Genomic DNA, 72089 nt, shown 5'->3' with positions numbered 1-72089 from the left:
CTTCCCCCATCAAGAAGTCACAGTTCATACCTGTTTGGTTCACTGCTGTATCCCCAGCATCATGCCCAATGCTCAATAAATATTTGTGGAATGATGAATGGAAGAAGGGAAGGAAGGAAGACCAACTCATCACTTTTTATTTGAAGTGTCATACATAAAATAAAAATTATTTCCTCTGATATTGTATTATGAAAATGTTCGAACACATAGAAAGTTGAAAAACTGCGTAGTATTGATTCAACAACTAACACAAATTAAGAGCTATTGATTGAAGTTTATTTCAAGGAAAACTGAATTTCAAGTTGGGTTGGTCTGTTGTGACACAGATAGGCATTGGACCAGCAATCACTACCAGATGCTTCAGGAGTTGTCAGTGTCAAATAATTGGTTCTACCCTATGCGGCCCAGAAGCAGCACCTTGGACAGAAAGCTACAGGTGCCCACACACAGAGCTCAGGCTTTTCTTCCCAGTTCTTGGTGACATAAGATGTGGGGGAGACAGGGACAAGTCTGGGCCTGGAGGCCTAATCAAGGCCTCATGAGGCTCTCTGATGTGGGTTGAATTACTCCTCTTTTCTGAGCCTGTTTCTTCTTCTCTGAAATGGGGATTAATATCCCAGGTCTGACCCCCTCATCCCTCACCAAGATGGGATGATGGGAATCAGATGTTGGACATCGTCCTTTGTCAAAGTACAAAGCACAAAGCGCTGTTAAAATGTAAGGGATTACTGCAGTCGAGGGCGTCCACAAAGCATCCTGGTATCTGTTCATTTTCCTTCTCGCTCATTTGCACCGTTAATGAAGAATTCCAGGTTAACTCCCAGCTGCTGTGATCTGGCAGGACTTTGGATCCCGGCCGTGCGGCTCCTCCTGAAGACGTGGAGTTGAGCCAAGGGCAAACCTGAAAGGGCCTCTTAGATAGTGCTCACTCCCCGGAAGCCAGATTGCTTTGAATATTTTGCCAAGTCTCTTTCCCACTCTTGGAAGAAGATTTGAGCCAAAAGAATATAAGAATGGCTGTTTTTGCCTGCCCCGTTCGCCTCCCCTGGCTGCAGGATTTCTGTCTCACATCCACCCTCCTACTCCCTTTCTTCTCCTCCCACCCAGATCCAAACTTGTAGAGGACCTTTTGCCCTGAATTTCAGCAGGAAACACAACCAGCAACCAGATGTCTGACTTTTTCACCCCATTGGCAAGGATTAGCCATCTTCCCTGTAAACTTCCGGCCTTTCCTCTCCGTTAGATCTTTCAGCTTCTTCACGGTCCGTCTCCTTTAGCTCACACACATGAACACCCTCCAGAGGAGAAACAAAAGGGAGCCTGCAAACTGCTGCAGACATGCAGAGTATTTGTACACCCTACTCAGTAAGTGACATGTGGGGGATATTGGAGAGGGCGCGGGTGGGGGTGGTGGTGCAGGGAGCAGTTCAGCTCTCTGATTCATTTAGCCTATCACTAAATCCAGATCCAAGGAAGAATAGGTGGCCTTGATCAAAGACAGAGATAATTAAATTCACAACGTAAAATAACACACAAAGGAAAATAAGTGCAAACTCTGTTACCATCAAAGTATTTGGGGGTGAAAAAATAATAGGTAAGGCAGCTTTCTCAGCTTCCAGAATAAGGAGAGACCCAGATCTTCTTTGACACAAAGCAGAGGACTTTAGAACCGGGTGAGACCTTGGAGGGCAGCTTATCCCATTCCTTCACCTTCCAGGTGGAGAAACTGAGGCTTTGCCTTGTTGGGAAGGGCTTGCCCCAGATCCCTTGGTTGATGGCAGATCAAGGATCAACTCTTGGCTCTACTTGTACCTCCCCTGAGATGTTTCTGGAAAAGCCTGGTGGCAGTCACAGGTCTGGGGTTGGCCTGCCTACTCTTTCTGCCTCCTGTCCTTCTGCTCTTGGAATAGTTGACTGGGTCTGCTATTCAGGGGGCACTCTGATATACAAGACCCAGCCATGCAACAGCAGCAGCCACAGTGATGGGGCTTTTCTCGCCTGTGTCCAGCAGCCATCCAATAAACACCTTGAAGGGAAGGAGAAGCAGAAGCCTTTCTTTTTTTTAAACGTAAGAGGAAACATACCCAGAAAAGACTCTGGTTTTCAAGTCAGCACTTGTGGACTATCCACAGGCAATAAGAGCAAGTGTTTCCCAAAGAACTGCATGGAAAGCAGGTGGTCATCACAGGAAGGCTTTAAAATGGGATTTTAAGGAATTATCACTCAATTGCACAAAGTCTTGTGCCCCCTCCTTCCTCGTTTGTATCTCTGTTTACTGGTATAAATCTCCATTCTACTATTCCTAGATGTGTGACTTTGATCAAGTCACTGCCCTTCTCTGTGCCTCAGTTTCTTTACCTATAAGATGGGGAAAATAGTAGTTATTTGATAGAATCGCCATGGGCATTGTGTGAAATGAGGGCTATCAGACTGAGCGTGTAGTAGATGTTTAATAAACTTCAGTTCTCTTCTCATTCTCTTTCTTCTGTAATGGAAGACGATAAACGTGTCCCTTAAGGAGTGGGTCCCAACAGAGCAGGAGGGTGCCATCTTCAGCAAGTCCCATAGCACTTTGCCTCCTCTCGCATCTGCATTTTTGTCCTGCAGCCTCAGCTGCCTGCAAGAAGAAAGACTGATCTGGACCTTGAAGGATGTGTCCAATCTGTCTAGGTGGCCAGTGTGCCTCATCCTGGCAGTGTCACTGTGGGAAATGTGTGAACCTTCTGTCCCGGGCCACAAGCGGGGTTCTATTCTGATGTTTCTAATTGTTCATGTCACAAAACCTGAATTTTTCTTCTAAAAAAAGAAAGAAACCAGGGCCCCAACATTAATGTAAATGAATTCCAAGAGGGGCCTGCTAGCTTGGGCTCAGAACAATGAGTTAATTGAAAGTGGTAATGAGAAAAAGCAGCTGACGCTCATAAACCCAGGGGCCAACAAGCAGTTCAATTTCTGGGCAGCGGGTGAGAGCCAGGCTTTCTAGCCAACCAAGATGTCAACGGCTTCTGAAAATAATTGCCCAAGGAATACCAGGCGGTAGGCAGAGACCAAGCTTGTCTGCAGATCCTCTCACCTGGCTTGGAGCCACCTGTGGTGGCTCAGCGCCCAGTTCTTCAAGCCCTGAGAAAACCTTGGGCTTTGAGGAAATACCTGAGACCTAAGGACTTATCTGAGAAAGATGCATCTCCAGGCCTCAGTTTCCCGGGCTGTCAAATGAGCACTTTAATACCTGTCCTCCCAGCCTCCCAGCACTGCTTTGTTTGAACATCAAGTGGAATGATATATTTGGAATGCTCTATAAAATAAGAAACTTGTTGTGCAAATAGGAGAGCTTAGAGTGAGCTGGGGTATTAGACTGCCTGGTTAACTCAGGTTAGATTCAGAAAATAATTCATACCTGGTAAGATTGATGAGAGAATTAAACATATTAAATATATATGCACGATGTATTTGGCCTGGCAGCTGATGTAGGGAAAGCGCTGCACACATGTCACCTGTTATTTGAGATGAGTCCTTATTGTCAGGGTTGCCTTGTCTTACAGTGGCTAAGCTGAGCTCATGGCCAGAGGTCCAGTTTGGATTTACACTTTGCTTTTTTTTCTAATCGTGGATCAAAGGCCCATTCTTCCCACAGCAGTCCTGCATCATACAAAGAAGGGCAGGCTGAATAGACAGAGAAATGGGGAATTTTAAAGACAAAATGATTCATAATGCAGCTGAGATCTAACCAATCGAGATACCATTTCTTTCCAGAGCTTGACAATCACACTGTACCACGAGCTTGTTGCACGCTTGTCCCCCTGTAGGGCCAAGCAGGGATGTAATGGAATCCTCAGTGAGCCCTGGACAACTGATGGAGTCCAGGGCATAGGAAACTGGGAAATGTGATTGTGTGTGTGTGTGTGTGTGTGTGTGTGTGTGTGTGTGTGTGTTGAGTGGGGATGCAGAACATCCAGTAAGAAAAAGTGGTATGCTCCTCGGATAAGAGGGAGGACACAGGGTCTCCCTGGCTGTCTGTCCACCTCCGTTCTGCCTCTGTCTGACTCTCAGGGCTTCTCAGTAGTTTCCTTGGACCACCTCATTACCCACATGCAACCCCAAGTGGGACTTTACAGCAGGTGCTGAGTGGTGTCGCCCCCTCCTGTGCTGAGCACAAATCCCACAGCAAGTGCAGCAAGAGAGTCCGCGTGGCTCTGTCTTACCACGTCCTTCATAAAGCCAAGGACTGCACTAAAGCACAGCCGAGTAACTCACACACTGCCAGTAGGAGTAAAAGTTGGCACAACCTTTTTAGGGCACAGTTTGGCCGTATTTGTCAAAACTAAAGATGCACCTCCCCTTTCACCCAGCTTTTACTTCGAGAAATCTGCTGCACAGAAACATGCACGCACAGGCACAGAGGCACAGAGCCGTCTGCTGTAGCGTGCCAGTAATAGAAAGGGCCTGGAAACAACCCAGGTGCCCATCCAGATGCACGAAGATGCAAGGATGCACACTACACCAGGTTTGTAATCACGGGAAAAAGAGAGAGAGAGGCCATGCAAAATCTGTCTAAAATATTGAGGGGATTTAGTACATGGACTACAGTGGCATGAAATGTTCCGAATATATATTAAGTAGAAAAGGTAGATTGCAAAATATTAAGTGTAGTGAAATCCCTCTTGTTAGTATATGCACAGAAACAAGGTCTGGGTGAACAGACACAGAGCTATTGACATTTGTTACCTTGATGGAGGCGGGGGGAGAATACAGGAGGGTTGCAGTTTCTATATTACTTATTTCTTAAATTCTTCATGATGAAGATGTATTAATTTTGAATTAAAAAAGCAGTAAAGATGATTAAGGAAATACACGTCAACAAATCTGAGGGAAAATAAATCCAAGGTGCTGAGGGTACACGCTTGGCCTTTGGGACATTCAGCTAGGTTGGAATGCAGTTTCAAGGATCCCGTGAGGTGGTTTGATTTGGGATCTTTTGTGGGATCTTCGGTAGGCAGTGGTCAAATTTTGCTGGACCTGGAGCACCGGCAGCTCAAGGATCTATTCCTGCATTGAGGGCGGCAAACACTGACCAACTTCAGAGCCGAGAAGCAGTTTGTCCGGCTGCCTGGATGCAGGGACAATCTGTCCTGTGGAACTGGGGGGCAGAGAGGCTATGGTCAGAGCCAGCTCCCCCTTGGGAGCAGATCTGGGTCTGAGCCAGCCTGGAAGGAAGGGCTTCCTTAGGGCCCGATCCATCTCGCAGGCTGGGAAATCCGCACAGCAGGTCTTCCTTTCCTTCCGTGCTCCCAGAGGCCCCAGAAAAACTTTTGTGTTTCCCCTTCTGACTCTCTAATTCCTAAAATTTTGGTTCCAGGTGAGCTGGATAAGAAAAATCTGACCACACACTGGGGACCGTCAGTTCTGCAAACCAGATGGCCGAGCAGGCTCTGCTTGTAGCTTCTCATGGTCTGCTGGTTCTCACCACTAAGGAGGCCTCCTCTCCAGCAAGACGTCATCAACAGCACTAGAACCAAAGCTCCCTGGGCATCGGGAACAGAACACATGCCTCTACTGATTCAGTAAAATCAGCTGGACGTATAGAAAATGTGGTGTGGTGTGGGAAGTCTTTGGTCCCCTTAATTCTGCCTCATCCAAGAACTTCCACCATTTTAATATTATTTCTGAGGAAAGGCCAGAACTCTCATCTGAAGCTTTTTGACATTAAAAAGATTTACAGGGGGTCTTGTGAACTACCCTTGAAAATCTAAAAAATCACCCATGGAAGACGGCATGTGACCTATTCTGTGGATTTCCAGAGCATTTACTTCCCTGTCAATCGTGGGTGTGAGTTACAAGGGAAGGGGGCACACCTGCTGTGGACCAAGCCCAGTGCTAGCTTCCAGGGATACATTGGTGAACATCAACAGTCATGTCTACTTTTGTGGACTAGTGAGGGAGATGACCTTCAATCAAGTAATCACCATCCTTGGTACATAATAGCAAAAGGGCATATGTGCTCTGACAAATGAAACAAGTTCTGTGGGAACCTAGGGTGAAGGAACTGCTCTAGACTGGGGGTCAGGAAGGGCTGTCTTGAGGAAGTGGTGCTGAGATCTGAGAGGTGAGTAGGAGTGGACAAGGGTGGAGGGGGTTGGGGAGTGAACGCTCTTGTAGACCCCCAGACAGAGGATGGTGCTATGAACAGGGGGACAGTAGGGAAGAGAAGTGCACAGGAATGAGAAGGGGGCCATGAGGAAGAGAAAAGAAATGATTTTTATGGAGATACACATGACTACCACCACCACTACCCCCAGCTCATATGCATGGACACACACACACACACACACAGCATCTGAATCTTACCCGGAAACAGGCAGAGGGTAAACTTGTCAAGACCAAAAGATTCCTCACAGGGCTGGATCTCTCTCTTTACTAAACTAGTTAATCCTTTGCTGAGAGAGAAACTAAGAGTTGAATTCACTCAAGTGCCTGCTAATTAAGAAACTATGAGAAATAAAGATGAAGAATATCTGAAATGAACATAAGAAAAATGTACACGTCACTGCCTAGTTTTAATCTTTGTCCTTTTTACTGGACAGGAATCTAAAATGCCAGACTGTCTGGTTCAATACTGCACACTCCTTGTCCGGACTCCTGGGCCTTCTTCCTTCCTCAGGAAACCCAGGCTATTGCCCACGGAGTCAGACTCCCAGACCCTTTCCCTCTTGAACCTAAAGAACTCTCAACTCAAAGCCTCGAGACCTCTCGCCGCCAGATAACCCAGGCTTCCCCTCACCCTTGCACACCCTGGCTCCTTTCCCTCTGGTTGACTTAGAATACCCGCTTCCTGATAGCGCCTGCACCCGACCTCCAGCCTCCTCTCAGCCATGCAGAGCCCTCCTCACATTCATCTCATGAATCCCAAGCCTCTCATCCCCTCACACAGTTCTCCTTCCTGGCCTGATGCTTCACTCCACCATTTTGTTTTCTTTGTCTGAGCTCAAACTCGAAGGCCCCTCTGACAAGATTCCCCAAGGCTGGAGGCTGCAAGTAATGGGAGGGGAACAGGAAGGACTCTCTCAAGACTCCTGGGCCCTCCCCTACCCCCCACGCTCTGCCCCCTTTCTCTCCATGTCTTTCTTGGTGGCCAAGCTCCCATCAGAACCAAGATCCAAAGTGCCACTTGGGGCAAGGAAGGGCGCTGTGAGTATCTGAAGATGGCCTCTTGGAACTAGAATCCTGGGGCTGTTTGACCTGAGGAGAGCCGCAGGCAGAAGGCCTGGGCTGAGGGTCGAAAGCACCTCACCGTGAATTCTGCATCAAAGGAGAAAATACCTCCTGGAAAGAGTACCTTCCAACCCGACTGGGTTTCCTAGTCTGTCACCTTCCTTCACGGATTCAGTGGGCCACTGTGTACCTGCTCTCCTTGTGGGGGCACTGAGATGATCAGACCAGAATGAGGCCATGGTCATCTGGGTTTCTGGAAGATGAAATAAAATATAGAGAATTCCCTTTATAAGGATAAGAGGTTCTTAGCTTCTTGGAGATCACAAACCCTTAGAATGGGTGAAGGGTCCTCTCACCAGAAAATTTTACATGTGCAAAAGTGCCTGAAGCTCTGCGTACAGCACAGGGACCCCCTGCAGAGAGTCAGGAGAGTGCCGGGACTTCCAGGGAAGCTGGAAGCCATTTGGCAGGCAGGGCACCTGAGTCCCCTTCCCCAGGCCACAGAGGGCGAGGAAAACCTGGCCTCATCCTGGGCCCAGTCCCCAGGTCCTGGCTGCAGGGCAAGAGCAAGTGAAGGAGCACTTTTCTTTTTCTCTCTTGGGGACAGTGTCATCACATAGGAGCCCTTCCTCTCTACTGTTATTTAACTTGGGGCTCCCGAGCAAGAATCTTTCTCCAGGTCCAGAGGGAGTGAAGTGCTATTTCCAGCGCTTTCATAAGGCCAAAGGCTATAGAATTCACCCTACAGGTTTGAACTAATCTGCTGACTCCTGACTGGCCAGCCAGACCCAGGGCTTACGTGGGTCCATCGAGAGGAAAGGGCATCCTACATACACATGTGCCCACACACACATAAGGGCCAAGCGACCCGTCACCACCGTGAAAACTTGTCTGGGCTCCAACCTGTGCTGCAACACTGACTTGGGCAAATAAATGAAGTCTCCACAATTAAAACAAACCAACCAAAAAATCAATGGCTTAGAATGTAAGCGAGGTTTGCGGGAGACCTGGTTTAGTCCAAGACTTCTCTGCTCATTTAAAACATTTACGATGACCTGAAACCATAAAGCTTCTAGAAGAAAATATAGGCAGTACACTCTTTGACATCAGTATTAAAAGGATCTTTTTGGACACCATGTCTTCTCAGATAAGGGAAACAATAGAAAGAATAAACAAATGGGACTTCATCAGACTAAAGAGCTTCTTCAAGGCAAGAGAAAACAGGATTGAAACAAAAAAACAACCCACTAACTGGGAAAAAATATTCGCAAGTCATATATCCAACAAAGGGTTAATCTTGGTAATATATAAAGAACTCACACAACTCAACAACAAAAAATCAAACAACCTGATCAAAAAATGGGCAGGAGACATGAACAGATATTTCTCCAAGGAAGATATACGGATGGCCAACAGGCACACAAAAAGATGTTCATCATCACTGATCATCAGGGAAACGCAAATCAAAACTACACTAAGATATCACCTTACACCCGTTAGAATGGCAAAAATAACCAAAACAAAAAGTAACAAATGTTGGAGAGATTGTGAAGTAAAAGGAACCCTCATACACTGCTGGTGGGAATGCAAACTGGTGAAGCCACTATGGAAAAGAGTATGGAGATTTCTTGAAAAATTAAAAATAGAAATACCATTTGACCCAGCCATCCCACTACTGGGTATCTATCCAAAGAGCTTGAAATCAGCAATTCCAAAAGTCCCATGCACCCCTATGTTCATTGCAGCATTATTTACAATAGCCAAGACGTGGAAGCAACCTAAGTGCCCATCAACTGATGATTGGATAAAAAAGATGTGGTGTATATATACAGTGGAATACTACTCAGCCGTAAAAAAGAATAAAACCATCCCATTCACAACAACATGGATGGACCTTGAGGGAATTATGTTAAGTGAAATAAGCCAGATAGAGAAGAACAATCTCTGTATGACTCCACTCATTTGAGGAATTTAAACATGTGGACAAAGAGAACAGATTAGTGGCTACCAGGGGAAAGGTGGGTTGGGGAGTGGGCACAAAGGGTGAAGGGGGTGCACCTACAACACGACTGACAAACAGTAATGTACAACTGAAATTTCACGAGATTGTAAATTATCATAAACTTAATAAAAATTAACTTAAAAAAAACCCTAAAAACCGCTTATGATGAACTCACCCTGCCCTGACTTGGAAGACAAGAAAGGGAATTATTTTCCATGTTAATATAGGGTGTTCCTCATCGATTTTTCCCTCAAAGTAATAAGAGAAAAACAAAATTGCCTTTTGTATGTTTTGCGTTAGAATTCAATTATTAAACATTTACTGTGGGTCTGCCGTGCACCACTATGTACCAGACACCACAGCAAAGAATTGGACAGATGTGTCCCTACCCTTTCCCTACATCACAGAAGTAAGTCCAGAGGTGATGAGTCTTCCCACAGGTGGTCCTGAATGTCTTGTCATCTAGGAGTCATGGAAGACTCCCCCTTGGCCCCCACCCTAGGAGAAAGCAAAATTTAACACCTCCTAGAAGGATGAAAGTAGTATGTGGGGCCCAGTCTTCCTTGAGTCCTGTTTGCCTCAGACGTAGCTTCCCCGCTCCTCTGATATTCCATCTTACTCCTACCCTTTCCATAAGCAGGTAGGGAGGTGGGTGAGGCCCTGGTCTTCACAGTAACAACAGGGGCCATAGCACAACTGGAAAGTGGTACAAGGCCCCGGGAGTGCCAGCTGGGGTGGGTCTGGGGTGGCTGACTGGTCCTGGGTTGACCTTGGATAGAAGTCACAGGTGAGATAGTGATAGTGCTCCTGTAATGCTGGTAGAGAGCTGGTCCTTTGAATAACCCGATTTCCTACCTCTTTCCCCTCGGTACCCCTATCTCTTCTCTGATGCCACCAGTGTTCCTCCTTACTGGGAAGACAACTGCCTAAGGCCAAGCTCTGACAAGTTAGGATATTGCCCAAACACCCGCCATGGCCTACAAAGCCCTGGGTTGTCCTGCCCACCTCTCCAGGCCCACCCCACTTGTTTTCTCTGTCCAACAATGGTCTTCTCTCAGTTTCTCATTGTCACCACCATGCTCCCCTGTCCCTGGGGTCTTTGTACATAGTATTTCCTCCTCTGCCTAGAAGGCTTTCCCCGCCCTCGTCCCCACCCAAACTTGGTCCTCACTTAACTAACTCCTGTTCATCCTTCAGATCTCAGCTCAAGCACCTCTTTCTCAGAGCAACCCTCCCTGCCCTGTCGTCCTGTGTGCTCACTGACCCATTTTCTTTTTTCTAAAATGTGGTTATTTGATTAAGACCTGTCTCTCCTGCTAGGTTATACAGTCTGTGTGGGCAGGGACTGGTCTACTTTTGCATACCACTGTGTCTGGCATCTGTCAGAAAGCCTGTTGCATAGTAGGCTATCAGTAAAAGTATGATGAATGCTTGGATGGATAAATGAATCAATGAATGCCTTGAATGGAGGAAGCTGTCCCTACCAAGCAGATCCCCTGGCCCTCGCTTTGTGGGATGGGCTGGCAGTAGTGGAGTCCAGGAAGCCCAGGGTCTCTGCCATGCCCATGACAACCTTGTTAGGAAAGCAACCTGAGCCACTTCATTCCTGGAGAAGTGGTTTTGACTCGTGCCACGTGGTCTGAGTGTAAGCAGCCCTACATCTCTGGCCACAACCGCCTAGAGCAGGACTGATGTCCCTGCCAAATTGCAAATGAGCTGGACGTGCGAGAAGTCAATCCTTTTTGAGGAGGCTTGGCATGGAATTCTATTCAGTAGAATTCATTTTGGGTGGTGACAAACTTGGGAGTTTTAGATTTGAGAAGTCTAACTACCAGGAATTCTGGGAAAGCAAAAAAAGAGAAGGAGGGTCACTCTAGGGCTGGCTGAACCCCAACCACGCCCTGAGCTATTGTTCTAGAAGCCTGATGGACAATCCAGCTTCAGTAGCCCTGGGACCAGAGTGACTTCACAGCTGAGGAAACCGCATTCCTTGCCACACTGCACTGCCGGATTGCCTTGCAGTGGGCCTCCTTTACTCCTGGTAACTCACGTCCATCACTTCCTTTCAATCTGGAGGAGTGAGAACAATCCAAGTGTGAGGATGAGGAATGGGTTTCCCTCTGTCTGTTTTTCCTGATTGCGTGTTGTGTAGAAAAAAAATGGACCTCTTTGGTTCTTCCTAAGGCTGTGAAGAGTCTCTAGATGTAGCAGCTAGAAACTACCCAGTACAAAAATCTGGGTCTGGTGTCTATTTTCCTGATATGCTCACGTAGCTGTGGGGCATAGCCTGCTGATGAAATTGCTCATGGTACCCTAGTAGTTCCAGAACTCTTGGGGTCCTTAAGGTGAAACGTCACAGCTAAGTGAAGACATGGCCCGTTTGTGAGTCAGTAGTAATCACCAGCACCCCAGGTGCTAAATCCTTTGGGAGTCAATGCAGGTGTGGGTGCTTGGGTATCTGGGTGCCTCTAGTTATTCCAGTTTGTTTGCAGCTATGTCAATGTTGCAAAAACAACAAGAGCAAGCAAGACATGAGTAAATCTATTTCTGTGAGGTTGGTTATAGACCTCAAAAATGAATTCCAGGCATGTGATGATGAGATGAGTAGAAGCAGAAAAAAAATTTTGCAGTTTAAGAAGTTTAGCTCAGCCAATGCTGATCAAAAGAATAAAGGGGGTATTTGGGTATCATCTTAGTTGGGCAGACTAGAGATGGAGTGATTTATGTCTGTCTTGATTGCCTTCCATGTGAGCAGAGGCGCTGCCTGTTTTTGCGCTCTAAGGCATTCCCGGTGTCTAGCCCAAGGCCTGGCACATAGCAAGCACTCCACAACTGTTTGTTGAATGAGGAAATGAATCAGAAAGGAGGTTTCAATCGTGAAGCCAGAGATCAGAACAGAGAACTGACTGAAGGAAGAGATAGGGAGAGAGCTTCAAGGAGAAAGGTAGGTGATCTTTTCCACTGTTATTTTTATCTTTGAATATCCCTATTTTTCATGAATAAATAGAAGCATGTAGGGGACAATTTCCTTACCATTATAGTGCCTAACCTATAATAGAAACTCATCCAGCAATCATAAATACGTAAAATAAATATTTTAACCTATATGAGAAATAGGCTTCTTTCCTGGGGTCCTGAAAACCAGAAGCAGTCTCCAGATGGTTTTTGCTCAGATCCAAGAGATATCATAGTCAGGACCACATTGGACCTCAGCCATCTCATTTCTGGCAGAATGACCTGGCAGGGGCCTCCTACTACCCCATCTGTGACAAACTGAAGGCAGGCGACTTTGTTGACTTCTTACTTTACTTTTAAAACGTTTAAACTCTGGTTTTTAGTACAGAGTGTGATAGTGCTCTTACAAAAACAGGTTTGTGGAAGCAACACAGATGGGATCAACACTCCTGGACTGCTCAGCATGGTTCCTGGCTGCAATGGAAACATTACACCGCGTGACTTGGGTAGCCAGAGTTGACTTAGAGGAGCTTAACTGATTTGATTCATCAGTTCAAATCACCTTTAATGTGGCACATTAGTAGTGCCACCATATTGTAAATGATACATCCACAGAGGCATTAGTCATTATACAAATAGAATTAATAGGTTTCACTACACTTCAAGATAAACATGTCAGAACAGTAACTCCATTCACTCATGGCCTTTTGAGCTTGCTCAGGGCCCTTACCTGACTGTTAAAATAAATATAAAGTTTTATGGCCAACTTGCTCTGTGTGACTTCACCATCACCAAATGACACAAATTTAGAAATTGCAGTTGTGTTCACTGACACATTTACTTATTCACTCATTCATTCTCTTACTTAGCAATCTATGGTTTTTCCAGCTCAGTTCACAGAGTATCATTGTTCTCTGACTACTATCATAGGATTCACAAGAACCATTTGCTGGGGTGCAGAAGTTTAGAATGTCTCGATGAGAGTGAGTCAAGAGAGCAGGCAGTATTGTGTAGTGATTAGAGAAGGAGTTTGGGCATCAGACTCACCTGGATTTGAATTCTAGTTCCATTACTAACTGTATAAACTCAGGAATTGACTTCACTTCTCTGCGCCTCCATTTCCTTATCTGCTAGATGGCTGTGAAACTCCTCGCCTCTCACCATCTCTACACTGCATATCTCTTTTCCTTCTTGTGCGTCTCCCATAATGCCATGCATCAAGAGAAGATCCTTGAGGACCAGGTAGGTCTCGTGAAGGAGGAATTTAAGTTGACCTCAGAAGGAAAGATAGGGCTGGCTGCAGGAGGGGACATTTCTTACAGAGGTTACTGTGAAAGCAAAGGTGTGTTGATGGGGGTGTGTTGGGAGTAGTGGGGACAGCCAAGAGACCAATTTAATGACAAAGGGAAGGAGGGTAGTATAGGGCAATGATGGAGAGAAGCTGGAAGGGACTGGGCTGTGGAAAGCAGAGAATCCAAGATTTTGCTGAATGCAAAGACCGAGGAATGGGGCCTAGAGTACAAAATATTTCAACCAAATTCTGTTATGTCTTTCAATGATCAGCAAAGCATTTTGAAAACACTAGTTTTTAAAAAAAGACAGTCTCCAAGGCAAAGTTAGAAACAGTTCTGGGAGTTGTAACCCCAAGCAGGCTGTGGAAATATGCACATTCACGATAGCTAGTTCCTTAATGGCTTGTGCCTTAGTTTCTTCATTTAGAAAAAGGGGGATGATAATGTTAGTAATAGTAACTACTTTGTGAGTTTACCGTGGCGTTTAATAAAATATATAAAGCACATTGTTCTGTACTTAGCATAAAGTATGTGTTTGATCAACATTAGCTATTATTATGATATGCATGGAGAGATGCCTGGCAAGATATTACGTCAACTTATTAACTGTGGACATTTCTGTTCGTGTGATTTCAAATATTTTTTACCCTTATTTTTGCTTTCTCTCTATAATCTGAATTTTTCCAATAAACATGCAAGATTTTTATAAAAACTATAAAGTTATTTTTTTTAAATCCATGCTTAGCAGTGACACATTTCAGGAGATGTAGTTTAGAGGGCTGAAGCTATGCCTCCAACACCCTTTCAAATGGTCACATTCAATAGTTCAGTCCTCTAATGCTAAAAATTCCATATCAGAATCGGGTCTTCGTTTTGCATTTTCATGGTTAAATGGTCTGTTACATGCAGGAGTTTTTATAAAACAAGGGGCTCCTGAAAGGTATGAAGAGTCTCTTCCCCTGTGAATGCTTGGGCTCCCTGTTCTGAAACAGCAGATTTTGATTTTATAGTTTCTGACTCCTCTTCAAGTGTTCAAGGATCTTGAAGACAGAAGACATCCAAACATCCCCCGGGAGACTGTGAGCTTCCCCAGGGCAGAGAAAGCAGCACTCACCTTTGTAGTCCCAGTACTTGGCACAGTGCCAGGCACACAGTAGGGACTACATTAATACATCAGTTGAATGGATAAGTGAAAGAATGAATGCTAAATCTAAGAACAGAGTTCCTGCTTGGGAGGTGGGGAGAATGACACTCTATTACATATTAAAATTTGATTAGGACATTTTAAAAAATTAAATGAAAACAAAGTGATTTTACTAGGAGCAAACATAAAACAAAATTGAAGCAGAAATTTCAATGACACTTTATTGAGAGCTGACAGCACTCCAAGCCCTGATCCAAGTATTGAGAGTTCAGTTGTGAAGAGGAGTTTAATTCCAGCGGGGAAGATAGTCTTTGATCAAGTCATGACGTGTGAGAAGTGAGCCCCAAGAGGGAAAGAGCTGCATGCTTTGGAAGTATATAATGGGGAGACCCAATCTAGCTGGGGTGGAGGGGTGGGTGGAGTGGAGGTGGCCAGGGAAAGCTTTTGTAAGATAGTGGCCTGTAACCTGAGACTCAAGGTTGATGAGAAGCAGTGAGGCAGTGAGGAGTGGGAGGCAAAGCATTTCACAAGTTACTAAGGCGGAGAGTGAGAACAAGAAGAGGGGACCATGTGCAAAAAGCCCAAAGTTGGAGAAGAGCTAATAGCACATGAGGACAAATAGAAGGCCAGTGTGGCTAAGGTGCATGTTGGCGAAGTCAGGGGCTATATCAATCAGGGCGAGGCTGTGGGAGAGAGTTTGGATTTTATCCTAAATGCAATGAGAAGACCTTGAAGAGTTTTAATTCACAAGTGATCATAATCTTATTTACGTTTAAAATACGCTGTTTCAATAAGTTTTCAATGTAATAGCTTTTGAGTGATCAAGAGATTGGTGGCTGAGTGGAAGCTGAGGATTGTCAGTCCAGGTGAGAAATGACAGTGACTCGGATGAGTACCTGGACCTGACTGTCTGTAGATAGTAGACATGGAGAGAAGCGGATAGATTTAATAACTGATAAGACTTGAAACTGGGTTGGAAGGGGAAGGGGAACCCAATTTAACCCTGACTACACCACTGAAACAGCAGCCATTGCTCCCCCTCATCTCAGCACTCTCTCTCCCAACTCCCGCTCATGGTTTTATTTTCTACCAAGCACTTATTACCACGTGACATGCTACATTTTACTTATTTTCATATTTTTAAAAATTATCTGTTTACTCTATTAGGGCTGGAATTTTTGTCTGTTTTGTTTAGTGTCTTTTCCCTGGTGCCCAAAACATGCTTGATACATAGCAGGTGTTTGATAAATATCTGTCACCTTACTGAATGAGGGAGTTAATAAAAGCATAAATAAATGAGGATGAGAAATAGGGATAATGAAGAATGTTTTAGTTGGCTATCGCTGCGTAACAAACAACCCCAGAATCTCGGTGGTGTACCACAACAAACATTAATTTTTCCCACGTATGGGTCTGTGAATCAGCTTAAGTAGCTGAGCTTTAGGCTGCAGTTCTGCTAAGCTGGGCTCCAGACTGTGGAGTTCTGCTTTATGTGTATTTTCTTCCTCCTTGGACCAATGGCTACCTGAGGTCTATTCTTCTAATGGTAGATGGCAAAAGCACAAAAGATCAAGTCAAACCCTCAAACGCATCTAAAGATTATGTTCATGTCATGTCTACTGGCCAAAGTCAACGTGGCCAAAGACAACATCAAAGGGGCAAAGACGTATACTTCGCTTTTCTAGGGAAAAGTAGTGCAAAGCCACATGGCAAAGGGTATGGATGTATAATTCCACAACAAGGAGGGAGTGAAAATTCAGGACAATAATCCAGTCTACCACAGATGACTGCCAGGTATGGGGGACTATGTGGATGGAAATGCCTTTTATTGATATGGGGAAGATTGGAAAAGGACCAGGTTGGGGAGGGAGAGTGACAAACACCAAGGGTTCAGATTTGGACCTGATAAGTCCAGTTAGATGGCCAAGGGCAGATGTAACAAGTGGTAGAAGCACAACTAGCTTAAACAAAAATACAATGTCTAGGCTAATGTAATTGGGAAATCTAAGGAGGATCTTCAGAGCTTCGGGCACAGCCCCACCAAGGCATTTTGTCAAGGCGTTGTCTTCCCCTCTGTTTCTCAGCTCTGCTTCTCTCTTTTGGCTTCATTTCCAAGCAAACTTCCTCTACGTGGTGGCAAGATGGCCCCTGGCAGCCTCAGAGTTACCCTTAGCTTAGCAATGACAATAAGGAGGACTCTCTCTCTCAACGTCAATCTAAGAGATGATACTTGTTCCCTTACGTGGGTCATATGCACATCTATGAACCAGTCAAGGTGGCTTGGCCAGTGGGGAACTATGATAACCCTCCTGGGTTATGCGTCCATCTCTGGGGTGAGGTGTCTGGTACTGTGGTTAAAATAGAAAGGGAATGGTACCACAAAGGAAGCAGGAGAAAGGGATTGGAGAGTATGGCAGGGAGACAAAATCCTTAACTACTGCAGTCTAGTAGAGACGTGAAAAGGGTAGTTTAAGAGCCTGGAGTTCATTAGCCAAGTCCAAGATGGAAACAGCAATCTGCAAATTGTCTACAATAGATAGGACCAGACACCTGAAAGTGAATGAGATCACCTATTAAAGTAAGAAGAGAAGAGAGTCTACTGTTTGGTAAAATGAATACATCTCTTACATAGCAAATGAATTTGCTAAGAATGTTTTAGAAGTTGCTCGTGTATCAGGAGAAAATGCATGCTTTTAAAACAAACGTTTATGTATCACTTACTATGTGCCAGGCACTGTTCTAAGTGCCTAACAAGTCTCTATTCATTTAATCCTCATGATAATTTTATTAAGTTGTTACTACTGTTATCCCCATTTTATAGATGAGGAGACTGAGGCACAGATTGGTTAAGAAACTTGTGCCAGGTCACACAGGTAGTAAGCGAAACATGCTGTGCTCAAGTCAGGAAGTCTGGCTTCAGAGTCCTCATGGCTAAGATTTTATCCAGTTGAAGGGCATCCTAGAGAAGGAGAAGTTTCTGTCTCCTTCCCCTCTCCCCAGTTCCATAATGCTCCCAGATTTTCACCTGCTGCTCTGGATTTGTGGCTGAGTGCACATGTGGTTTGGCTCATCTGAGACTACGTCTCTGAGGATGAAAACTGAGAATGTAGAACCGTGGAGGTCAGTTGAGTTAACTCGGAGGGTGTTTGCCGTCAGGAGGAACAGATGCTGTTGAAGTCAGGAAGAAATGAGTGTTCCCTTCAAGCCCTGCTTTAGAAAGCCTCTTTGTTTTACTACTCTGGGTGCAAGCAACGCTTTTAATTTTGTGTTTTGGATTCCAGCCATACGAGGCCTTCTTTAATGTAGCAGATGGCTGGAGGCAGGCAAGCTAGTTCCTACGCTGTACATCAAGCAGCCTTCCCTGGAGAGGAATCTCCCAATTACGTTGCTCTGAAAAAGTGAAGAGAAGAAAAGATAACTTAAAATGGACATTAAATTTATACCACATGTAAAGTAACCACTGCTTTAAGCATCTGTGAACATTTGGAGGTCAGGAAACCTTTTGAGAATCTGATGAGCTGTACATAGGTTTATACATGAAAATGAGCATATTCATTCCAGGGGGCTCATGGAGTCTCTGATGTCCATCCCTGAAGCTTTGAGGAGTTGGTGGCCACGAGATTCCTGTGCTTCCAGTGGAGGCTACTGTCATTCTTTCATTTTACTTTTCCTTTTTTCAATACATTACGATTTTCAACTTCTGAGTTGTGAAAATAGAGGGTCTTTGGATTATTAAGGAAGCATTTCACACCAGAACACTCAAACTTTGCTGTAAAAATACCCTTTCAAATATTGGATAAAATCAGTTTAGTGTACTCTCTGGTAGGTACAGAGTCTTGGCTCATTCTACTAAAAAATAACATGAAGTTTCTTCTGAAAATTGTAACATGATGATTTTCTTCACTCTTGGCCCATGGGATATGTCCTTGCACATCATTTCTTTGGGACTTCTCAGAACTTTTCTCAGTTCAGCTCTGCCTCCTGTACTGTTTCCAGTATTAAGGATTGGGGGTGGGACTAGTCTGTCAATTGAAGAACACACATAGAACTTTTAGAACTTGGAAAGGCAGCTTGACTGTTTCCCGGACACTGTCTGGAGGAGTCACACAAACTTAGACATTTCTTCCTCTCGTGTCCACCTGCCATGACTATCTGAGGCAGAGAGAAGTCTTTGAGATAGCTACCGGGACCCTACATGGATCTCTGTGATGTCATTCACTGATTCTTCTAGGCCAGCCGACTCCTCTAAACATCACCATATTCCTTCAATTCCACTAGGTGTGCCCTGGTCATTTAGGGAGAATCTTCTGGGCTACAGCAAAGGGTAGAAGTGAGATATTTATTAAATATATTGAAAACAAAAACAATTTGCCTCAATTATCCTATATTTAAAAATAAAACTTTAAAAATATGAGAAGACTGAGTTAATTATTTCAGATCTTCTTGTTCCGTATATGGTCTCACCTCTCCTGAAAGTTACCGCTGTTTTGGATCTGGGAAAGTCAAGGTGGGAGTGGGTCATGGACTAAACATTTAGGCTGGTTCTGTACACCAAATAAATAAGGAAAACAATTATTGGAAAAATTCAAAGAAAAGGCCCATTTTCTCCCCAAACATTGACCCAATTAAAGAAAAACTATTCTGAGCTTAAATCAGGGTTTCTCAGTCTCAGCACTATTGACATTCTGGGGTGGATACTCTTGGTAGAAGGAAGCTGTCCTGTGTATTGTAGAATGCTTAGCAGCATCCCTAACCTCTGCCCAGTAGACGTCACTCCACTGACTTCCTATATGTGACAAGCAAGATTGTTTTCACATATTGTCAAATGTTCCCTGGGGGCACAGTCACCCTTGATTGAGAAGCACTGGCCTAAATGATCCAGAAATAGGTTTTTCTACAAGTAAGGTAAAATTGAGTATTGAAGCTGCTTCTGTCTGAGCTTCTTGATCAGGGGAAGGCTAAGCTGAAAAAGCAGTTTGTCTATTTTGATGCCCTACAGACTGTATCTATCTGTTCAGATCATCCTGTTCCACATCTGTTTGTAGATCCCATTTGATTGTCAAAAACAGGAGCTTTCTTACTCCATTCCTATAGCTCTGGCAGGCCTGTACATTTGCTGTTTGATAACCCTTCAGCTATATAGATATTTAGTGATCTGTCTGATTTTTCCATACCCTTGGAGGTCTGGGTAATTTCTCAGTCTTTGGCAGGCATCTGCTGTGCTCTTAAAGTTTCCATTCCTGCCTTCTGTCTTCCAACTTAAGACCTGAGCTGAGCCCGTATAGCAACTTGGAAAGGTTGGAGTCTGGTTGATTTGATCAGTGTGTAGACACATAGTTAGCAAGCAGAACTATTGGCTTTGAGATTACAAATATGATTGTTAAAACGAATCCTGTAATCACAAATTGTTCCTTACATATGTGCAGTGACTGAAAGACAGCAAGCTGTTTGTTTTGGGAAGGATTTTCCTAGCTATCTGAAGTGAGGAGAGGCTCTAGTGTACAAAATATTTAAACCAAATTGTTATGTCTTATAACGTTCAAAAAGCACTCTGAAAATATCAGTTCTTGAAAAAAAGCCATCCTCCAAGGCAGGGTTATAGGCACTTCTGGGAGTTGTAAACCCACGCAGATTCCAGAAATACGTGCCTTTCAAGGGCTGGAAACTTCTGAATTAACAACAAATAAGCAGTGAGTGTGACAAAGAGTTAAAGTACACAGACTTTACTTTCACGAAGTTTATGATGTAGTTAAGAGGTTTAAGATGTGGACCTGGGATTGCAAACTGATGGCCAACAGGCTAAATTGGGACCATGGGTTTGTTTTACTTGGCTGGTACAGGGTTGGTGTCCTGAATGTCTAAGAAAGAGAAAAAGAACGAATGAAAGAAGTTGCTAAACATAAAACTGAGATTTCTGCACTAAAATCCAGATTTCCAGTTGTTTTTGAAAAATCAGAAGATCTGCCAACACTGGCTCCTTATTCCCACGTTTCCCCATGGTGACAGTTGGCTGCAGGGGAACACCAGCTGCCCTCTTTGATCAGAGCAGGTCGTCAGGTTCTCCACCATGACCCACTACACTCCCTCAGCGGGCCTCTGTCCACGTTTGAAACCGCCACGCTTAACGTAGAGATGTCTGCAACGTTTCCTATGTTTCTTCACTGTGGAAATAAACCACTGGAACCTGAAGCAAAATCGCAGCTTCCGTTTGCGATTCAGGTGAGATGACCCTGGCTCAGGCCATGGGGGTGGCAATAGAGGCAGTGAGAAATGGTCAGATTTGGGATATATTTTGAAGGTAGAGTTAATGGAATTTCGTGATGGATTGGATTAGGGTATGAGACGGAGGATTAGCAACGAGTTCAATTTTGATTTTTACTGAGATTGATTTATTTAAAAAGGAAACCTATAGAGGATTATTGGAAAACCAGTATTGAATCTTTAGAATAAAAACAGAATTATTTAAATGTTTTTCTTCACTCTCCAAATTGGGTGCCCTAGAAGGTACCACGATCACATTCTGGGAAACGCTGACACTTTGGGGAATGTGCAGGGAAAAAGCATTAAGAGTTCCAGTTACCAAGAAGAGAGAGTTAGGCTCTCGTCCCAGGAGACAGAGTGGAGGGATGTCAGCCTGTGGATGGCCTCTCTGCACCTCAGGGCCCCAACATCCAGGAGGGTGTGTGCATCTTCAACTGCCTGGTTGATCTCCCAGTACAGGGGCAGACCTCCTTCGGAGAACTCCAAGGTCCTACCCTGCAAGAGGGGTGGAGGGTAGCAGAGGCTCCAAGATCTCCATATGGGAGGGATTTAGGGCTGTATCTAGGGCTCTAAGATGTTGAGAAGCTGGTTTTGAAGCTTTTTCACAGAAAGAGGACTCTCTTTACTCAGATTTATACTTATATTACAAACCAATAAAAGTAGCAAAGTTGTATCTGAAGATGTTTTTATTTACACTTTCTATGACTGAGAAAATCTCCAACTGTCCGTGTCGAGGACAATGGTTTTATTTCATTGTGCTGTGGGTTGATTTGGTTAGTGGAGACTACTAGTGGCTACCGTGGTGGTGGGAGCGAGCCGACCCCCACTCCTGGGCCCGGCCATTGCGCGAGAAGCCTGCGGCTGATCGGAAGCCCGGGTTGGCCGGCGCCGAGCCAAGCGCAGAGGATGCCTTCAGCCGCCAGAGCGAGACAGACCTTCCCTCCGTCCCGCAGCGGTCACTCGGCCGCCTGCGCGCATGCGCCGACCCCAGCCGCGTCCTCCCCGGCTCCTTCCCTCCCTCATCCGGGTCCTGGGCGAGCGGGCGCCGTGCGCGTGTCCCGCGGTCGAGCTGCTAATAAAGTTGCACTGAGGGGAAGCGCAGCGACGGCGCCGGGAGAGCGCGCCCAGGCCGCCCGGGAGTGAGTGTGGGGCCCGGGGGCGGGCGGGCGAGCGAGCTGGACTGGGGGAAGCGGGCTCTGCGGGGACGCGGCTCCCCCTCTGGCCCCAGCGGCCGGACTCGGGCGGAGGCGGGGGCGTTCGGCCGCGGGCGGAGCGGAAACCACCCGGGCCTGCGGGGCGGGAGGTAGGCCGAATCTGGGCCTGCGGGGTCCGGGCGGCGGGGACGGTGCGGCCCGTCCGGCTGCGGAGGCCTCGCCGACGGCCGGGGGCTTCCTGAGGCGGGGCCGCGACTGGCTCTCGTCCCAGCGCCGCCGTTGCCGCCCGGACGGCGGAGGGAGGCGTTCGGGACGCCCCCGAGGGCAGCTCGGCTCCGCTTCTGTCCCGAGGAGCGGATGGTTCTGCCTTATCTAAGCCCCACCCTCAATACACACCCCCGGTCGGATTGCCGTGCTCGGCTGAGCAGCCTGGTCTGCTGCGCCGCAAAGCTGTCCAATGGCTTGATGAATCCGTGCCGCCGTCGCTTTGTGTTTCAAAGATAAGGATCCGCGCTTATCGGTGGGAATTACGTTCTGGGCAGTTGTGGCCTGCTGCTGCACGCAGCCGGTCGTTAGACCTGGTTTCTGCCCCTTGCCGTGCCAGTGTTCACCATTGCAGAGATTTCTTCCACTTCGTGTAAACTTCTGCGCTGCTGCAAGGAGAGTGCCAAGCAGTGTCTGTTGGCCTGCCTTATATTCTGCCCCTGCCCGGGTCCTCCACTTCAGCATCGGTACTCAAAGTCGTATTCCGGCCTCTCTCCCTCCCCCGCCCTTTTTCCTCTCTTCCCCTTTCAGCTGCTGTTATTACGTGGAGTTTGGAGCCTAAGCTTTGAAAACTCCCATGTGGCGCCTGTCTAAAGTCGGAGCATGCTCAGTAGCCAAAACAGATTTTGGTTGCAAAAAGAACTGGGGCGAGGATAGTCGGGTATTTGGACGTTTGCCCGCTTCCTAACAGAATGTTCCAATTCTGGTTTTGATGGCACTGGAGAATGGAGCTGTAGGCCAGCCTGGAGGTGAGGAATGCCTGAACACCCTGGGCCAGATCTGTATCTTGATTGTAGAGGCATTGTTTCCTGACCAGCTGGAGGTCTAGAGAGGAGGGGAGGGGGGGAAAAAAAAGCATTCCTGGCTGCTTGTGCGTTTAAATGGGTGTGGTGCTAAGTATATCTTGTTTACCTTATCTTTCTGTGGAAAAAGTTTTGAAGTCTGGTTGGGTTTGTCACATCATGCCTGTTGCCTAGCACTACCGAAAGTGTGCGTATCTTGCGAGGAAGACTGGATCAGTGGAGGTTGTGGCTTGGCCTCACAGAAGTTGAGAGGAAAGGGGCCTTGAGTTGATGTTTTAAAAAATTGTTTTCAATTTTTTAAAAAACTAATTTGCTTAAATTTCTTAGAGTACCTGAATTGCCCAGAGTGAGTTAGTTTTTAATTTTAATTTGAAAGCTGAGAGGTTGAAAACCTTAGATTTAGTAACATTCCAAGTAGTTTAAAATTTCTGCTGATGCCAGTGTGGTAGTGTCTGTTGTGGGGAAAAACAATGCCTAGACACAATGTGACAGTTTCACATTTATTGATCTGAATATTATTGTGAAATTAGTGTCTTCCAAATTCTGTCAGTAAGGAATTATTTATAGATCTGAACAAATTACTTTATATTCTTTCTTCTACTCCTTCGTTGGTAACTTTTTCCTCTAAGGTGAACTGGGAGGTTACAAGAATACCAAACAACTCATAAGAGACAAGTTAACAAAATGTAATCTTCATAAAAGTTGTACATACTATGTTTAGATTTTTTTAATTTAACTTTTGTTTGTGATTGTTTGCATGATTGTCTATACACTCCTCCTTTCTTTCCCTCTCTGGGTGACTGCTGCCTCAGTCAGTGTGCCTTTCTTTTTCCCATAGCTGCTATGGCATAAGCTTTACCCGTTAATCTTTGTTACAAAAGTCCATTTGTCATTTATGCTTCTATTTCTTTCGTATTATAGCTGAAATAGGCAGTAAAAATTAGATGAACCTTCTCAACTTACTACTTTCCTCTTAGATTTTAAATGCATCCGTATGATATGGTCTAGTTAAAAGGAGGAAGAGAGCAGTGAACTGGAGAAGAAAAGAGTGAAATGTTTTTGTAGATTCTGTGCAGATTTGGTAGTATTATCTGTTTGTCTGGTTCACTGTGGTAGGCGCCACAGAAATGGGTGGATTGATATGTGTTGCCTTTCTTGCCCCTCAGGCAAAGTCAGCTATTAATTTCAGTGGGAGACTGGCAGAATGTTGTTACTAATGAGGTTTGAATCAGATTGTTGTTTACTATTGGTTATGTAACATGTTGCTGGGAGTATTATTAAAAGTTGCCTTCTGTAGCAAGGTAGAGGCAAGTAAATTCTGCTTACCCTCTTCACTGGGTTTTAATTCTTGGCTGAACCTGAAGGCGCATTAGACTATAACCATAATTATACCTGGGCAGCCTGTCTGTTTCCTGTTTTCATCATGAACCCAAACATTATGATTTGCAGTGATGGTCTTTTTTGTCCTTTGCTTTAAACAGAGGCAATATGTTTTCTTTCTCTACTGAAAACAGATTTGTAACTTGGTCAAATCAAAGATACTGGCTTAGTGTTTTGAAGACTTGGCAGTAAAATACCAGTTTTTTATTTCTTGGTAACTTAAATTGAAATACTATCTAAAAAAAATCCTTTTTACACATTTGTTCGATTGTGTATTATGTAAATTTTAATGTTACCAATAGTTTGTAGAGTCTTTGAATTAAGAAAGCCCTTTTTGTTTATGACTTATCAGTGTTTATTATTACCAGATGTATATGTTGGTTTAGGCAGTGAGCCACGCATTTGGGTGAATTTCAGAGCTGACTTGAGTACACTTTAGGATATAGCTGCCTTTATTCTCCTGATTTATCAGTCTTCCCCATTCTCTTTTCTTCTAGATGGTCTCTGTTCTTTGTCTTTTTGTTGTGCTTCATATTAAACACAAAGAAGAAGCCAGAATAGTTTATTTTTTCCAATGTTACAGGCATCTTATATCTTATGGGCTTGCCAGTCTGCTCATAAGGTCAAAGACATTGGAGATGATTTCCTTTTATAAGGGACATTAGCAGCCTAAGGGATGATTCTGATCTCCACCAGCCTGGATATTCTAGAGAAAAGAATACCTGGGAGGGTAGGACCCAAGAAGGCTGCCCATAGGTAGGATGCTTTCCCCACCAAGTAGGCGATGAGTGACTCCAGGAATCCTAACCATGTCTTTTTACACCTTGTTTTTCTACTTCCAAGGTTATATGGAATAATAGTAATTGAAATTTTTAGTGCTGGATTATCCAGTTCATTGCCATTGTCTAGAACTCTGAATTTGAGAGGTGTGTTTATTAGTTGAAAGATTAAGATATAAAATTTTTCGAAGAATTGTTAAAAGCTAGATTGTTGTTAGGACCAGCTAATTTCCTGATCTCATAGGTCACCTTCATATTCTAACAGTTTTTATTGTTTTACAATTTTGAAAACATGGAGTAATTACAGAGTTATTTTTTTAATAAATAATCAGCTGGTTTGGGGCGCTTTCGTTTTGATACTTTTTTTGCCTTGGGCAGCTAGAGGGACAGAGTTTGGGCCCCATTCTAGTGGAGAGGTGGTTTCAATGACTTTTCCTGCTTTTACTGTATTCCTAACTTGGTTTTGACAATATTTTAGAAGAAAAAATGCTTTGTTAGACAGTTTGTGTGTGGAATACTGTAATTGTAATTCACTTTTGGAAGCTAGTCGTACATTTTGTAAACAGATTTTGTCCTTGAATTCTTTGGTACGCCAGTCTCTGCCTGTAATGTATATGTGATTTACAGACTGGTATACTGGAAATTTGAAAATGGTTTGATCTGTTGTGAGATTTTAACTGGATTTTTCCTTTTGATTTCCATATATGTTGTTTTGTTATTACTGAAAATAATAGTAAGAAAATAGTGCCACCTCCCCACCTTCTTCTGAGCATGACAACTGGAGTCCTAAGACTCTTCAGATTTATCTATGATCTCAGAATATGGCTGGTGCTTTCAAGGCAAGTTTTGTTTTGTTCAGTTTTGTTTTCATGATGTATTAGGATCTGCCTTGCATCCCATCTGGTAGGCTGTATAACTTGAGATCTAGTTATTCTGGTTTGTGTGTTCCCAGAAAGAGGGGCACTGCAGAAATATTTCAAAACTAGTCTTTTGTTTTCTTTCCCCTTATTTACATCATTCTGTCCATTTAAGTGAGAGCCTGCTTAACTCCCTAGCCATTTCCACTCTTTGGAGTTGAAGGTGTAAATTAAATGAATGATGACTAGTGCTGAATGATGTCTAGAACCGTATTTGCTCCCTTTTCTTCTAAGTAGGCGACTTGAACTCTGAGCTGCATGTGAGGTATCTGGAGAACATCTTCGTAAAGCATTGGAATATCGTGTACACAGATTCGCACTTTGTGCTCCAGAGACGCATTTTGTAATGTGTAATGATTTCGTATCTGCCGCTGACGATTTTGTAATTTGAAGGAAAGCACTATGAAGATTGACCAGCTCTGTGTCTATTCCTGTGCCTACAAGCCTATACAGGTTTACTCAAACACATCTGGTAGCAATGTAGGAAATCTTGCAGGCTCTGTGGGGGTGAGTGATACATCTAGATCTGACTCTGCTTAATTAGAGGACTTAGAGGAGCAGGTGAAGTTTAAAGCGTGATTAAAAACTGGGAAACAAAAGTCTGGATGTGGGAGATAAAAAAGTATAGACTTGTGTGGGCCCAAAGAGAGACTGGGCAAGAAGATTATACTGTGAGAAGTGTCAGGGATCATGAGTTCAGCTCCTGAATAGCTTTGAAATCCACTACAAGAATTTTTGAAGTCTTTGGAAATTGGGAGCCACAGTTGGGAAAAGTGGCGATTTAAGTGATTCTCTAGGAAAATGATTTTGGTGCCCATGTGACTCTATGCCCTCTTTCTTGTAGATGTGCCCATAAAAAATAGGATTTCTGAATCTAGGAGAGCTTGTGGGCACACTTGCTCTTGGTTTCTTTCTCTTTTCTGCTTGCACTCATGGATATGGCTTACATGTCTTGTACTAATTGTATACCTGGCTCTAGAATTGGTTTGACAGTGGTGGTGGGTGTCTACTCTTGCTGATAAGTGATAACTACTATTGATATTAGATCTTTTTAAAGCTTTACCCCCACCACCCATAAGAAAGTTACCCTTGGATGAATATGGATGAATGACTTTTTTCCATTTTGGGTGATCCATCCTAAGGGCCTTGGTTTTCATACCTGCTGCAAAAATGTGGGAGTTAGGGGCCTACTCTCAAACCTAATGAATCAGAATTTTGTGGGATGGTTATGAGGAATTTGTTTCTTTAAAACCCCCATCTGTAATTCTTTTGTACAGGTTTGGCTGAGATGGTGATGGGTTGTAACCCATATCGGCATTTATCACCTCTCCTGGGTTGATGTGCTCACTAGGTTTTGTTTTGGCTAAGTGTTGGGTGAAATTTTTGGATTGATTTACTTGCCTTTTGTTTTGGTTTGGAGCAATTAAAGAGATGTTGGAACAGAAAGTGAAGGAGCTGTGTCTGTGAATTTACCTCTGAAGTCTCGCTGTGAGCAGTGTGTGTCTATGTCTCTGTCTCTCTCCGGGAAAGTTGAGGGTATTTATGGGAGTTGGTCAGGAGGTCCTACTCAAGTAGCTGGAGGTACGAACAAGACCTTTGGATTCTTGATATTAACATGACTTCATTTCAGAAGCCTGGCGAAGCTTAACAGTGTTATTCATACATTTAATGTATGTGAAATGTGCCTCCTATCTTCCTTTAGCTTCCCTGTCACCCTTCCCTAAATCAGTTGATGACAAATCCTATTCTTCTAGTAGCCCAGGCTGACACTTTGGAATCATTGTTGACTCCTCTGTTCTCACAGTCCCCATATCTCTTCATCAGGAAACCTATTGCCTCCCAAAATATATGTGAAATTGTCTGCTTCTCACCACCCCCCCCTCCCCCCCCGACTGCTATCGCCCTGGTCTAAACCATCATCATCTCTCACCTAAATTACTGCAACTCTGAACTGGTCTCCCTGCTTTTACCCTTGCCACTGCCTCCCCCCCAGCCCCCCATATATGCTCAGTGTATCAGCCAGTGTAATTCTTTAATAATGTAAGTCAGAAAGTGTCATGACTCCACTCAGAGCTCTCAGCTGGGTCTGCATTTTACTTCTTGTAAAAGCTAAAGCCCTTTTCTTACTGAGCATGCCCAATCTGTCTCTTTTACCTATTTGACCTTATTCCTTATTTAACCCTCCTTGTTCACTTTATTCTGAGACTGCACTGGTCTTGCAGTTCCTTGAGTGTGCCAGGCATGCTCCCGTCTTGGGATCTTTGCATTGCCTGTTGCCTTTTCCTGTAATGGTTTTCCCCCAGATAACTGGCTGGATCACTCTTACTTCCTTAAAGTTTTGACTTAGTTGGTGCCTTTCAGTGAGGCCCAGCCCAACCACCCTATTTACAATTACGCATCTCCCACAGCACCTCTGCTTTATTTTTCTCCATAGCACTTTTCACCTAACAAACTTTATTATGTCACTTATTTATTGTATTTTTCTGTCTCTCTGCACTGGAATGTAAGCTACATGAAGACAAGGGTTTTGGTCCTCTTTATTCACTTCTATATTCCCAGCTTCTAGAATGCTGCTTCAATAAATATGCTTTTGAATGAATAACTTGAATGAATTTAACAAGTTCTCTGAATATGCTTAGTACTCTTTCTTAAAGATTACATTCTAGTGGGAGAGAAAAAATCAAGTAAACCAACAAATAATTACAAATTGGTTACTATGGTGAAGGAGATGAACATAGTATTGGATTAGAGATGGGGAAAACCTACTTTATTTAGGGTTATGAGGTGATCAGGGAAGATCTCTGGGATGATAGCTAAAGCTGAAGCCTGAATGGTGAGAGAGCTAGAAATTTGTAGTTGGCACTTGAAGAAACTGGTCCAGGCAGAGAATGGCGTTAATAAAATCTCTGATGTACAAGAGACATTTCAGTACAGGAAGAGAAATGTTTTTGAAAAATGAATTGTTACTAAAATTTTTTGGGAGCAGAAACTGTTTGCTCCTAGTGTCTGATTGATTTTTCTTAAATTTCAGCCTCCAAATTTGTATAACCCTAAACATATTGGAGAGAATTCTTTTGAAATATGAATGACTCTTGTAATGTAAATCCTCTCTTTAGTAAGGATTTTAATATGGCTGAGGTATAGCTACACTTTGGTTTAAAATAAAATCTCTTTTTTTCTCTTGACTATACAAGAAATAGGGGTTTTTTTTTTTTTTTTTGAGAAGTACAGAATTGTACAAAGCAGAAAGTGGAGTAGCCCAACCCGACCCTAACCCCAGAGCTGATATCCTCTCAAAAGCTCTTTCTGCATATTCTCTTTCATTCATTAAACAAATTTTGTTGAGCATATAAATCACTAGGCTTACAGTGATGGGTGAAAGCAGATATGGCTCCTCTCATTTACATTCTTGCAGAATTTACATTCTTGTGGGGTTGGATAGATAAATGCAAAAATTTAAGTATGTTAAGTGCTATAAAGTAGTGGTATGTGAAACTGTAAGAGTGTGTAATAAGAGGGGGCCGGCCCAGTGGCACAGTGGTTAAAGTTCACACGTTCCGCTTCGGCAGCCTGGGGTTCGCCACTTTGGATCCCAGGTGCAGACTATGCACCGCTTGGCAAGCCATGCTGTGGCAGGTGTCCCACATATGAAGTAGAGGAAGATGGGCACGGATGTTAGCTCAGGGCCAGTCTTCCTTAGCAAAAAGAGGAGGATTGGCAGCGGATGTTAGCTCAGGGCTAATCTTCCTCAAAATAAAAAGGTATAATAAGGGAATTTCACCTAAGCAGGGTGGTCTTGGAAGCTTCCCTGGAGAGAGTATGCTTGAGCTGAAATAGAAGTAAGATGTGTGTGTGTGTGTATGTTTTGTAATGTGATAGATTCTTTTGTAATGTACGATCTCTCTTAATTTTCTAAGGTTTTCATTGTTGGCTGAGGTGCCAATGTATTTCTTTGAATTTCCGAATACTGTTCTGTGTTATTGTTCAGTCAGTGGTTTCAGTTTTTCAGAATAATTTGAGGGAACCTCACACACACAGGAATTTCTAAATATTGTCCTGGTTTTCTTTCTAGATCTGAGGTCATTTCTCTAAGAAATGACGAAACATATCAATGAAAGGGTCATCTAATCAGGTCTGCATAAGCCAGAGGTAAACTATAAAAGGCTGAGGTAATAGCAGGTAATGTTCGTAGTTATTTTCACTTAGTTCTTATGTAAGAACTAGCACACATTCCTGTTTGCTCAATTATTGGCCTTCTTGCTTGCTATACAGAGTTTTTACTCTTAATGCTGTATCTGTGTTGGCCATCATGTGGAAATGAATCTAGAGGAAAAGTAAGTGATGTGTTAAACAGCGTTAAGCTCTTCATAGCACCTTCTGTGTTTTGCCCTTACTCTTTAAGATCTTTGAGATTACAGATAGTGTCTTTAAAGCCTCAGTTCCTAGCACAAGGTGTTTCTGGCTTATTAGGTACCCAATAAATCAAATATTTACTCTCATAGATTCAACTTTCACTTCTATTCCTGTGATCTTCCAAATCTGCATTTTCATTCCTTCTCTTCTTGAGCTTTAATTTCACTTCATTTAATTTGCTTCCTTATACCCCTCCACCATCAGCTTCTTGCCTCATCTTGTCTATGACTTGAAATTCCCTTTTTAAAGTAAATGCTGTCTTTATTCTTTCTGCTTTTAAACCTTTACCGTTCTGACTTGCACCTGTTTCTATTTTGGGTGGTCACCAAGTCCTTTTAATTGTTTGTTTGTAATGTCCCTCATATCTCTTCCTTTTCTATCTCTACTACCATCACTACCCTGATCTGTGTACCACGGCCCTAGTGTGTCTTCCTGTTCTAGTTGGATTACTACCATGTTTTCCATCGACCCTCTCTGACCCCTGCCCCTTAAGTTTATTTGGTCATGTGCTGTTGCCATTTTTGTCTTCTTGAAATGCCTTTTTTAACATAACTTTCTGCTTAGATAGACCTCTACACTGCACATAGGATTACATCTAGCAGACTGACTCCTTAGCTTTGTCTTCAGTCTTTCCCTGTTTGGTATTCATTCTGTGGTAGTGCCTTTCCCTTTTGCTTCACAGACTGGCTAATTGTCTCCTCCCAGCCTCTCCTGTCTTTTTTGGCTTAATGATACTTGATTTTCCCTGTTCTTGTCCTTTATTACCAACTGGACTGTGGCTTATAGATTGTCTTGTTCCTGTTTGTATCTTGTGATAGTTGCTCCCAAAATTTGTGCTAATATGATCGGCACTTATCCATACCTCATCCTTAAGGCTTTTATTCACCTAGGTGTAGTGTGTGTGTGTGTTTGAAGGGGAATGGGGAGTCTGTCAGAGCTAGGTTTTTTGTATACTTGGCTAAGCCCTCCCCTTTTTTCTGTCACTAGCTATTTGCAGCGCAGTTAATGCCTTTTAAGCAGTCTTATTCACAAGAATATAATCTTTATACCTTTTTCCTCCCCTGTTTTCCAGTCATATTGTGATAATTCCTCTTTGTTTCTATTTATGGTCCCCCTAAATAGATCTAAGTTTGAAAATGTTTGATCACTAGATTTCATTATATTCACTCAAACTGCAATATTGATTAGAATTGACTGACTCACTTTACACAGATTGTCCTGTGTATTTCCTAATGGAATTTTAGATTTTGGAGGAGTCTCTGGTTATTAAGCTAGAAATAGGAATTATCTGAAATATATCTTGGGCACTGTTCAGTTTAGTTTGTGGTTTTTATTTTATTAACTTCATGGTTAGCCTACTATGCATTATTCTAACAAGACTTGGCTTTTAAGGAAAAGGCTCAGTTTGACATTTAGCATTCTAGAAGGTTGGTTTATTATGGTCTCAGTAAGAACAAAGAAGAGAAAACAGAATTTGTCTTCTATCCCTGATTGTGCTCTTGAAATAAGGCTTTAATATTTATAAATAATAAATGTTTTGAAATAGCTTCTTATGTAGGCTTCTTGCAAAAGGAAATAGTTCCGTGATTTAAGTTCCTTGAAGTCTAATGATTTTTTAGTTTTCTTAGAAACAAATATGTCACCTTTAAAAAATAATAACAAATACATGTTATTCCCAATGGCGTACTTTAGGATAGCTTTAATGTGTTAGGTGGCCCAAGATAAGGATGGCAGAAGCACAAATAGATTCTGCTCAGAAGCCAAGTTTTCATGTAGGGCATTGTCTTCCCTGTCTGGGCTGTCAAATACATCTATACGTCTTCCCTTCTTCTTAGAAGAGAAAGAGTTAAGCAAGCCCTGGAGCACATGAAAGTACTAAAGATACAAATTATGTACTCTTTGCTAATTGGATCCTTTTGGAGATAGAAGAAAAGTTCATTTTCATTAGGTAGGTTATACATCATTAGGTAGTAGCCAGGCTTCTCAAAAATCAGCACTGAGGAATGTGGAAGGAGCCATGAGGAATGGAGAAAGAGGGGGCAAGAAAGGAGAAGAGTCAAAGGAATGAGAACAAAAGGAAAGGAGAACAATAGATATGGTGGGAAGTGATGAGGAACATCAGAAAGGACTTTGGTAGAGGAGAACAGAATAAGTTGCCTTATCTTTTCTAAGATGTTCATTTTTTTCACTCCATAACATCTCTGAAATTGGGATGTGTCTTACAATTGATGGCATCCGAGTATTGGTTTTGGCAGGTGGCAGTTTTGATATAATTGTCATTGCATGTACTCTGCCTTTGCTGTTTATGTTGCTGTCATTTCTTCCATTTATACCTTTGGGAAAGATCAAGCAAGCACCAGTATCAAAACTTGCAGGATGGGTGTCAGTGGCTTGAATGACAGTCCTGAAGTAGTATTGGAACACTCTTCAGACCTACAGTCTTGATGGTGGAAGGATGATATTGTGAAGAAAAATGTTAAGTGATGAGAAAGCATTGTGTGATAGTTTAATTTATAGCTTTTTCTTCCTTTGAAGTTCATAAAATGATGGTATCTCTTAAGTTGATGGCTTTGTATATTTGTTGAAATAAAGTAGCCCAGCTGTATATCTACAATCCTCAGCCTGATGCTAAAATTTTTTATGATTATTGCAACAATAGTAACTACAGTTCCCCTTTACTGATTATGCACTATGCCAGGCACTGAGTTAGTGTTTATCTCATTTAATTCTCAGAACTGATGTTCATTATACAAAATAGGAATAATGGAGATGTAGGTGTAAGTGTTAGATCCGGAATTTGAACCTAACTTGATTAGACTTCAAATCTGGTGTTTTGTGTATTAAAATACATATTTTTACTATCCCTGTGTAGATGAGCCTTGTTGTATATTTCTAACCAGTTCTGTTGTTCTCCCACCTATGTTCCAACAAACTGAACTGTGGTATTTCCTTATCCTGGTAGATAAAAACTCTGATTTTGTGTCTTTACTCACAATAGCTTTTGTGCCTAAGATATAGGTACTTCATGCTCCTCGTTTCCCTCCACTCCCCTCCTCAAAGGACCATCCCCTGCATTTCTTTCAAGACCTTGTACACCTTTAGGGCATCTGCCATTCTCCACTGTGTATTGTAGATAGGTATGGGCACATCTTAGTTGTGTATTAATTTGTAATTCTTTAGAGTTAAGGTCTGGACCTGATTTATCTTGTAATCCTTTAGCATCTAGCTTAGTGGCTTGCGCTTTTTAGGTACACTCAGTGAATATGTGTTGTATAAATAAGACTGTAAGTCTGAGATTAAGTTTAGCACTGGTTATGTGTGTTTGCATCCCAGTAGACCCCAAAAGCATTGCAGAAAGAGAGTACAGAGGACCAAATTTAATTGCCCAGATTTAATCTGTAACCTCTAACGACTACAGTTACTGAGTGCAGCCTTTTGGGGCTTTTCTCTATTACTAGGATAAGTTTAGAGGTAATAATAGAGAAGTATTATGGATGGTTATGTACACAGTCAGCTCATTGAATTGAGGATGGGTGTTCTCAATGTTTCTAAATTCATTTTATTTAGTGGAAGGCAAAAAGTGTAAAAAATTGAACTATTTAACAAGGTTCAAAATGAAGCCTTTTGGTTACTAGAAAACCTAATCATACTCTTATTTTCAAAGGTATTGCAAGTTCATGTTGCGTATGCTAATATATGCATATCGGAATAAGTATAGTATCTTACTTTATGTTTTGTATACATAATGAGAAATTCTTTCATAACCAAGGACTTATTTGAAGATAGTAAAGTAAATCTGTTGCTGTATCCCAGGTATTCTAATACTTTTATTTCAACTTATAGAACAAGGTGTTATTTTGAATATGATATAGTCTACAGAAAAGATTACAGAAAATTGATCTGTCATAATGGTACCATAAAACAGTTTTAATCCAAATATAACAATTTCACTTAGAAACCTAAATGTTAAATATTAAGGAAGTGGATGAGTGAAATATGGTTGGGCCTTGAAAAACATATATATATATATGGCAAATGCTCTTTGTGTTAAATGGAAAATGCCAAATACCAAGTAGTATCATGGTATACCCACAATCATGGCCGGACAATATATATGCAGGAAAAAAATATTATAAGGAAGTAAGTGTACCAAATGTTAATGAAGTGATTGTGGGTATGCATATTTTGTAATTGGAAATTTTGTATTAGAAAAAAATGTTTTTAAAAAAGTAGTGCATTATCTCATCTTTTCTAAGATGGTTATGTTCTAGCAATAAATGTGGCCAAAATGTCCTAATGATAAATAAAAAGGCTTTGGAGTAAGGCTGCCATAATAAATGTAAATTTTTATACGAAGGTAGTAAACACTTAGATAGTTCTTTCATACCTACTGACTGACTTAGCTCAACTGAGAGAAGAGTGGGTTAAAGTAAAGAAGTTGATGAGATATGTTAAATGGTATAAAAAATCAGTTTGAAAATGAGCACATTGAACTGGATTATCCTTGGTCTCTGAAACTATATGATCTTACTTTTTGATAACATGTTGACGATTTGACTGTTGGAGAAGTCAGAGAGACATGAAGAACAATAGAGAAGATCTTTAAGAGAAGATTCCTTGGCAGGACGCTTTCTTTTTAGGAGGCAGTGTGTATAGTGGTTAGTGGTATGGATTCTGGAGCTGGGCTGCCACGGTTCAATTCTGGCTCTATTAGTTCTTATCTACGTAAATAAGCAAGTTACATTTAATTTCCCTTTGCCTGTTTTCTCATCTGTAAAATGAGAATAAGGGAATTTACCTCATTTGGCCATTTTGAGATTTTAATGATTTTCGGTCTATAAATGTAAGGTCCTTAATAGTACTTGCAATAGTGAATGTTCAATAAATGTTAGTGGTGTTATTATTTTTATCATCGTCATCATCAAAGGAATATTACTATCTTTGCTTTAGCAATTGATTTTATAGAAAGAAAGCTGTTGAAATCCTTGAAATAGCTACATTCTTCTAAGAAAGTCGAATGTCCCAAAGTCTACTTTTTTAAAGGAACTTTTCAGGATCATTCATGCACTTTTGTCCCTTCAGTGAGTAACAGTGCAGCCAGGTTCCATGCTTTCTATAGAGGATTTCTAGCACAGCACAGTAACAGAGGTTCATAACAATAACTAAGTCATCAAGAAAAGCTCATGCTCCATTTAGGTCTCTGTGAACTGATGATAATTGGTTCAGGAAAAAGCCCATTTAAAGTGAAACCACTTGAAATGCAGACCTTTAAATGAATAAAAGGTCTGATTGGGACTTTATCTTGAAAAATTAAAATTTTGGAAAAACATTAGGTTGTAATTGTAAACATGCATTAATTTTTATAATGAACAAAGAATGAATCAAGAATGGATAGGTTTAATTTTTCTCACAAAATAATTTAGTAGCACAATATGACATCCTTCATGTTTGACATTTCTGGTACTAACATTAAGAGAATTTTTTTTTTTTGCAAAAATATCCATTGGAAAATATATCTCAATTTTCCCAAGGACCTCTGTTAGTCCTTTGATAGTCAAGTTATTCTTTCTCCACGAATAGGCTTGCTTACTGATTTTACTATAAAAGCTGTGAATTCCCCAAGCTCAGTGTTCCTCACCAGTACAAACCTACTGCAGGAGCATTTACCATCCATCTGGGCCATATTGTATCGCTCCTGTGGATCTTGGAGGCAGAGGGAACCACAAATCTGATGCTTTTGCTGCTTGGTGTGCCATGAGTAATAAAAGTCCCTAGTCTCTGACCTAGGAGTCTCATGCCCTTTGTCAGCATCCAGGAAACAGTAACTGACTAACTTATTTGGCGTTAAGTGGATTCAGACTCCTAGTGACTCTTTGTACAGCAGAGTGAAACCCTCCCCAGTCTTTTTGAGCCGTGCTATTCATATGGTTTTCATGTCCAGTTTTTTCTGAAGTGTGTGGCCAGATTGTTCTTCCCAATCTGTCTTAGTCTGAAAGGTCTGCTGAAACCTGTCCACCATAGGTGACCCTACTGGTATGTGAAATACCAGTGGCATAGCTTTCAGTATCATAGCAACACACAGCTGCCACAGTGTGACAGCCAACAGACTGGTAGACTGGGTGGTGTAATTCCCTGACTGGGAAATGAACCCACCCCCCACAGTGGTGAAAGCACCGAATTTTAACCACTAGACCAGCAGGGCTGGATTGTAGGGTAGTACAGTAAAATTAAATCCTAGATCCTATGTTATTTGCCATCATTTTAATAAACTTTGTGAAATCTTGCAGTTTCGCTTGTGGTTTATAAGCCATTATGGTGAGGGAGATGCTAGTGAATGAGAACTGATTTTATAAGTAATCAGTTCACTAGTAAGTCTTTAAGATTTTTTTATATTGAAGTATATCTTATAATAAAGTACATAAATCTTGTGTTTATAGCTCAATGAGCTTTTATATATTTGTACATCTGTGTCATCACCCAAATCAAGATAGAGAAAATTTCTAGATCCCCAGAAGCCTCTCTCTTATCCCCACTTAGTAACATTCTTGCCTCTGATGCCATAGGTTAGTTTTGCCTGTTTTTGATTGTCATATAGATGTAAGGATATAATGTGTAAACTTTTGTATCTATCTACTTCAGTTTTATATCTGTGAGATTCATCCATATTTACATGCATTAGTTTGTTCCTTTTCATGGCTGTGAGGTATTCCATTGTAAGAATTTATTAATATCATTTATTTACCCACTCCATTGTTGATGAGTATTTGGGTTATTTCCAATTTGAGGCTATTGCAAATAAAGTTGCTATGAACATGTACTTGTCTTTTGGTGGACATAGTACTTGTTTCTGTTGGATAAATACCTGGGAATGGAATTGCTGGGTCATAGGGATCTGTAGTTTAGCATTAGTAGCTAATGTCAGACAATTTTCTAAAGTGACTGGGCTAATTTATATTCCTACTAGCAGTATATAAAGAGTTCCAGTTGTTCTGTATTGTCATGAACACTTTCTCTTCTATTTCTTTAAGTCTAGCTATTCTGGTAGATAAGGAATGACATTTTCTTTTTAAAAAATTTCTCTGGTAACTAGTGATGCTAATCCCATTTTACCATCTCATGGCCATTTTGATACCTTTTGTGGAGTGCCTGATCAGGTCTTTTGTTTATTCACTAGTGAATATTTATGATGAATTTTGCTCCCTTTTTTAGCTTTGTAAGTTGAGACTTAGATAATGAGTATTTGGATTACTTGCATATACCCTTATGCAGTTTGGAAAGTTATAAAACATTTTTAGAAAAAATTCCATTAAACATTTGTGAAATTTTTAAGCATTCTGTGTGTGAAGAGTTGAAGAGTAAGGTTTGTTCCAACCCTTTTCCTGGTGCTGGTTTTAAGAAAACACTAATTTTGAGTCTTAGGCTGTTGGAGTCTAACACCCATTATTCTTTCTGAAGCCAGTCTTACGAATGACATCCCCATTCACCAAAGTCATTGGCCTTTTCTTTGTTCACATTCTCTTTCAACTCCTCCCTTGTGTTTAATCTTCTACAGTACCATCGTGTCTAGTTCTAAGCTCCTGGTTTTAACAATACTTTATCAGTGGCTCTTTCCCTTCTTTCCTACCCGTGAGTGTTCCCTAATATTCAGGTGTTTACTTGCTGCTCTTTTCTTTCAGTTAAAAACCTATTTTTTCTTATTGTTTCAGCTCTTTGTTGAAAATCTTAAATGTTTCTCATCTTTTCCTTGCCAAACCTGTATCTCCAGTCATGACCATTTTCCAATAGAGTTAACTATCTTCTCTGCTGACTGAGCCACTTTCTGAGTGTCCTTAGTTCTGTTAATGGAATTATCGTCTTAGTCATCTTAGTTTAAAATTTGAGATTATCTTTAATTTCAAGGTACAGTTGATAGAAAAATCAGCGAACATTCTTTAAATACTTCCTTAGTATGTGGTATGGTGCATGGAGTAGTGTCAAGGTGCTGATGACTTTCCCCTGGAAGATCGTTGTACCTCATTTGGGAAGTTATGTTTTTATCAGTGTTATGTTATTAATTAGTTTTTATGATAAATCTTCAGTGACCCATAGCCTCTTTAGGGTGGTGAAGGAATTCTTCGCAAAAGGGCATGGATCTGAGTTCATCATTAAGGATGACTGAGATTTCTCTGGAGAGACACAGATGGCAGGGGTGCAGGATTTGGGCTGGATGGGAAGTGTGTGGAGTGGTACGGTGGTGAGTGTGTTAGACTGCGTCTAGAGCCAGCCAGTCGTTTAAGTCTTGACTCTTCTTCCTTTGAATACTAATGATCATCATTCATGTTTGAGTAGCACTTTTCAGTTTATAAAACATCTCTTTTTTATGTATACACACATTATTATTTCAACATTTCAACAACTTAGGAGCCATCAGCCTTATTTTACAGAAAAGTTAACAGGCTTAGTTATGGTCACATAACTAGTAAAGGACAGAATCTGATCCTATTCTGTTTTCATTATACTATTTTTTTCCCCTTTTTTTTTTTTAAGGTATGCTTTTTGGTGAGAAAAATTGGCCCTGAGCTAGCATCTGTTGCCAGTCTTCCTCTGGCTGTTTTTTTTTTCTCCCCAAAGCCCCAGTACGCAGTTGTCTGTCCTAGTTGTAGGTCTTTCCAGTTCTTCTGTGTGGGATGCCGCCTCAGCGTGGCTTGATGAGCAGTGCTAGGTCTGTGCCCAGCATCTGAACTGGCAAACCCTGGGCTGCCAAAGAAGAGTGCGTGAACTTAACCACTATGCCACTGGGCTGGCCCCATACTACTTTTTAAAATTAAAAATAGTGAATTTTTTGAGTTACGAAATATTTAAACACACAGAAAAGTAAAGAAAATAGCATATCTGATGATTTGCCAAATTTTCTTCAAATTTGTTTTTTGTTTTTGTGTTTTTTTTTTTACTATTTTCCCCAAAGCCCCCCGATACGTAGTTGTAGATTCTAGTTGTAAGTGCCTCTGGTTATGCTGTGTGGGACACCGCCTCAGCATGGCCTGATGAGTGGTGCCATATCCGCACTCAGGATCTGAACCAGTGAAACCCTGGGCGGCCAAAGAGGAGCACACGAACTTAACCACTCGGCCACGGGGCCGGCCCCTTCAAATCTAGTTTTAAAAGAAACACGGCTAAAGCTTTTTCCATTCTTTCTTCATCCTTCTTTCCTCTTTTGACAAGTGGCAACCAGTATTCAGTATCCTAAGGTTAGTATGTATCGTTTCCATGCATACTTTTAGTCTCTTACTGTATCTGTGCATATCCATAATTAACATTTTTTTGTTTTAAGTTTTATACGGTTGCTCTTATAAAGGTATGTATATTTTTGCAAATTTCTTTTTTTTACTCATCCACTCACTCACTCACTCACTACTTGCTCACTCATTTATTTAATAAATAGGCACTGTTCTAGGTCCAGAGGAATATGATGGCGGAAAGGAAGATGAGGCTACCTGCCTATTAACATTTCACTTGGGAAGATATATAGTAAATAAATAAAATTGATAATGTAATAGCAGGTTAGGATAAATGCCATGAAAGAAAATTGAGCAGCATCAGAAGATTAAAGAATGATGTGGGAGTGGGATGTATGCTATTTTACATAAAGTGCTCGTGGATGTCTTTTTTCAGGAGCTGACTTTGAGCAGCTGCATTAATTGAGAGAGTAAGCCATGTTAAGATCCGTGAGGAGAGAATTCCAGGGGAGGGAACATCAAGTGCAAAGACCTTGAGGTAGAAATGACCTTGGAGCACTTGAGAAATGGAAAGAAGTCAAGTGTGGTTAGATGCAAAGTCAGCTATGAGGATGGTGAGAAATGAGTTTGGAGGAGAAGCCAAGGGCCAGATCATGTATATCCTATAAAGTAATGTTAAGGAATTTGGATGTGGAGTGTAGTGGGAAGCCACTGGATGATTTTTGAGCAGAGGAATAACATGGTTTGGTGTATTTTTAAGATTACTTTTATTCTGGAATTCTGTGTAGTAGAAAAGAATGTGGAAGCTCTTTCTATATTAATATAGAAAGATCTTGAAGATACATTGTTTATACATTTTTCTGTACCTTTTTTATTTTTAGTATACCACTATTTATGTAAAAAAAAAAGATTATATATATATTTTTGTATTTGCTTGTATTTGCGAAAAATTTCTCTGGAAGGACATAAAAGACAGATACAAAAGAGATTACCCGTGAGAAGGGGAACTGATGATGGAGAGAAAAATGAGAAGGAAACTGACCACTCTACACTTTTTATATGTCAAGAAAATATTTTTAAATCATGCAGAAGAGTGTACGCATCTTGAGTATACAGTCAGCCGAATTTTCACAAACTGATCTCTCCCATATAACCACTCAGAGCGAGAAGCAGAACTTAGTAGGATGGCAGAAACCCTCATGTTCCCTTCTAGTTAATACCCCCACCCTTCCTTTCACGGGCAGCCACCATCCTGACTTCTAAGAGCGTGCATTAGTTTGGCCTGCTTTTTGACTAGCACTCTTAGCTCCTTCTATTCACCATGATTTGTTTTAGATCATCTGCTATTTTTATTTTAGCATTATACAGTAATGCATTGGTAGATTCCCTTTGTTAAAAGATTAAAACAGTACTGAAGTGTATAGAAAAATCATGCAGGACTACTTTCTATTGCATCTCTCCTACTTTGTGCCTCTCCTTAGAGCTAACTGCATTGAGTAATTTAGTATGTAGCCTTCTAGTCCTTGTTCTGTGTTTACATCACAAATAACTTTTCCTTTTTTTTCTCGTTAGTACTTAATATGGTTAGTACTTAATAGTAATAGAGAGTAGTTAACATTTATTAAACACTTTCTAGTGTTAACTACTAATCTAGTAGCTGGTCGTCAGGTGTCTCTCCTTTTGTTTCTCCCTTCCTCAACGTATTTCTCCATTGCTGTTGCGTACTCTGTCTCACACGCGTGCACTACCCTCTCTAGCCTCCATTGTATTCCATTATTACTCAATAAGATCTCAGCCAGGCCTATCTCCTCTCTATCCTAGGAAATGTTCTTTTCTTGTCTGCCCACATATTTTTTTGTGTCTCTTTGCTTTTGAAATTTCTCTTCTCATCTCAGACAACCAAACCATGCCTTTACTTTCTAACTCAGATAACTTTTATCCTATGTCCTTGATGTAGCTGCAGCTGAGGTCAACTCTTCTTAACAGTTTAACACGCAACACTACACTTTGTGGCCTGTTACTGAAAAATGTGCTTTTATTCTCCTGTTGTATTTCTTTAGTTTAATGAAGCCAATTTTGCTTCCCTGGCAAAAGTTATCCTACGTAGGATTGGGCATGTCTACCCATATGTAAGGAATATACCTTCACCTCCCTGTACCCTTACCCCCATGGTTCCAGCATAACCATCTGACTAGCCACTACTGGTTGATCAGCATCCAGAACAATGTTTGGCGTTTGGTAGGCTCTCACTAACTATATGTTGAACAATGAATCAGTTGGCTCTTAAGATGAAACCTATTTGGTATGACTTTTTTAAGCACCTCATGGCTATTCCTAGTACATGGCATATAAGAAGCAATCAGTAATTATTTGTTGAATTTAATTCAGTTTTATTTTACTTTGTGTTTAGGTTTTAACTGAGCAAGTATTCTTTTCTGGAAAAATACACTCCAATCCAGAATAGTCTTGATGCTAGAATTTGTCAAAGGCAGAGCTGCAGCATTATTTGGCAATTTTAGGCACAGGAAAGGAAGCATCTTTTGTTACTGACATCCTTTTTCCAAACATTACTCCTGGTATTTCACTAGCTGCTCATTGTAGTTGGTTGTGTAGTGACTGCAGAGGATTGTATCCACTCTTATCAGTGGAGTGCCAGTGCACATCACTTCCTCTTGTTACCATCTCCAAGAACTTCTTAATGGTGTAGAGTGGTGGTCTGCCTGGAGTGGGTTCACTAACTTAACATGCTTAAAATATCACAGAAGGCAGTAGGAATTATAAAATTATAAACTGTCCTTTTTTGAGTTAAACTTTGAATTTACTCTCTTTAAATCTATTCAGCATTCTTAGTTTAAAAAATAGATACTTCCCATTTTTCTGGCACCTGTATGTGTTATGATTTATTTCAGGATTTGGTACATCTTATGACGACGTTTAATAAAATTTGCATCTAATAATGTGACTTGAATAGTACCAGGGCTTTTGCCCAAACTTTATAAATCTGTGAAATGTTTTAAAGAGAATAATGACCTTAGGGAAGCTCCAGACTTCTCTTAAGACTTTTGTTCGGCTCAGGATATATCGTGTTCAGAATTGACACAGCATGTAATGTGTGTTTCAGTGAATAAAAGTACTTCAGAATCAGTCCGTAGAAGGCTGTTTGAGGGCTTGCTGGCCTGACCAAAAGAATTAAAAGTCTAGGGGCTGTTTTTTTGGATAATACATAGAAGGTAGAACAACCAGTTTTTGCTTTAGGTTATCATTTGGCATTGCCAGTGAATTATTTGTTCACGTTATGAAGAAGGAAGTGAGTGGTCACAGGTCTTTAGAGAAATTTTGTTTTACTTTGCAATGCTTTTCTGCTTTTCTTTAAAAATAACATATTTGTCAATTATGTTAATTTAAATGTATGTTAATTACATTCATTTAAATTAGGGATCTTATCCTTTTCCCCCTTTCTCTTTCAGGACTTGAACCAATGAAAGAAGCTTATGGCACTTATGAAGATAAATGTCACTCCCTTTTTAGTTGGAACTTCTGCTTAGGACCTGTATGTATGTGACTCTTCACCTGTGATCTGTTCTTTCAGTAGCCACTGACTTTGAGTTGCAAGAAGGTCTCTGAAGATTTATGTCAAATGACGTCAATGGCGAGCTTGTTTTCTTTTACTAGTCCAGCAGTAAAGCGATTGTTGGGCTGGAAGCAAGGTGATGAAGAGGAGAAATGGGCAGAAAAAGCAGTCGATGCTTTGGTGAAAAAGCTAAAAAAGAAAAAGGGTGCCATGGAGGAACTGGAGAAAGCCTTGAGCAGTCCAGGACAGCCGAGCAAATGTGTTACTATTCCCAGATCTTTAGATGGACGCCTGCAGGTTTCTCACAGAAAAGGCTTACCCCATGTTATATATTGTCGTGTTTGGCGCTGGCCTGATTTGCAGAGTCATCACGAGCTAAAGCCATTGGATATTTGCGAATTTCCTTTTGGATCGAAGCAAAAAGAAGTTTGTATCAACCCATACCACTATAAGAGAGTAGAGAGTCCAGGTAGGTTTTATTCCTCTGAGAAGAATTAAAACAATTTCTCTTTTCGTGATTTGTATTTAACTGAATTTAGTAATTAAAAGGTTATATTAGCCTTTTGTTTCCTTCTTAAAGATTTTAATCTTGGAAGGAATACTGGATTTTGAATTTAGCTTTTTATGTGTAGGTGACATAGCTCCCAGGTGGCTTCATTGTTCACTGTAAGCAGTCAGTCATCTGTACAGTCTGCCATTCCTGTGGAGGAGCTGTCTCTATTTTATCTAAGGCGTAAGCTCCGTGAGTGTACTATATCCCACTCTTTTTTGTATTCAAGAACTTTGTTTTTACAATTATCACCCCTTTCCCTAGCATTGTATTTTCCCTCTGCTGGACTGTTTCTGACTGCATATAAGCATGTCATACTGCCTATCCTAAAATAAAAGTTAGAAAGAAATCCTGTCTTGACCTTATTCATACACTCCCACCCCCAATCTACTACACTGTTTCCTCTAGTTCTTTTATAGGAACCTCCATTTTTATTATCTCCAATTATTTTCCTACCATTCTTTCTTGACAGCCCTCTGGTTAGTCCTTCTTCTCTACCATTTGACTTGACTAGTGACTGCCTTTCTACAGAGAGAGGGGTCATTCTCAGTCCTCATCTTACTTGCCCTCTCAGCATCATTTGATATAGGTGCTCTCCTTCCCTCTCACTCAAACCTTTTCCTTTATTGGCTTCTGAAACACTACACTCCCCTGGTTTTCTTACCTCCCTGGCTCTTTTGCTTAGTCCCTTTGTTGACTTATTTTCCTGTTTTCACGGGACTCAGCCCCTGGACCTTTTCTCCATCTATATTTTCCTCTTGTGTTCTTATGCTTTCACATGCTTTAAAACCATGTATAAGCTCATGCTCAGATTTTGAACTCCAGAGTCAACTTCTTTGAGTTTTAGGCTTCTATATCCAGTTGCCTACATGACAGTTCCACTTGAAAGTCTAATAAACATATCAGATTTAATATGTCTAAATAGGACTTTTAATTTTTTTTCCCACTAAGTCATTTTTTCTCTAGTTTTCCCTATTGAAGTAAATGGCACCGGCATTCATGTAGTTGCTACCTAGAAGTCATCTTTTCTTTCTCTCTCTCAAGTCCTGTATTTGAGCTATGAGCAAATGCTGTTTGCTGTGCTTTCAAAATATATTTTGATAATATCACCTTTCACTATCTCTAACACCACTGCTCTAGTACAGACCATTATTGTCTTTCACCTTAAGTAGTCTCATTGGTCTCTGCCTCTTTTCTTCCCCCTAACCCATTCTGTTTTCTACCCAGCAGCCAGACTGATCTTTAGAAAATATATTTCAGATCATGTCAGTCTCAAGATACTTTAAAGGCTTTCTGTCACTCTTTGAACAGATTTCTGTAAGACCCTACATGACCTATCCTCAAATTTCCTCTGTTCTTGGACTTGCCATGTTCTTCCTGGATCTAGGCTTTTTTTCTTGCTGTTTCTTCTAGTTAGAATACTCTCCCCCCAGGATCTTTTTAGGCACATTTTTTCACTCCATTCAATCCTTGCTCAGATACCTCCATTATTACTTGACTGTTAGATATTTATTTTGTTACTGACTCATGAGAGCAGGACCTTCTCTGTCTTATTCTGTACTACATCCCCAGTGCCTAGAATATTGTTAGTACCTGGCACTTAGTAGGTAGTACTCAGTAAATATTTTTTTGTAATGAATGAATTGTATAAGCTGAGATACTAGCTGAGTGCATTACTTATCTATTGCTGCATAACAGATTACCACAAGCTAAGTGGCTTAGCACACATTTATTGTCTCACAGCTTCTGTGGGTCAGGAGTCCAGGCATGGCCTAATTGGATCCTTTGCAAGGCTATAATCAAGGTGTTGGTCAGGGCTTGGTCTCATCTGAGGCTCAACTGGGGAAAGATCTGCTTCCCAGCTCATGTGATTATTGACAGGATTCAGTTCCTTGCAAGCTTTTGGACTTTTGCTGGTTGTTGACTGGAGGCTGCCTTTATTTGCTTGCCACATGACCTTCTTCATAGGTAGCTCACATTCATTCATTCATGGCAGCTTACTTCTTCAAAGCCAGTAAGAAAGAGAGTGTCTTCTTGCTAGAAGGGCATTACGTCCTTATGGAATGTCATCATGTACATCCTGTCACCTTTGCCATATTCTGTTGGTTAGAAGCAAGTCACAAATAATACACTCAGAGAGAGAGGGGATTATGTAAGGGTGAATAGCCAGAGACTGAGTCATGGTGGCCACCTTAAAGTGTATCTGCTATGCTGGATTTCACATGGAGCTAATAAAAGCCCAGTACGGTAAAAAGTCTCTGAAAACAACATTGGATGTGGATACTAGCAGAAAGAACAGCAGTGATGGTGCCGTCAAGGGAATGTTCAGTTTAAGGGGCTTTAGAGCTGCCAGCTGGTATTTGAAGTGATTCTCGTTTTCTTACTGTGTTGTCCAAGGAGAGCTGTTGCCTGAAGGAATTCATGAGGAAAGGAAGATATGAGGATTTAATAGAGAAGTATAGTCAGAAAAACTCCCAAACTTGATATTTTCTAGGAATTGCTGGAAAGTCTAGGAATCTTAGGGTGTGACTGATAATTAGCCAGTACAAATGTCTTAGTTTTTGTAATCCGTTTTTCTCACCTATGATTCATTCTATAGAAAAGACTGGGGCATAGCTCTGATATGCTTCAGCAAGTTAATCTAGCAGCTATGGTTGCTAGACACAGGATGGATCACTTTATAGTATTCGTGTTAATAAAGTGGTAGTAATGGTAACAGGATAGTAATAGTAATGAACATTTTTTGAGCACTTATGAACTAGGCAGTTTTCTGACCTTATGAGGTTATTTCTTCAAAGGGTTAGAAAATGGTACTAACATTTTTCAAGCCTATAAGTTTACTAGTAAGTTTAGAGATAAGGAAGCCAAGACTTAAAAGGCAAGTAACTTATACAAAATCACATAGCTAAAATATGGTACAGTCAGATGTATTACAAAAAGATAAAAAAGATGGAAGATAGTTGGAGAGTGACAAGAGAAAAATAGAGGGGCAACCCAGATGGTCCAGGATTTAATAGGCAGTAGTGTCTCGTGGTTAAGACTGGGTTCTAGAATCAGACTTTCTGGATTTGAATCCTGATTTTACCAGTACTACCATTGTGACCACAGGCAAGTTACTTAACCTTTCTGTGACTTAGTTTCCTCATCTGTAAAAATGCAAATAATAAATACCTACCTCACGGGTTTGTTATAAGGGTTAGATGAGTTAATGCATGAAAAATGCTTAGATTAAAATGTTAACTGGCTCAGAATAAGTTTCAAATTAAATATCATTCTAGTAAAACAGAGCATAGGGGAAAATGGCAGAGAGAAAATTATCAAAGAAATACTACTAGAACAATTTCCAGAACTGAAAATTGAGAGGCCTAGTGACTGAGTAACCGGAACAAAGGATATAAAAAGACCCACACGTGAAATTTTAGTATATTGTGGATAAAAAGAAGATTCTGGAAGCTCCCAGAGAGAAAAGACAAGAAACGTACAAAGGACTGGAACTGAGAATGTTGGATTTCTCAATGTGATTCTGGATCCTAGAAGAAAATGAAACAGTGCCCCCGAAATTTAGATAAAGTTATCTATTCTGGAATTTGCATGCAGACAAACAAAATACAAGATAGTTTCATATAGGCGAGGACTCAAAATTTATCTTCCTTACATCCTTTCTTAGGAAGCTAATAGAGTATGAAGTCCAGGAAATGCGATCCAAGAGGAGAGAAGAGAAGGGAAGCCTAAGGACTTCAGATTTGTAGGAGACTTAGGTAGCAATCAGTCTAGATCATAGCGAAAGGATGGAGGATCTAGGAGAAGAATGGAATCAATACATAGTTATTTGTGGCATCCGGAAGCTGGTATTGATAGGAATTTGACAGATCTGTTGGATTTCTGGAAATATTTGTGGTACATACTTAAGATTAAGCAAATGAAGGAACAAAGCAATAATTAATAAAAGCGCTTTTCAAGAAAAAATATAATCATAGTAAATAGTTGGCTCAGCAGTGAATAATATTTTTATATATAATATAAACACTGGGTATTGATTTAACCAAAATTCTTTTTTTTGTTTGTTTTTTTTTTTTTTGGAGGAAGATTAGCCCTCAGCTAACTACTGCCAGTCCTCCTCTTTTTGCTGAGGAATCCTGGCTCTGAGCTAACATCCGTGCCCATCTTCCTCTAGTTTATACGTGGGACGCCTACCACAGCATGGCTGCCAAGCAGTGCCATGTCCTCACCCAGGATCCGAACCAGCGAACCCCGGGCCGCCGAGAAGCGGAACGTGCAAACTTAACCGCTGCGCCACCGGGCTGGCCCCTAACCAAAATTCTTTATGGAACTTTATTGTGGGGAAGAGGAATGAGAGTGGGATAGAATGATATAAGACAGCTACTTCATTTCCCATAACAGCAAGTCTAGAAATAACATCTTGACAAATCCACAATAGCAATATAAGTGTATTACTTAGCAATGCACAAAGTAAACGTTAAGAGAAATGGCTGAGAGTTTAAATTGTTGTCTCTGAGCAGTAGGGGCGAGGCTTAGAAATTGCTGTTTTTGTTATAATCTCTTATAGCATCTGTCTTTTTAAATTATCCATGTATAATTTTGGGTGAAAATAAAATAATTTCTAAAAAAAAGTGTATGGATAATAGTCAAGTAAGAGAGAAGTCAATGATTTTAGCTCTGCTTCTTAAAAAAAGAGTAAAGAAATCCTTACTGGATTGAATTCCTAAGTAGTTATTTCAGTAAGTCTTTCGATTGCTAGCCAGCTAAACATAGAAATTCTTACTGTCTAATGCCCTACCCTCTGATGGCAGCTGTCCCGTCATTCTGTGAGGGGAACAGCAGTTGGTAATACACAGTAGAACGAAACAATCAGATGTTAACCACATAATTACAACACTAATTCAGTAAAATGAAAAGAGACCAAAAATCAGTACAAATATTGCCTTACAGAGCCTCTGATTCCTCAGGTACATCCCTGCTTCAGGGAGGCGAAGTATGACCTAGTTAACTTGAAAACAGATTGCTTTTGTTGCTGCTGAATGATGTCAAAGTAAGATTTTTTGGAAGTGAAATTACGTTAACAAATATGCGAAAATTGTTAAAGAGATGAATTGGTACAGTAGAGTTTAGAGAAATCAGGTTTGTTTCTATTTCTATAGGGAAAGGTAGTCCAATATTTGTATGTGATTGATCACTTGGGTCTTCAGAGAAAGTGAATGCTTGATTAAAGTTAATCTTTTAAAAACATCTCTCAATATGTGTAGTCTTTGTTGTATATATTTTCATTATGGTCATGTTTAGAAAACTGATGTTGAGTGGAAGGCTTCTATCTAGGAAATATTTTGCAGTAGGGAAACTGTTTTCAGTAGGGAAAGCTTTACTGAAGAACATAAAATGTGAGATCCCTCAAACTAAGAAAGATGAAATGTTCAAAATTGGAGACATGGAGGCATTCAGGAGGTCTGCGTAGCTGACCTCAGCTTCACTCTCTACTCTTACCTCCTAGGTGAGTGCTTAGGCCACCCCACTGTCTTTTCTTACCTCCTTCCTGGGGTCTCCCCATCTCTTCCTCTGCTCTCCCCACCCCTAGCATTCCCATGTGAAATTCTCCTGCTTCTTTAAGGTCCTATCAGTTGTTGTCTTTTCCACAGTATTTTGTTTGATTCCTTGCTAGCTGGAAGGGCTCATCTTTGTTAAATTCTCAATGCAATTAAATTCTCTGTATTATGATTGTTTTGAAATATGCTTTATCTCCTGTTGAACAGGAGTAGTATCTTTTCTGGATTTTCTGTCTTCCAGAGTACCCTATACAGGCTAAGTACTTAGAGTTTTTGGTTTAGTTATTATGTAAATAATAGATTCAAGGTTCTACAAAGCAGACCTTCCTAAAAGTAAATTGTTTTAATAGATTCACAGTCTTACCCGAATCCTTTCTCTCTGCCCCTTAATGTGTATGGGATATTTGCGTTAGTCCTTGCTGACAGATGACTTTTGATTTTTGTGTTTCAGTCTTACCTCCGGTGTTAGTGCCTCGTCATAATGAATTCAATCCACAGCACAGCCTTCTGGTTCAGTTTAGAAACCTGAGCCACAATGAACCACACATGCCACAAAATGCAACGTTTCCAGATTCTTTCCACCAGCCCAACAACACTCCTTTCCCCTTATCTCCGAATAGCCCCTACCCCCCTTCCCCTGCTAGCAGCACGTATCCCAACTCCCCAGCAAGTTCTGGACCAGGAAGTCCATTTCAGCTCCCAGGTAAGGATTTGTTTTATGGATACAAAAAAATAATCCCTGAGAATCAGCAGTTACTCTTATACTGCTAGCCCTCTGGGTGAACTGTTGTATGCCAGGAGCCAGCTACTTTTGACTCTCTACTCTTTGGATATTGTTTGGTTTCCAGAAGGCTTTTGGTTTTTATTTTGCCAACTACCATATGTTTAAAAATGGATGTAGCTATATTTGACTTAAATATTTTCATATAATTTATAATACTAAGTACCATTTATTGAGTCCCTCTATATAACTGATATTGTGATGGAAGATATTGCATTAAAGTTAATCTTTCAGAACAACCATGTGAGATAGGTATTATTCCCGTTTTATAGATGGAAAAATAAATTGATATTAACTTCAAGAGTTTAAATACCTTGCCTAAGATTGCACAGCTAATAAGTGGGAGTTCAGACCCAGGTTTCTCTGACTCTAAAGTCTGTGCTTTTTTAACTTTAGCACATTGCTTGTCGAATCATTTTAGACTTTGGAATGTTAAGAATGAACCCCAGTTATCTTTAATTAGATGACTGGTGAACTAGTTTGCCTGGAGAAAGATTGTAAGTAGATTTTATAAATTTCCAAAGTTTTGTTAATGGTGTGTCATGTATGGACACATCACGTCACTCTGTCAAGAAATATTTGAATGCCTGTTGCAGATGGAGTCTTACGTTAAGTGTATTCTTTATAGTTTCTCTCCTGCAGCAAAATTTCAATTGATACAGTTTTTTTTTAATAGAAATTGAGAACCAGTTGTTTAACTTAGTATTAGGTGTTCAAAAACTAATTTTCATACTTTGTCGTAGATTCAGTGCTGATTGTAGCTCTGTCTCAAAATATGTCTTGTACAAACTAGACCTTGGAGTGAAAGAAATTATATTGAGTATTTATAGTTACTGAGACAAAGAAGTATAGCTGTAGCTTTTGCACAAAGGTTTTCAGCCATGAGTGTTGGAACTCAAAAGCTTTTCTAGTTAACATGCAGTTTTCTGAAAGAATTCAGTAGCTTTTTAATAGGGCAGAACAGCTATTTTAGGACGTTGCAAAAGAATTAGACAACTGCTGTTAGTGTTGAAGGCAAATTTTGAAGCAATGTAGTTTTATTTTCTAGTTTTAAGTAGCAACATACAGTATGTGACGATCTTGATAATTTAAAAGTGTCTCTGTAGATACCCAAACTAGGATAATCTTTGTCCTTCAGATTGATTTGCAGTAGTTGCAATTTCTCAAGCATATGATTCTAAGCAAATAAAGGCAAAATTCTTGACCTTCATTTCTATTTTAGTGAATTTTAGCACTAATCTTACATCACGGATTGGACCAAATACATGTGGACTTGTAATAGGTTTTCAGTAGCTAAGGATGTGCTGTCTTTTCTCCTTTTCCCTTGCCCTAAGATAGCATTCTACATTTTTGTGTGCCTCTAATGTTCAGTGACGAACCCTGCTGGTAATCTTAGGAATTTTTAATACTTTTAGAATAACTTGGAGCAGGAAGATGATTTTAACTATTGTTTTGGGACTTGCCTCATTTTCTTCCTTTTAGCTGATACTCCTCCTCCTGCCTATATGCCACCAGATGATCAGATGGGTCAAGATAATTCCCAGCCCATGGATACAAGCAATAATATGATTCCTCAGATTATGCCCAGTATATCCAGTAGAGGTAAGAGAAATACTCACTATATTTATTTTCTTATTGTTGCTGTTTTGTTTTTTAATTTCTTGGCCACTTTTTAAAAACAACCTTATTGAGGTATAATTTATATACAATAAAATGTATCCATTTTAAGTGTATGTATGATTCAGTGACTTTTAGTAAATGTATAAAGTTTTATACCATCACTGCACTCTAGTTTTAGAACATTTCCATAACTCTTTAAAATTATCCCTTGTGCCTAATTTGCAGTCTATTCCGGCTCCTATCCCCAGCTCCAGGACCCTCTAATCTGTTTTTTATATCTATAGATTTGCTTTTTCTGAACATTTCATGTAAATAGAATCACATAATGTGTAGTCTCTTCCATCTGGCTTTTTTCATTTAGCATAACGTCTTCAAGGCTCATCCGTGTTGTAGCATGTATCAATAGTTTGTTCCTTTTTATGGCTGAACAGTATTCCATTGTATGGATTTTGTTTATGCATCACCAGTTTATGGACATGTGAATTGTTTCCAGTTTTTGGCTAGTGTAAACAGTGTTGTTACATTTGATATATAAATGCTGAATATTTGCATGTAAGTCTTTGTGTGGACATTTTTATTGTTCTTCAGTAGATACGTAAGGTGGAATTTCTGAATCACATGGTAAGTTTTAACTATTTAAGGAAAACTACCAAACTTCTCCAAAGTGGCAATACCGTTTTACATTCTTAAAAGTAACATGAAGATTTCCGGTTTATCCATATCCTCCTAACACTTGTTACTGTCTTTTTTATTATAGTCATTATAGTGTATATGAAGTGCTAACTCATTGTGGTTTTAATTTGCATTTCCCTAATGAGTAATGATGTTGAACGTTTTTTACATACCTCTTAGCCATTCGTATATCTTCTTTGGTGAAATGTTTATTTAAAATCTTTTGCCCATTTTTTAATTGGGTCGCTTGTCTTATTATTGAGTTGTGAGAATTCTTTATATATTCTAGATAGAGGTCCTTTACCAGATATATGATTTGCAAATATTTTCTCTCCATCTGTGGCTTGTCTTTTCATTTTCTTAATGGTGTCTTTTGAAGCACAAAAATTTTTAATTTTGATGAAGTCCAGTTTATCAATTTTTTCTTTCCTGGATCATGCTTTTGGTGCTGCATGTAAGAAATCTTTGTCTATCCCAAGGTCATGAAAACTTTTCTCCCGTGTTTTCTTCTAGAAGTTCTATAGCTTTAGCTCTCATATTTGGGTCTCTGATTCATTTTGAGTTAAGCTTTTTGTATGGTAAAGGACTAAATTCCTCTTTGTTCATGTAGATATCCTGTTGATTCTAGCACTGTTTGTTGAAGAGAGTATCATTTCACCATTGAATTGCCTTGGCATTGTTTTCAGAAATCGGTTGACTTAAGTGGATGAGTGTATTTCAGGACTCTCAGTTTTGTTCATTGATCTGTATATGTATATCTCTACCTCCTTGTTTTGATTACTAAAGCTTTATAATAAGTTTTGAAAATGAGAAGTGTTTAGTTCTCCATCGTTTTCTTTTTCAGAATTGTTTGGCTACTCTGTGTTCTTTGCATTTACATGTCATTTTAGTATGAGTTTGTCAAGTTCTGCCCCCACCAAAACCGCTCCTTGGATTTTGATAGAGGTCACGTTGACTTTCTAAATTCATTTGGGGAGATTTGCTGTCATCTTCTAGTGCACGAGTGTTGAATGTCTTTCCGTTTATTTAGATCTTCTCAGTTTTCAGTATACAAGTCTTTTACTTCTGCTTCTGTTTTTAAATTTGTTCCCAAGCGAATGGGATTTTTTAAAATTTCATGTTTGGATTCTTCCTTATTAGTATATAGAAATACAGTTGACTTTTGTATGTTAATCTTGTAATCTGCTACCTTGCTGAACTCATTTATTAGTTCTGGTAGTAGGTTTTGTGTGTGTGTATATAGATTCCTTAGGGCCTTCTAAATACAGGAGCATGTTGTTTATGAATTAAAAAACAGTATTATTTTTTTCCTATCCAATCTGCGTGCCTTTAACTTCTCTCTCTTATTATTAAAGGGCATATATGAAAAACCCACAGCTATCATCATTCTTAATAGTAAGAGACTGAATTGCTTTGTCCCTACAGTTGGGAACAAGATAAGGATGTCTCCTCTTGCTGTTTCTATTCACCATTATTCTGGAGGGTCTAGTCAGTAAACTACTAGGTCTCTTCTATTCCTAGTTTGTTGAAAATTTTTATCATGAATGAGTGTAGGGTTTTTTCAAAAGCTTTTTCTCCATCTATTGAGATGATCATGTAGGGTAGTTTTGTTCTTTTTTCTAGTAATAAGGTGTATTGCATGGACTTATTTTCTGATGTTAAACCAGCCTTATATTCCTAGGTTAAATCTCACACGGTCATGGTGTATACCTTTTTTATATATTGCTGGATTAGGTTTACTAATATTTTGTTGAGTATTTTTGCTTATATATTCGTGAGGGATATTGGTCTCTAGTTTTCTTGTGATGTCTTTGTTTGGCATTGGAATCAGGGTAATAATAGTCTCACAGAGTGAATTGGGAAGTATTTCCTTCTATTTTTGAAGGAATTTGTGAAGTGCTGGTATTATTCTTGAAATATTTGATAAAATTTACCAGTGAACCCATTTGAGCTTGGACTTTTCTTTGTAAATACAGATTCAGTTTTCTTTAGTTATTATAGTGATTGGTCTATTGAGAGTCTCTGGTTTTTCTTGAGTCAGTTTTGGTAATTTGTGTCTTTCCAGAGGTTTGTCCATTTTATCTCAATGGTCTAATTTGTTGGCATAAAATTTATCATAGTACCCTTTATAATCTTTCTAATTTCTATAGGAGTTGGTAGTGATGTCTTCATTCCTGAATTTGGTAATTTGTGTCGTTTTGTTCTTGATAGGATTTAACTAAAGGATTGTCAGTTTTGTTCATCTTTTGAAAGAATCAACTTTTCTCTTTTTCACTGATTTCCACTCTAATCTCTATTATTTCCTCTATTCTGTTTGCTTTGGGTTTAGTTTGCTTTTCTTTTTATAGTTTCTTAAGGTGGAATGTTAGGTTATCGATTTGAGTTGTTTCTTCCCTTTTTGACATAAGTAGTCAAAACAGTTTCCCTCTAACCACACCTTTCGTTGCATCCCATAAATTTTGGTATGTTTTGTTTTCATTTTTATTCTGTTAAAATATTTTAAAATTTCCCTTGTGATTTCTTCTTTTACCCTTGGATTATTTAGTAGCATGTTAATCTATTTCCAGATATTTCAGAATTTCCTGAATTTCTTTCTGTGAAGTTGTATCTCATTGTGATTTTAAAGCCAGTTTGTTTTGAGACCTTAAACTCCTTAGTTTGTCACAAGTTAGCAGAAGTAAGGTACTGCCATTTTAGACATTTCTTATAAGAATGGTGTATTTGTGTGTTCTGCATGTTTGTGATGGTACCGAGTGACTGTAGTTACACTATGTTTTCCCAGGAGCCCCACATTCCTAAGAACAATTAAATTTTAGGCCCCCTAATAGTTTTGTTAATGTTTGAATAATATCTTTGCTTTTTCAAAATCTAGAATTTATTGAGGATGTTTTCATACTAATTTCATTTACAGCAAAATATGTCAGAGTGTGAATTTCTAGATTTTAATTCCTACATCTTTCTTTATTGGCTTTGCAATGTAGGGTAGCTTTTTAAATTTCTAAGCCTAACTTTCCTCATTTGTAAAATAAGTAGAGATAATATTTATACAGGAATTATTAGTATGTTGATTGAATTAGACAATATATGTAATGCTCTTGGCATACACCATCAGGTAATACCCAGTAAGTGGTATTATCGTCCTCTTTCTGAAAATATAGACTATATTTACCCCCCAATCATTTTCCTTTTCTTCTTCTGAGTCTCAGAGATCAGAGTGCAGTTTAGTAGAACGTTAGATGTTCCTTGGAGTATCATTTGTCTCAGCCAAAGAACTGAGTCATTTTCGAGGCACTTGGCACTCATCTTCTCACCTTTGTAGATGTCTTTTTTCACCAAAGTTTCTTCTCATCTCAGTCATATTTTGTGTTTTTTCTCTTTTTTCTTTGACAGAGAGGTGACAAAAGGAAAATCAAAGTTAAACTGCAGTGCCTTGAATCCCTGGTTAACAATATGTCCTTTGCCTTGAGCAGAGGCAAAGCTTTCCTCTCCTTTTTATCCTGACCAACATTGTCTTTTTAGTTTTGCTTAGCATTTTTTCCCCTACAAGCTTCTGCTCATTCTTGGCTCTTGTTTTCCTGACACTATGCTTGTAACTTCCTGCTACTCATTTGTATGTCTTTGGTTATGGGCCCCTCCTTGTTCCATCTTTTGTATAAACTTCTTTAAAATCTGAGCTTTTAGGACTCCTCTCTATGGGTCCACAGTGGTTTGTTTCTCTCTGTTCCTCCTCATCTGAATGCTTTGCAATTGAGTAATTAGAATTGAGCTTTAAAAGTTAACTAATTCTTTTGCATTGCCTACATAGGCCACATGACTACTCTTTAAGTTTTTGTCAGACGTTTTTTTGTCCCTGCCTTTCTTGAAAGAAAATTGAGGGTCTGTAACTTCTCTGCCTGATTTCAGCCCCAAGAAAGACACCCTACTAGTACTGGATAAAGAACTTCCGTGTGTCCCTCTCATCCATTGAGTCCATTATGAGTTGTTGACTTTTTCTGGCACTTAACATGTAAATGTGTATACCACCTTTTACGTAAAGGTAATGCTCATTTAGTTGTGTCTTTCTTTCTTTCCTTTGTTTCTTTGTTTTTAATAAGACTTTATTTTTCAGATGAGTTTTAGGTTCAAAGCAAATTTGAGTGGAAAGCACAGAGAGTTCCCACATACCTCCTGCCCCTACACACGCACAGTCTCCTCTGCTACCAGCACTTGCACCAGAGTGGTACATATATTACATTTGATGAACCTACATTGACACATCATTATCACCCTTGATCCGTAGTTTATGTTAGGATTCATTCTTCGTATTGTATGTTCTGTGGGTTGTAATGAGTAATAATATGTGTCCACCAGTATAGTGTTATAGAAAATAGTTTCATTGCCCTAAAAATCCTTATACCCTGCTTATTCATTGCTTCCTCCCTCCTAACTCCTGGCAACCACTGATCTTTTTAGTCTCCATGGTTTTGCCTTTTCCAGAATGTCATATAATTGGAATCATACAGTATGTAGCCTTTTCAGATTGTCTTCTTTCACTTAGCAATATGCATTTAAGTTTCCTCCATGTCTTTTCATGGCTCAATAGCTCATTTCTTTTTGGTGGTGAATAATGTTCTGTTGTCTGGATGTGCCACAGTTTATTTATCCATTCACCTACTGAAGGACATCTTGGTTGCTTCCAAGTTTTGGCAATTACGAATAGAGCTGCTATAAACATCTTTATGCAGGTTTTTGTGAGAACGTAAGTTTTCAGCTCCTTTGGGTAAATACTAAGGAGCATGTTTACTGGATTGTAAAGTAAGAGTATGTTTAGCTTTGTAAGAAATTGCCACACGGTCTCAAAATGGCTGCACTGTTTTACATTCTCACCAGCATTGAATGAGAGTTCCTCTTGTTCCACATCCTTACCAGCACTTAGTGTTGTCAGTGGCCTTTCTGGTGGGTGTGTAGTGGTATCTGATTGCTATTTTAATTTGCATTTCCCTGATGACATACTATGTGGAGAATCTTTTTATATGCTTATTTCCCATCTGTATATCTTCTTCAGTGAAGTGTCTCTTCATGTCTTTGACCCATTTTTTAGTTAGGTTGTTCATTTTCTTGTTGAGTTTTAAGAGCTCTTTGTGTGTTTTGGATAACAGTCCATTATCAAATATGTCTTATGCAAATATTTTCCCTCAGTCTGTGGCTTATCTTCTCTTTCTCTTGACAGTGTCTTTTATAAAGCAAAAGTTCTAAATTTTTAATTAAGTCTAGCTTATCAAGTATGTCTTTCATGGATTGTGCCTTGGTGTTGTATCTAAAAAGTCATCACCATATTCAAGGTCATCTAGATTTTCTCCTGTGTTATCTTCTAGAAGCTTTATAGTTTTGTGTTTTACATTTAGGTCTATGAACCATTTTGAGGTAGTTTTTGTGAAGGGTATAAGGTCTGTGTCTAGATTCATTTTTTTCCATGTGAATTTAGTTATTCTTGTACCATTTGTCGAAAAGACTATCTTTCCTCCATTATTGCCTTTGTTCCTTCATTAAAGATCAGTTAGCTATACTTATGTAGGTCTATTTCTGGGCTCTCTATTCTGTTCCTTTGATCGTTTGTCTGTTCTTTCACCAGTACCATGCACTCTTGGTTCCTGTAGCTTTATAGTAAGTGTTTGTCGGGTAGTGTCAGTCTTCCAATTTTGTTCTTCAATATTGTGTTGGCTATTCTGAATCTTTGGCCTCTCTATATAAACTTTAAAATCAGTTTGTCAATATCCACAAAATGATTTTCTGGGATTTTGATTGAGATTGCATTGAATCTACAGATCGTGTTGGGAAGAATTGACGTCTTGACAATATTGAGGCTTCCTGTCCTAGAACATGAAATATCTCTCAACTTATTTAGTTCTTATTTGATTTCTTTCATTCGTTTTATAGTTTCCTCTTAAAGATCTCGTACCTCTTTTGTTTGACTTTTACTTAAGCGTTTCATTTTTTGAGTACTATTATAAATGGTAATAAGTTTTTAATTTTAAATTCCACTTGTTCATTGCTGATATATAGGAAAGTGATTGACTTTTGTATATTAATCCTGCATCCTGCAACCTTGCTATAATTGCTTACTAGTTCCAGGAGGGTTTTTTTGGTCGATCCTTTCAGATTTTCTGTATAGACTATCATGTAGTTGGTGAACAAAGAGTTTTATTTCTTCCTTCCCAATCTTTATACCTTTTATTTTCTTTTCTTGTCTTACTGCGTTAGCTAGGACTTCCAGTTTGATGTTGGAAAGGATTGGTGAGATCATCCTTGCCTTGTTACTAGTCTTAGCGGGAAAGCTTCTCATTTCTCACCATTAAGTATGATGTTAGCTATAGGTTTTGTGTAAATGTTCTTTATCAAGTTATAGAAGTTTCCTTCTACAGTAGTCCCCCTTTGTCCACAGGGGATATGTTCCAAGACCCCTAGTAGATCCCTGAAGTTGTGGATAGTACCAAAACCTGTATATGCTGTTTTTTCCTATACATACATATGTATGATAAAGTTTAATTTCTAAGTTAGGTACAGTAGGAGATTAACAACAATGACTAATAATAAAATAGAACAATTATAACGGTATACTGTAATAAAAGTTACCATAGATCTTAGCAACCTCAGCACACGATTTTTTCTTTTTCTTTCCTTATTAAGTTGAGAACTTTCACCTTTTCACTTAAAGGAAGCTCTTTACAGTTTCTCTTTGACTTATCTGAATTGCTAACATCACTACTCTCGTGCTTTGGGGCTATTATTAAGTAAAATAAAGGTTACTGAACACAAGCACTGTGATATCACAACAGTCAATCTGATAACCCAGACATGGCTACTAAGTGACTCAAGGAGGGGTAGTGTATACAGCATGGATACGCTAGACAAAGGGATGATTCACGTCCCAGGAAGGATAGAGTGGGATAGGGTGAGATTGTTCATCACGCTACTCAGGATGGTGTGCAATTTAAAACTCATGAATTGTTTATTTCTGGAACTTTCCATTTAATATTTTTGGACCACGGTTGACCACAGATAACTAAAACCATGAAAAGTGAAACTGTAGATAAGGGTGGTCTACTGTATTCTTAGTTTCCTGAGAGTCCCACTCAGTTTTTTAGTTCAAATTTTTGTTTAGAATAATTGTATAGATACTGGTATAGTTAAATCTTTCAGGTTGCTGAACCAGAGGTTTGCCATCTCAAATTTAAACCTGGATTAGATTCTGCTAGCAAAACAATTTAAAATGTGATGGTGCCTATCTTTGTGTTTGTATCATTTTTTTAATTGTCATTTTCAAGGCATTTCTGTTTGTTTTTTGGATACAGACTTAAAGCCAGGAAAATGTGAAATATCTGAAATTTTTTGTGTGTGCATAGTTGCTTGGGTTAGGTTGAAGGGAAACGCATAAAGAACTTGGAGTTTCTGATACTCATTCATTAAACCTTTTTTATTTTTGGTTTGTTCACAGATGTTCAGCCTGTTGCCTATGAAGAGCCCAAACATTGGTGTTCAATTGTCTACTATGAATTAAACAATCGTGTTGGGGAAGCTTTTCATGCATCTTCTACTAGTGTGTTAGTAGATGGATTCACAGACCCTTCAAATAACAAAAGTAGATTCTGCTTGGGGTTGTTGTCAAATGTTAATCGTAATTCGACAATTGAAAACACCAGGCGACATATTGGAAAAGGTAATTTTGTCATTTCCCTACGTTCGGTTGAAGTCAGTCATTTGTTCTGCTTGCTGTGTGCCGTGCCTTGTATGAGGTGCTGGAGTGTACAAAGAAGCCTAAGGCATGGCCTCTGCCCTCGCGTTGGCAGGTGTTTGAGTGTATTAAGTAAAGACATAATCAGTCCTCTTTTCTTTATCCTGCTTATTAGTTTCTCTTCATAGTACTTAGGATGTGAAATCATCCTACTTTTATGTTTGTTTTTTGAGTGTCTTCCTAACTGGATTATAAGCTTTACAGAAATTTTTCCAGGTTACAATAATATCTTCAGCAGCTAGAACAGTGCCTGGCTCATAGTAAATATACAATATTTGTGGAATATATGAATGCTGGTGAAGGATTAGAATCCCGTAATTATAATATTTGCGGAGTATTTTGGGTTGAGATGATTGTCAGAATTTCTCTTACGTTGGAGGAGCAGGGTTACAGATAGGAAAGCCAGTTTGAATGACATAAGTCTTCAGGGGCTTCACCACCACCTCTCCCACCTTTCAAACTCAGGTAACAAGGTTTTATTTACAATTCATCCTGCAAGAAAGTTGTCACAACAAACAAGGAACTTTTCACGCTGCAATGAATTATAAGATTCTCCTGCAGCAGGTGGTCAGGAAGGAAGCCTATCCTGTGTAGAGTGTATTACCTGTCCCTTAAGAAGTTTTGTCTGTACCACCTGCTGCTTTTTTGCTTCTTTGATTTGAGAAAGTCTTAGTCCAAATTAGGAACAAAAGGTAAATAACTGTATTTGTGATATGCTTTCTTATAGAAGAGGTTCAGAAAAGTGCTATGGCCAAAAATAAGTTGAAAAGAGTTTCCAATCTCTCTTGACTTTACTGCCAACTTGCCATGACTGTTTAGGCAAAATGCCTCACTTCTGCGCATTGATTTTCCCACTACAGTAGAATAAGAGAAATCTACTTGGTGAATTCTTAAATTCTGGAATCAATTTTCCCTCTTTTCCCAGTATACCGTTCTAGGACACTTTCTTCCGTGGGAAATTTTTATTTGCTCAGAAATAAAACATAGTTTTTAATATAACAGCGTGATACAAGTCTGTGACTCACATGTGTGCAGAGAGGTACTTTTGTACAAGGATGGTCTTTTTAGCACTGTTTGCATTAGTGAAAAGTTAGGCAGGCATTAACCTCTCCATTATCCTTGGCAGTGGAAGGCCATCTAGTGGTAGCTTCTACCTAAAGACTGTTGGGAGTTTGCCATAGAGGAATGGGTATTCTTGGTTGCACCTCACACCGCCTCTTTGGTTTCATTATACTGCTTTGTTAAGTTGACTCTCATGATGCCTGTCTTCTTAAGGTGTTCATCTGTACTATGTTGGCGGAGAGGTGTATGCAGAGTGCCTCAGTGACAGCAGCATATTTGTACAGAGTAGGAACTGCAACTTTCATCACGGCTTCCATCCTACCACTGTGTGTAAGATTCCCAGCAGCTGCAGCCTCAAAATTTTTAACAATCAAGAATTTGCTCAGCTTCTGGCTCAGTCTGTCAACCATGGGTTTGAGGCAGTATATGAGCTCACCAAAATGTGTACCATTCGAATGAGTTTTGTCAAGGTGAGTGGGTTGTGACCTGTAGCTTAATTTGAGTCACTGTAAATATGTTTATTATGTGTCTGTAGGATATAATTTTTAAAAGTCTTTGTTAAATGAAGGGCGGTAGTTACTTTTGACCTCATGTAATAGACTTTTAAATGAAATTCTTGAATTTATAACTTTAACCAGCATGATAGGTCTAAGATTTTATTTTATAATCCAGACATTATAAAATGCATGGTATTGATGTTAATTTTGATATTGAATAGGGGCTGAATTTATAAAGAATTTCAGTTAAAGACTGAATTGCTAGAAAGTATTTAATATTAAAATTGCTTTTTAAGTTCTTTAGCAGTTTTCATTATTATATCCCATTAAAGTGACTTAAAGAATCTTCAGAATACTAAAATTATTTTCCTGTAGCCAAGCTCTGTTATTAAGGGTTTGCAAAAAGTTCAAAGAATTTTTCAAATTTATCATTTACTCTTGGCCTGATTTTATTGGCATTCCAAAGATGATGGTTCATGAGCAAAATTTGGAAAGAATTTTAGTGATATATTTAAGCAACCTGTATTATATCCACTTAGTCCTTGAGGATTTAGCCAAAGAAGAGCAACTGTCAAATGCTGTGTGTGGCTTTTTTCTTTCTGGCATTCGGTCCCACAGGCCAGTGTTTCTTTGCTGCTTTCCTATAGGTCTGTTATGTGCATTAGCTTGTCACTAGCCTTGAAGGCATTTCCCCCTCTTCTGTAGAAGTAGGACTTTTCATGACTGGTAATCTCTACTCCTCCATCCCCTCCCCACTTCCCCTGGCCTGATTTTCCTGGACCAGACTACAGTAAGTAGTAAAGCAGAGAGCTTGATAAATCCATGCAAATAAAAGTACAAAAATTAAATTTTAATCTTTGTCTGGAGTCTTAGGCTAAAGTGTTCCAGCTCAGTTCACCCCAGTAATTTCCTGTCTTAGTGGATAATTGATACATGGTTGCCACTTAAATTACACTTGCATACATTGATCACATCTACACTGCCTTATCTGATATTAAAAAAGAACAAATCTGAATACCAAAAACTTTTTGGTAACAAAATCTGTTGTGAATTTCCGTGAGGCTATTTATGGGTTTCATTTATCCCGTTAAGTGAGACTGCGTCTCCCTGCAGAAATGCTGTTTTAATTGTGAGATATTGCACTATATCAACTTTCTAAAATTCAAAAAAGAATTCTGAAACATAGCTTGCTCCAAGGGTTTCTGTTAAGGGGATTATATGATTAAAAACTTCATATATCTTTCAATAATGCAGCTTTTGTGTTATTTTTAATTCCCTGGTGAATGCTAAGATTGGTTTTGTGATCATTTTTTCCTTTAAGTACATTCTACATGTCTCTACTATTAAAGTATCTTTTTGTTAGTAAGTTAAAGTTAGTTTAGACTAGTTGACTGTTTAAAGAGGGATTTGCTGATATCTGTTCATTTTCACAGGGCTGGGGAGCAGAATATCACCGGCAGGATGTTACCAGCACCCCCTGTTGGATTGAGATTCATCTTCATGGGCCTCTTCAGTGGCTGGATAAAGTCCTCACTCAGATGGGCTCCCCTCTGAACCCCATATCTTCTGTTTCATAGTGCAGAAGTATTCTTTTCAATTATATTACTAGTGGACTTGTTTTAATTTTAGAGAAACTTTCAGTACAGATACTGTGAGCTTACATGGAAAACAGATATTACAGCTTATTTTTTTTCTACATAATTGTGACCAATACATTTGTATCTTGTGATGAATCTACATTTGTTTGTATTCTTGTTCATGTGATTAACTCTCAAAAGTGTTGTGAACGATGCAGAGTAAGTATGACGCCCCAGTTCAAAAGTTTGGCATTGATTTTAAACTGGAACATAGTTGGCCTTGTTGTCCCAGCAGTTTTCTTATTTGTTAAATTTTTTTGAAAAAGTGATGCATCGCATGATGAAGAATTATAATAATGTCAGAGGATACACCGTGAAAAGGCTTCCTTCTGCTCTTGGTCCTCCAGAAGCTGTGCTTTTACCAGTTTCTTTGTCCCACCAACTTTAAAAAAGTGTAATTCGTTGTTTTGTAAAAGCGTATGCTAGGGGCTTAAAAGAAACTATAAAAAAATATGTTTTATTTGAAGGAACACTATGCACTGCTCTAACAAGTAGTGTTCAGTAAAAGCAAAGTGATAGTTTTCTAGGTGACGTCATAAAATTTACATTTAATACAGCTAAATGTTTGTCAGTGTATTGTGACTTTACTCATTATATCTTTTGTAAAACATTTCCTTTTTTAAAAAAAAATTACTGCAAACATCGGCTCTCCAGTAGATGTCATTTACTTAGAATCTGTCATCAGTGCTACTCTATAGCTAGTGGCAGTGCGTGCACGGCCTTGTTCAGCTCGGTTTGCTGCTTTTGGCCAGTGTTGCAGGAACTCTAATTTTGGCATGCATTAATCTTTTATTTTGCACTTTGATGGGTGACAGTTTTTAGTATAACCTTTTGTGAAACACACTCAAGTGACTTGGACTTAGATGCTCATCCTTACTTGGTACCCCTTTTGTATTAACAAACACTGCAATTTATAGATTACAGTTGTAGGAAGTTATGCTTTTTCTAGCTTTTGTTGTATTTTCAACCTAGGTTATAAGACTTATTCTGTAGCTCCAACTTAAGGTGCCTTTTTAATTCCCTACAGTTTTATGGATGTTATTGATGTTGGAAAATCATGTACTTAATCCCGTTGCTCTTACTTTCATCAGTCTCCCCATACAGGGACCTGTGTACTGTAGCCGTAGGAGCCTCTTAGTCTGGCCCCAAGGATGAGGCTGCTGGTCTGATACTTAAATGAATCAGTGGTTGTTAAGATAGCTGATTTTAAACATTCACATATTAAAGAATGCAGACTGTTCTCTCAGTTACCGTGCATGCTCTGTCTCCATTTTTTTTTTTTTTTAGCACCTAAATGGATGCTAGTCTCCCAAAACACAGTCCTCAGAGAGGAAAGGCATGAAAACTCTAAAATATCCATTTAATCAGTTATGCTTAAAGGCTTTGGGTAAAGGACTCCTAACCCCTTTTTGTAGGGAGCAGTCAAATGGACATTTAGTATGGCATGAGAGCAAAGACATTATTTTGAGAAAAATGACCTAATTTACCTATCAGAAGCAGCCTATTTTCTGGTGCCTTTTGAAAGTATATGGAGCCTTGTCAATCTTCTGTTTAAAGTGTTAGTTTGGCTTGACTTTCTACTTTGCCCTTTCTGCTTTTATGAGGAAAAAATGCATTTTTTTGAGGAGAGGAGAATGCTGTTCCTTTTGTTTTTGTGACATAATTTATTGCTTTTACAAAGTGCAGCCAGTGGGTGGTTCTCCTTCTTTCAGATGGAGCGGTGTATGTGTTTGAGCTCACAGTCCTTGGCTGGGTGAAAGGAAACTTGCTGACGGTCACCTGAGCCTTAAACATAAGTTTTACATGATGTGTTCTCAGTCTTCCAGAATTGTGTCAGCCTTGTGAAAGAGGATTATTTGCTTACTGATAGAACTTAGATATTTACATCATTCTTTTACTTACTAGGTTCATGGTACAATCTTTGGAACAGATTTGTGGAAAAAACCACACAGGTTGAATGACAGATATGTGTCATCAACTCAGTGGGCTTGAACTGGTGGAAACCATTGAATTGTTTTATTGACACTTTCAATTGAGTTAATTAAAAATTGTTTTTATTCATGCTACAGCCTTCAGAGTTAGCGGGATTTTGTGTGATTGGCCTTTTCTGTGTTTTCTCTAAGGAGCTATCGCTCGTGAATGGCAGTACTGAAGCTGTTAACTGTTAAGAGTCTCATGGAGAAGTATAAGCCTGTTGTGTTTCCTAAAAGTTGTTAACTCCACACCCCTGGATTTTAAATGAAAACTTTATTCAGTCTAGCTGCTTCTGTAATTCCTGAGGATGCCCAATATCCATGGCTGGGAAATAAAAATTGCCAGTAAGGTAAAAACAAGAAAAAACTAAGTAAAATTCTGACTAATGAAAAGAAAGCACCTCTGAAAGAAACTATTTCAGAAAATTATGGTTTTAAGTTTCTATTTAATCTCCTGAATGGTTTATAGTCAAATTTATGAAAACATCAACACCACTAGAGTAATCATGTTTTTAGCATGTACAACGTATTAATATATACCAGCTGGAAAGACAGAATCTGGGAATAATAAAATTACAGCCACTTTGATAAATGCAGAAGTAGGAATAGGATAAAAATTAATGTCAGTAATGAATAAAGGACAAAAAGATGTTGATTGGGGGGAAAAACCAGAATTTGAGGTGCATTTGACTAACATCTCTACATAATAGATATTACAGTCTGGTTGGTATTGCCTGGCTTAAGCTATGGAATGTAAAGTAGCAGGCATGTTATTGATCAACTGAAGCCAGCATTGTTTCCTTAGGGAAAATATGAGTAAGATCTCAATCAAAATGTCAAATATATATACCAATATATATCATTTTCCACATTTTATTGCTGTATAAGAAAACTGTGTTAATAGAATTGGCTGGGTTTCTGAGGCGAAATCCACGATAAGATTACTAGATAGTTCAATAAGCTACACTAATAGTACAAAAGGAGGATGTAGCTGTTGTATACTTTCCATAACATTTGAGAGTAAGACATCCTTTTAGGATGTAAAATGATGAATAAGTATTCAGATCTGAAATCTGTTGTAAAGATAAGAACTGGGGCTCCCGTTATGCAAACTTTGGTAATACCTGAAAGTGCCTGTGGGAAACCATTCCCCTGTAACAGTGTTCTGTGCAAGGGGTAAGTTTATACAAAAAATAAGATCCTCCCAATAGCAGAGAAGCTCTACAAAGTTTGCTAGTACCTGTTTAAGTGCTGTGCTTCTAGTGCAGAGAGCATCTGATGTACCAGTTGGTATCTATTTCTTTATACTTTTTCTAGTTGTTTGCTTAATATTGCTTTGGGTCATTATGACTTTCCCACTTAAAATAATATATTAATACCTCGTGTACTTCCTGAAGAAGGAAGAATCTTTTGATAATTATTGAATTTAACTTCCAGTGACTAAATTTTGGACCTGTTAACTTGTAAGAGGGTCAGAGCCCTTTTTTGTCCTATTAGTTAAATCCTCTCAGTCTATTGGGTAGGAACATAATTGTGTGTCCTCATTATACCCATCAGCTAGATAAGCAAGGATCTTTTAAGGTAGTAGTAACCTTGTGCTTTTAGAAGTGTTGGTGATTTTTATGAGAGGGAGTTTTCCTGAGTGTCGGTTTATGGGTGGTCTCCTCAGATACTAACTAGGGCAGCTTTTTGGGGGGTAATCTCAGGTTTGATGCCTGTTTCCACCAGAGTGTCATCATTTTTCTCATTGATACAGGTGGGATTCTGGGGAAGTTTTCTTCTCCCAGAGGACGCGTGTATGGAAAGTGAGAATTCAAGGCATTTGTTCTGCATAAACAATTCTGCCTACTGGGCAGAAACTTGGACAGTTTTTTGGAGTTCACTGAATTGCAGTTTAGCATGTCCTAATTACAAGAGGCAACAGTATTAAGCCTTTGTTATATTGGATTATTCATAATAGAAGCTTCTCTTCTAAAATAGAACTATGTTATAATTGAAGTGTTACCCTAAAATTGGATGGTTTACAAAAACCAATGAGAGAGATTTTACATATCCATTTGTTTTTGAAGTAAGAGCTTTTATGGTATAATGTTCGCTGGTAGCAGTTGCTGTAAAACAAGGGTGAGTTGTTTTGTTGAAAAGATCCAGTCTTAGGGAAAGATTCGTCTGTCATTCATGGCAGAGTGAAAAAAGTTTGTGTGGTTCTTGTCCAAATGATTCTGTTCTTAAAATTCTTAAAATCATCATAAAGCATTATCTTTTAAGGATTTATTTGAAGATGCTATTTTTCTAAAGTTGAGGAGTTTGTGTACAGGTAGATTTCCCCATTAATAGGTAGTGCCTTTGTAATACTAGCTGGTGTCAGCCGTAACGAGACTCCAGTGAGGCCGTACAGTCCCAAGTGCTTTGTGAAGAAGCATCTTTTAGAGTCAGCTTTTCCCTCCTCACACCATAAGGAGGTGATGGGCTTTGATTGATTCGTAAAGTATTTTGACACAGGGACTCTTGAAAATAATAATTGGGCGAGTGATTTTGTTCTTAACCTGATTAAAGTTGCTTTTTGAAAATCTCATTTTAAAATTGGATAGGATTGTAATCATGAAAACTGGATATTTGTATATACCTGCCCATGTTCTCTTAAAAAGTATTTCATACACAGATGATGACGACCAAACCAATGGCTGCACTATAAGTCTGCTTCTTGCTTGTACTTGTTCTGCTTCTGTTTATGTTGTAGAAAATGAAATTCTAGCAACATGCTTCAATTGTGTTATCTTTTTGATACTTATAAAAATGTATTAGATTTTACTATATTGTGCTTTTCAAAGCCATAACTCTTAAGAACTTTGTTTTTGCATTTGTTTGCTAATACTTTATTTTAATAAACCTCAAAACCTGCTAAATGTATGTGTGTTTCTTCACTTTTTGGTACTCTGTTTTGACTTGACATGTTTCACTGAGTGGAGTTGTAAGGAGGAGATTGTCCGTTGCTGGGGCCGCCATGTTGCCTGTGTGTGTGCCCTCGTGGTAGACCATGCGTAGACCCTGCCTTTCCACTCAGCATGAGGTTCGCTCAGAATGATCGCTGTTTTCCCATTCTGTTTGTAAGAGAGTTGCTGTGTTTTTCTTTGTTTAGTTTGGTTTTGAAAAAGGATTTGGATCTAGAGTCTGGGGTTTCTGTGTTTAACCACTAATTTCCCTTCTCTAGATTTATCTCTAAATGAGAGGTCTTGACTGGATGATTGGAAGACAGAATAGCTCTTAGCAGAGCTGGCTCTGGAGTCTGCCTTGCCTGCATTTGAGTTCTGGGCTGCATAGCTTTCTTAGCTGTGTGCCCTTAGGCAAGCTGCTTAACCACACTGTGCCTCAGTTTCCTGATCTATAAAGTTAAAAGACTACTTCGTAGGATTTTGGGGAAGATTAAATAACGTAATACAAGTAAAGTACCTAGAAAGTACCTTATTGTTATTATTATCTCTTACATTTTTTCTACGTCTTTGATTCTGAGGAATTATTTCTGTTGCTGCTTGACTTGGGTAGATCAACCCTTGTTTATCCACATTGCAAATTAGCTTTGTTTTTCTTTATTTTCCCTTTTTAAAAAAATTTTAAATCACAGATTAGTTTTATCATCCCCACCAAGTGCACACTTCACCCACCTCTATGTTGTGTATATAAGAAATGCAAACTCATTCTGCTTAGAGAGAGATGGTGAAAATCCATGTGCCCCCACTAGAAAAGTAGAAAAATCCAAACTAAATATTTTAACTCAAAATAAATATAAAAGCTTTCATTATTCTATTTAGAGAAAAGACTTCATCGAAAGAATCCATTTATGCAAATCAGTTCCTTCTTAGGCCTTTTTATTTCAAGTATAAGGCATTTAGTAAGGTTATTTAGTAGTGACTTCATTGGCTGCTTTAGAAGCATATTTTTTTTAAAGCATATTTTAAAAATCATTTGTTCTGGCAAAAGATTTCAGTGAACAGTCAGTGAGAGGTGTTGGCTTCTCTCAGATTTAAGATAATTAGTTTTCAAATTCCTATAACCAAGTCAGTGTAGGTGATGAGGGCACCAATTGTGACATGTGCTTCAGTTTTCTTTTAGACAGACTCAGTGGGTAATGCTGTTCCATACTGCAGCAGTTTTCACACCGTTCATATTTTATAAATGTTTATGAGAAGGCTGTCAGCAGGCTGGGGCAAGCTTATAAGAAAGTACTTATTTGAAGCTCTGTAGGTATATATAGTTTAAAGAAGGAAGCTTTTTTTTTTGGTGAGGAAGATTGGCCCTGTGCTAACATCTGTACCACTCTTCCTCTGTTTTGTATGTGGGAAGCTGCCACAGCGTGGGTTGATGAGTGGTCTGTAGGTCTGCACCTGGGATCTGCACTTGGGATCCAAACCCATGAATCCCGGGCTGCTGAAGCAGAGTGCGTGAACCAGGCTGGCCCCAAGAGGGAAGCATTTTTAAAAACTTTCCCCCCATTAGTATCATTGTGTTTTTTGTTGTTGAATTTGTAAGCCTATCTTTAATAAACTGACTTTTATAAAAAAAAAAAAAATTGTGTTCTTTTGATCTAAGTCACTTTTGTGGTTGTATTTTAAAGAAAGGGGAACATAGCTATAGGGAAAACACGAAGAAGAGTTGTTGGCGGCTTGCTTAACCGTCTCCATCGTAAAGTATCCTGGGTGGGAAGTGGAAGTAGGGTTTAGGTTGGTGGTGAACACTCTTATTGTCCATACTGCATCAAGTGGATGTGTGTGTAATTCCTGTGAGATGTGGTTCCTGAGGCAGGTTTCTGAAGTTTGGGGATGGACTTTGAAAGCTTCCTTATACTTTGTCTTAATCTCTTTCCCCACCAGTAAAAACCTCACCTATTATTTCATCTTAAGTATTTTTATGTGGGATAAATGCTGAGAATTTTAACAGTACAGAAAAGTATAAACTAAAACTCCCAAACAATAGCTAACCACTAAACATTTATGCATTTAACTTGTTCTGGTAGTCACTCTACATCCATGCTTTCTTTTCTTTGACAAAAATTTAGCTGATTATGGGTGGAGCTGTAGCTCCTCTGAGAGGGTTCTCAGAAAAACTGGTTTGGTTTCAGTGTTTCTTAAATTCTCTATACCCAAGACAGCGTTGTGCCCTCTGAGCTACCTCATATTTTGTTGAGTGGCAGACCTTTCTAACATGGATAACATCACGCCTCTCTATCAAGATATTTTAATGAGATTGCTGAAGTGACAAGCCAATTGGCATTAATCTGGGAAGGTTTTCAGAAAGAAGGAAAATAAGACCCTGGTATTTAAGGAGAAAGAGAAAGATTTTCTTTCTCTATAGCATTGTCACCATCCAACACACTGTTTTATTTCTCTGCCCTGTGTATAGACCATCTCATCTCATGGGAATGTAAGCCCTGTGAAGGCAGGCCTGTGTTCCCACTGCTGGAGCAGTTCTTGGTAGATTGTAAGCACTCCACTGTTTGTTGAATGAATGCGTACTGAAGTCAGATTGACTTTTTTGTATTCTAAAATTCGTCTTTTAAATTATGTAATAAGACAATTCCTAGTTGAATGGATTCTAGCTCAGCATTTTAACTATTAGATGTCTATTCCATGCCTCGTAAGGGAAGAAAGGGGGAAACTCAATTAAGACATTAGAACATTCAGACCTATTCTTTTCTCTCTGAACTTTGGGGCCTTTGCCCTGAAGTTATCATGTTCCTGGGATTGTTGATTAGAGAACCTACAAAATGAACAGTTATAAATATTTTCCCAGAGAATGTCAAAAGGGCACTGTTTCCTTGAGTATTTGACGAGAGAAGATAACCAAAAAAGTGTCTTTTTTTTTTTTTATAACTCACAGGGGTGGCAGTGTTAAGAACCGTGTGGTTTGATTTTAGTGCCCTGGTTTAGATCTCATAATACCATCCCCAGCTGTTGGCCTTTAATTGCACTCAGGCAGGGCACCGCTGGTAATGCCCTGGAGAGACAGAACATGGTGACCTATAGTTGTACTTTAGAATAAAAAGATGCATTTTGCTGAAGTATGTGTGGTTGTAGGGGGAGAAAAAGCACGGGGCCGGGAGGGGGTTGAAGGGCTGTGCCAACTTTAGTTAAGATTAGCTAATAGTAAACATTCCCTGATTGCCTTTTCTTTACCTAAAATTCTGCGTATTTTACAGAATTTGTTTAGGCCAAGTTAGTGATAACAGTGAAGGTGAAGACGATGGATGCAAGCACAAACAAAAATAGTAAGACTGCAAAGGTGTTCTTCAGACGACGAGAAAGGCGCTTTCCTTTTACCGTCTGTCTAATAAACTGCAGCAAGTTTTCCAATGCCCGTTCTCCCCTTCCTTAATTACAGACCACCTGTGTGGAGCTGCGGACCGCATTTCCCAGCCTCCCTTTCAGTTAGCTATGTCCTGCGACTGAGTTCTGACCAATGGGATACGAGCAGAGATGACGGGTGCTGTTTCAGCATCATGCTCCAAGGAGGAATGTTCTCCTTGCTGCGTTCCCCTTCCCACCAGCTAGAACGCAGCTACGATGGCGGGAACCTTGAAGTGGACCTGGAAGCCAAGGGGGGAGGATGGTGGGACAG

The 72089-nt window shown here is 39.8% G+C and overlaps 1 protein-coding gene across 3 annotated transcripts; it reads left to right on the top strand.

The window, feature by feature from the left end:
- The first annotated feature begins 21872 nt into the window (after window positions 1-21872).
- SMAD5 (SMAD family member 5) lies at window positions 21873-68383 on the top strand. 3 transcript variants are annotated; one of them, XM_046666539.1, is made up of 8 exons: window positions 21889-22002; window positions 22813-23030; window positions 43256-43828; window positions 49919-50170; window positions 51731-51850; window positions 60015-60236; window positions 61587-61843; window positions 63304-68383. In XM_046666539.1, exons 3-8 carry the CDS (start codon window positions 43426-43428, stop codon window positions 63445-63447), a joined length of 1398 nt encoding a protein of 465 aa, XP_046522495.1. In that variant the 5' UTR covers window positions 21889-22002; window positions 22813-23030; window positions 43256-43425; the 3' UTR covers window positions 63448-68383. The 3 variants fall into 3 exon arrangements, with proteins under 3 accessions (XP_046522496.1, XP_046522495.1, XP_046522497.1); XM_046666540.1 differs by lacking the exon at window positions 22813-23030 and having other exon boundaries at window positions 21873-22002; XM_046666541.1 differs by lacking the exons at window positions 21889-22002; window positions 22813-23030 and adding an exon at window positions 30261-30339.
- The last annotated feature ends 3706 nt before the right edge of the window (window positions 68384-72089 follow it).

Source organism: Equus quagga, chromosome 7 (assembly GCF_021613505.1).
Source record: "Equus quagga isolate Etosha38 chromosome 7, UCLA_HA_Equagga_1.0, whole genome shotgun sequence".
Taxonomy (NCBI): Eukaryota; Metazoa; Chordata; class Mammalia; order Perissodactyla; family Equidae; genus Equus; species Equus quagga.
The sequence above is the reverse complement of the archived record's forward strand: the minus strand, read 5'-3'. Positions and strand labels throughout refer to the sequence as shown.

Coding starts and splice junctions, on each gene's coding strand:
- SMAD5 (XM_046666540.1), top strand. CDS start 43,426: ATGACGTCAATGGCGAGCTTGTTTTCTTTTACTAGTCCAGCAGTAAAG. Junction 43,829..49,918: donor TAAGAGAGTAGAGAGTCCAG/GTAGGTTTTATT, acceptor TTTGTGTTTCAG/TCTTACCTCCGGTGTTAGTG. Junction 51,851..60,014: donor GCCCAGTATATCCAGTAGAG/GTAAGAGAAATA, acceptor GTTTGTTCACAG/ATGTTCAGCCTGTTGCCTAT.